This window comes from Schistocerca nitens, chromosome 9, assembly GCF_023898315.1.
Source record: "Schistocerca nitens isolate TAMUIC-IGC-003100 chromosome 9, iqSchNite1.1, whole genome shotgun sequence".
Classification (NCBI taxonomy): domain Eukaryota; kingdom Metazoa; phylum Arthropoda; class Insecta; order Orthoptera; family Acrididae; genus Schistocerca; species Schistocerca nitens.
The window spans coordinates 202,779,422-202,851,510 of NC_064622.1; the positions used below are offsets into that span (position 1 = coordinate 202,779,422).

At 42.9% G+C, this 72,089-nt stretch overlaps 3 non-coding genes across 3 annotated transcripts; 1 reads left to right on the forward strand and 2 right to left on the reverse strand.

The window, feature by feature from the left end:
• Positions 1–22,138: 22,138 nt before the first annotated feature.
• On the reverse strand, positions 22,139–22,213 carry Trnat-cgu (transfer RNA threonine (anticodon CGU)). Its single transcript has one exon. It is a non-coding gene; the product is annotated as a tRNA-Thr (tRNA).
• A 367-nt stretch (positions 22,214–22,580) lies between these two features.
• Trnat-ugu (transfer RNA threonine (anticodon UGU)) lies at positions 22,581–22,655 on the reverse strand. The gene has a single exon. It is a non-coding gene; the product is annotated as a tRNA-Thr (tRNA).
• Positions 22,656–48,768: 26,113 nt separating this feature from the next.
• On the forward strand, positions 48,769–48,843 carry Trnas-cga (transfer RNA serine (anticodon CGA)). Its single transcript has one exon. It is a non-coding gene; the product is annotated as a tRNA-Ser (tRNA).
• Positions 48,844–72,089: the final 23,246 nt, after the last annotated feature.

Sequence of the window (72,089 nt, forward strand, 5' to 3'; positions counted from 1 at the left end):
TAGGTTTCAAAGAAGGAGTCATGGTGATTAATATCCTCTCCTACCGGTAGCTATATAACATTTGCATGACGTATGTTTTCATATGACTGCGTGATGTCATTCTCTCGGTCAGTCCGAAAGAACAGACACCACGCATTCATACAACTGATTCGCTTCAAACGGGGACAAATCTACCACATTCAATGCGGATGCTCAATTACGTCCGAAGGCCTGCGAGCATGGAGGACATGGACAGGGATTGGGGATAGGTGGCGGTAGGTTGGAGTATGGCTAGCCGAGATGTGTGCCGAGATAGTCTTCGCAGTTACGGCAAACACTGTGTCCGAGTGGTCCAGTGATCCTGGCTCCGAATCCCGGTCCGGTAAACATTTTCAACCGTCGCTACTGATTCAGGGTGAAGTTCAGATGGAGCTGACATCGGTAGCCCCTTCCCTCTCCTCTCTTTTCTCCTCTCTCACTCTCACCTCCAATTTACATGTAACAAAACTTTTCCTTTTGCTTCTGGACAAAAAGCAATTTGGGATGGTCAAGATAAATAGGAGCGTTCTGCTTATATTTCCGTACGAGGTTTGATTTCTCTCGTCTCCACTTTCCGACTCTTAGCATTGTTTCTGCTACCATAACTGATTACGGTACGCTCTTGCAGAGTAAAACATAAACAACTGTAGAGATACGAAATGTTTAGCAGTAGATGGAAAAACTCTTAATCCATATTGTACACATACCTACGACAAACTAAGTACACATAAATAATGCTCTTTCATAACCTTCTTCTCCGGTTCTAATAGTAATGTGATATAACACTTTTCCATAACTCAATGAAATATTATATTTATTTACTTTAAGGCATATGGCCTACTTTTGAATGTCAATACCACTATCTTATGGTTTCAACATATTCATAGATGTGGCTCGTTCTGTAGCAATAAATGGAACTTCCTGTACATATGACATGAAAGGCGAATCGCCGGCCGCGGTGGTCTAGCGGTTCTGGCGCTGCAGTCCGGAACCGCGGGACTGCTACGGTCGCTGGTTCGAATCCTGCCTCGGGCATGGGTGTGTGTGATGTCCTTAGGTTAGTTAGGTTTAAGTAGTTCTAAATTCTAGGGGACTTATGACCTAAGATGTTGAGTCCCATAGTGCTCAGAGCCATTTGAACCATTTTTTTTGCGAATCATATGGCGACCTGTTAATAGATTATCCGGCTAATATATTCCATATATTCCTCTTTGCCCAAAAACACTTGCTACTTCCCTGTGTTTTGTTACTTTTAGCAACTCATACCAGGCACAACAGTAGTTACCGCTCCATGACGTCTCTGGAGAGCAACTAGTCGTCGCTTTCCTCCACGCACGACTCGACAGCTGCCAGTCGTGTTCAGGTGACATGTCGAAGATCTCACGTGTTTGCAATGCTTATGGGAAATACGTTACCCATCCTCTCCACGTTGTCCACAGTCTTAGCAGTTATATTAGACGCACAGTCGTTTGCATCATCAGAGCAAAAGAGAATTCGACTCGATACTGAGCACTGAAGTGATGTGAGTCATAGGATACGTCCTAATATCGTGTCAGACCTGCTTTTGCCCGGAGTAGTGCAGTAGCTCGACGTGGTATGGACTCGCAAGTTGCTGGAAGCCCATGATGAAATACTGAGCCCAGCTGTTTCTATAGCCTTCCATTATTTCCAAAGTGCTGCCGGGTCAGGATTCTACGTTCGAAGTGACCTCTGAAATATAACCCACATATGTTTCATGGGATTCATGTCGGACGATTTGGTTGGCCAACTCATTCGCCCGAATAGTCCAGAATGTTCTTCAAATCAATCGTGAACAACTGTGGCCCGGTGATTCGACGCACTGTCATCCATACAATTTTCATCCTTTTCTATTTAGTCCATGGATGGCTGCAAATGGACATCGCGTAGCCGAACATAACCATTTCCCGTCAATGATTGATTCAGTTGGACCAGAGGACCCAGTCAGTTCTATTTAAATACAGCTGGAGCCCCTAACAGCCTGCATACTGCCTTGTTGACCACTTGGGTCCGTGGCGTCGTGGGATCTGCACCACAGTTGAACCCTACTATCAGCTCTTATCAACTGAAATATGGACTCATCTGTCGGTTTTCCAGTCGTCTAGGGTCAAACCAATATGATCACGAACCCAGGAGAGGTGCTGCAGGCGATGTCGTGCTGCTAACAAAGGCCGGCCGCTGTGGCCGAGCGATTCCAAGCGTTTTAGTCCGGAACGGAGCTGCTGCTACGGTCGCAGGTTCGAATCCCGCCTCGGGCATGGATGCGTGTGTGATCTCCTCAGTTTAGATAGGTTTAAGTAGTTCTAAGTCTAGGGGACTGATGACCTCATATGTTAAGTCACATAGTGCTAGAGCCATTAGATTTTTTTTTTTTTTTTTTGCTAACAAAGGAACTCGCGTCGTTCGTCTGCGGCCATAGCCCATTAACGCTAAATTTCACCAGACTGTCCTAACGGATACGTTCGACATATGCCCCACATTGATTTCTGCCATTATTTCATGCAGTGTTACTTGTGGGTTAGCACTGACAACTCTACACAAACGCTACTGCTCTCGGTCGTTACGTGAAGGCCGTCTGCCACTGCGTCATCCATGGTGAGACGTAATGCCTGCAATTTGGTAATCTCGGAACACTTTGGATCTCGGAATATTGAATTCCCTAACGATTTACGAAACTGAATGGTAGCCCCAGCTACCATTCGGCGTTCAAAGTCTGTTAATTCCGATCGTGCCTTCATAATCACGTTGGAAACCTTTTTACATGAATCACCTGAATACTAATGACAGCTCCGCCGATGCATTGTCGTTTTACACTTTGTGTACGCGACAATAGCGCAATCGGTATATGCGCATATCGCTGTCCCATCTGGAAATGGTTCAAATGGCTCAGAGCACTATGGGACTTAACATCTATGGTCATCAGTCCCCTAGAACTTAGAACTACTTAAACCTAACTAACCTAAGGACAGCACACAACACCCAGCCATCACGAGGCAGAGAAAATCCCTAACCCCGCCGGAAATCGAACCCGGGAACCCGGGCGTGGGAAGCGAGAACGCTACCGCACGACCACGAGATGCGGGCGTGTCCCATCTGAATATATAAAACTCGGTCAAAAGTGTCTCAGGTAATGCTTTTGGTCAGGGCAGTAGGAACAGTTCGTAGCAGTCTGCATAGTTTTAATCCATTTAACGCAATATTAGGAGAATGGAAAGATAATTTTTGTGGTAATGAATGTTCAGAAATCCTGCACTTGGAAATTCGTTTCGTAAGAAGGGACAGCTGATCGTATGAAATTTTTATTACAATGTTTAAGTATTTCACATGCTTATTAATACTAAATACTGTCTGTAGCTAAAGTATAGAGGAAAGTTTGGCAAATGTTTTCACTAACTAGGAAGGAATGATTCTGATAGGATTTTGTTATTACCTTTAGAGTAACTGTGAATTCATTTCTATTGTACAAAACATTGTAATGCTAGTTTAACGCCGGCCGGAGTGGCCGAGCGGTTCTACGCGCTACGGTCTGGAACCGAGAGACCGCTACGGTCACACGTTCGAATCCTGCCTCGAGCATGGATGTGTGTGATGTCGTTAGGGGACTGATGACCTAAGAAGTTAAGTCCCATAGTGCTCAGAGCCATTTGAACCATTTTGGTCTCAAATGGAGCACGTATGGCACATCATCGGATGACAACTCCAGCGTCATCCAAAACAGTATTAACCGTTCCTGTATTGACCGAACAAGCGCACAGGCATCTGGTGAATGTGGAAGACAAGGCATGCAGGCTTCCGTACTTTTATTCAACTTCCTGGCAATAACACCGATTATTAACGTACCAGTAGTTCACGTTTGCAATGGCTTATCTCACACTTTCGGTATCCTCTGATCATGTAATGTTAATCACTTAAATACATTAAGTCGACTCATGTATTCCTGAAATTTCATTACTTTACATTAATGATATTTTGGTGTTAAGATTTTTTACGTCAAGGTAAAATATAATAACTGATAATAAGATTCATAGCAACTGTGCTTTCTCTCTGTCAACTGCGGTACAAGAGTCTTTAAATAGTTATGGGAAAAAAAGTGGATGTTTGGTATTTCTCGTAAAAAAAAAGAAAAAAAAGTAACCAAAAGCTTTCCTGAAATTCGATTGCTTATGGAGGTCGTTGACTCGTGGTGTGGACGTTGGAGACCCCTCTAATTTGACCTTAAATGGCCTCTGTTTCGTTAGAATAAAATTGTTTCTCCATTAAGCTACCACTCTTCTACCTTTAGTCTCTCTCTCTCTCTCTCTCTCTCTCTCTCTCTCTCTCTCTGTATCACTTCGGACACAGGTCCATTAATCAGTGGTATCCCAGTGAACGCAGTGTTACTTTAATTACATAAATTACCCAGAGCTCTACTGAGTTTGCAAGCGTAGTTACCCTTGGAAGATTACAGAATACGTAACATCACAAATAACCCTCAGATTTGCGCAATAGATTGTTACGTTCGAAAGCTATGACCTGTAAAATTAAATTTCGAGGTTTTGATGCCGAAAGGTGTTACCTATTGCCGACGCTTGAGGGAATAGTATCGAGTGGGGTGGGGCAGTGGTTAGCACACTGGACTCGCATTCGGGAGGACGACGCTTCAAATCTGCGTCCGGCCACCTGAATGAGGCCTTATTTCCCTAAATTTCCTGAGGCCAATGCTGCTCCTGTTCCACGACTTCACTTGAGCGCAGTACCTGGGCGAATAAGGCAATATCACCTACGCTCCACCTGTTTCAAAGTCCAAATGATCAAGAGCTCATATCCTAAACTGCCACAGGTCACTTCTTGGAGGAGTTTACTCATTTTGCGAACTCTTAATAATTTCATGTGTAGTCTTTCCTGCAGACATTCGTTCGTCTGTCGAAGCTGAATATATTTTTATTTCTTTCATATTAATGAGTTCTGTGGGATTCCTTTATGTAACAACACATAAAACAGCGGCCTTAAAATTGTTTCTTGTTATATTTTGCATAGTGTCATTTATGTTATTTGTGCTCACTTGTTTACAGACTTGGGACTCAAAAACTTTAAAAATGTCACTAGATGATCGACTCTCATAAGTTGAGTTTCACTGTCACACGAAAGCTGTCCTGTCTTGAGGAACAATACTGATGGGATTCTCTCCGGGTGCCTTGCCCTAGGCCGGTGTTTTCCTCAGATTCCATCTCCGCCCGTCGCATCCATCGGCACATTTTATCCCCCTCCTATCGGCCTGTCGTAACTTTTAGCGCCCCCTGAGATTTACTGTCGTTGGTTGCTTACGAGCTCGTAACTCGCCCATCAGCTATCACGAGTGTTTATGAGGCGCCAACCGTTTCTCTCTATCGAGGGACGATAAATGTCATAATTCAATCTCGCGTTTCTGTTGTTCCTTTCTTTTTCGGCGCAGCCGCAGGTTGAAAGATCAATATTTTGACAGACAACTGCGTATAGATTTTCAGGTAGACTCTCAGTTGGATATCTGGACAATTTCGCAGTATTAAGAGTATTTCATAATTCTAATTGTATAATTTGAAGTTTCTAATGGGTACAAAGAAGATAAGTTTTTGAAAGGAAACTCCTGACCGGTGACTTATCGTTCTTCCTCCACGGGAACGAAGGCGTGAAAACTGCACGTCCATAGTTTAGGATCCGCTGGGCCAAAGAACGAATACAATTTAGTGTGTGATAACTACGGCATTCCTGTCCACTACACTACAGAACTGTTTGTTATCGTGTTTCCAAGTGACTGCTATGTTAATGACAATTTGTTAACAGTGACCAGAAGAGGCACTGAAATGGAGACACCCCGGCGCATCACTACGAGACTGCTACGCCAGAAGAAAAAAGAATACTACAACATTTACGAGAAGACTATGTAACATCAGTATGGCTTTATTTCAAAGTTATTTTTGTAATGCCATTTAGCATGAAGATGAGGTTTAGCTCGAAACATGTCGCTAAATAAATAATACAGTAGTTGAAAAAGTTTGTGACTGGTAGCGGTAATAAAAAAAAAGTTACATACGGCATTTCTAACCGATCATTGTAGTTACAATGCTCGGTGTTATCTGCTGTTGCAGTGGTGGAACAAGTTTGAACTATCGGCGCACGAAACGGCGACAGGCGTAAAGCGTGACACGCGAATACTGTACATGACTTGTAGAACTTTAGGCATGACTGCGTTTCAGCAACGGTGCACGTCAAAACTTGATAGAACTGGATAATAACAGCCAATCAGAGTTTCCTTCTGAATAAGACAACATTATATTTTTCAAATCATGGTAAAGGCTTAATAAACTTTTAATTTTGCAACTGGTTAGCTGTTACTTTCCAATTCTATCTAGCTTAATTTGTAGGCTACATTTTGCATGTCTTTACCTCATTTGTTAGGAATTTGCGAAAAACAATTTTCATCAGAGGGACAGTAAATTTTACTCGTTTATCGCTGCACTATGTCCATGGAACTTTTCCGCACGCTTTCATGTTTAAATGGTTCAAATGGCTCTGAGCACTATGGGACTCAACATCTTAGGTCATTAGTCCCCTAGAACTTAGAACTACTTAAACCTAACTAACCTAAGGACATCACACACACCCATTCCCGAGGCAGGATTCGAACCTGCGACCGTAGCAGTCCCGCGGTTCCGGACTGCAGCGCCAGAACCGCTAGACCACCGCGGCCGGCTTTCATGTTCCAGATGATACTTATTCGGGCTCCACCACATGTCAAGAAAGTATTTAATTGTAACTGACAAACACCTTATATATTTTGAGCTGTATTGAAAACATACAAATTAGGCTACCCTTTCAGTACAAAGGTAAAGTACTCTGTCCTCTAGATTTAATGTGTCCCTTACCGTGACCTTATTGAGATTTAATTTCTATACAAAATTTACTTTATTTCCAAACATACAGAAACTACATAGCTTACAGAATTCACCTTTTTATGCAGTCGGGACAATGCCGATATCAGAGGAGGTAGATGTTTTCAATACGGTGCGCAGACTGAACAAGGTCACTGTGTGCATTATAGAATTGGCAGTTGTACAGGGTGGGGCAAGTAAAAGTGGCCCGGAGAAGAAAGTTCCAAGGTAAAAAGAAACACAGCAGAGCAAAGGAAATACAGAACTGACCTGACTATAGCAGATATTGAAAGTAACCACGCTTCATCTCTTTGCAATTTTTGATCCCTGCTCAGCAAGCTGCTGAAGGCGGATCGAAGCTGGAATGCTGGAATTCCTGCAGTTTTTTCCGGAATGTTCTGCCGCAGTTCTTGAAGACTGTGAGAGTTGTAGCGATACACCTTAGACTAGAGGTCTCCCAACACAAGGTAATCCCACAATGACAGAATAGGTGACCAGCCTTGCCAGCTAGGGCCGCGATCAGACTGACCTCTGCTGACAACTCTGTCAGGCGTGAAAATTGTGTAAATGTGCTCCACGTTTGTCGGCCGGTGTGGCCGTGCGCTTCTAGGCGCTTCAGTCTGGAACCGCGTGACCGTTACGGTCGCAGGTTCGAATCCTGCCTCGGGCATGGATGTGTGTGATGTCCTTAGGTTAGTTAGTTTTAAGCAGTTCTAAGTTAAAGGGGACATGACCACAGGTGTTAAGTCCCATAGTGCTCAGAGCCATTTGAACCATTCTTTTGCTCCAAGTTTGGCTGGATCTATGGGCAGTGGCTCAATCCTGTAGGAGGTAACTGCAGGCCTTTTCCACCTCCGTTAATGCTAGAACATATGGCTTCAGAATGTCGTCATGTCAGGATCCAGAAGTCAGCTTGTGGTAAACGATGTAACGAATAATGCGGCGTGCACACAAAAACCCGTCCGTCTGGTTATGTAATGGTGTTTCGTGGTAGCTATGCGGATCCTCCGCTGTCCACAACCTGTGATTTTTTGGGTTGACATAACAAGTGAAACCAGGATTCATCTGACACACAGAACAGATTTATGTCCAAACAGCTATCTTAACGAACATCCACTCAGAAAACTGGAGACACTGAGAAGCATCTGCTGGTTGTAACGTGTGAAGAAAAGGCACTCGGTAGGTAAACATGAGCACGTCCAGGTGGAGTATTCGTCCTCATGATATGCCGGCCTCTTGAACAGACGTGTGGTTGATTTGGTATGACTCTGCGGCGTTTCCTGGTGATCTGCAGCTAAATTTTCTGGTGTGCAGGCCATTCTCGGAATGTTTATTGACTTCTTCAAAACAGATCCTGTCTGACGTCGATTTCCGACTAAGCGTTGCAAGACTCTCTTTGCTGGCACATTCACACTAGCAAACTTCTGAGCAAACAAATGACCACACCGTTTCCACGACTTTGGTGTCACTTAACATTCCACAACGAACACCCGTTCCTCCACTGTGGATGCCATCGTCCCCTCTGCGTTGCTCCACTCAGACTGAAACAGCCCGCGCTTCTCTCTGAACGGTTGTGGATCACATGGAGCGCGCGTCACGGGGTGTGGTTATATGCACACGTTTACGTCCACTCTTCGAGGCCAGTCCTGTCTGCCACACCCCGTAGAACGGGCTACACACAGAGTTAAGAGACACCGGAATTTTGATGCTTCTGTTACTATGTACTCATCTTCCGCTGCTGAGTGTGCCACGTCGCATTTCAAATACGGTCCCGAGTAATAGCGACGATTTTTGAAGAGTATATTGTTCGTAGCAAGGTATCACAGCATTCTTTGAGAAAATAAGTCATAACATACGACTTAATAACGCGTTTTCACCAAGATTTATCCTATTTCAAAAGGTTATATTTTCTACATGAATGAAGAAAGAAAGAAAGAAATCGAAACTAAAATTTTAAGCTGGCCCCAGTTATAAATTGTTGTATCGCGTGGTAGCTGGAAGTGATCTCTTTAGACCAGATTGTTCTTTTCAAAATATAAACTTCGTGCCACACTTCCAGTGTTGTGGAATTCGAAAATCTTTCTGAAGCATCAGGCAATTTTGCACAGTACATGTCGATTACAATATCTGGTAAGATTATCATCGTAGTCTAAAATTGCCTAGAGTAGTCCCCTCAAAATCGTTTATTTTCCTTTGTGTCTTTTTTTAACGAATTCCAATTGAAATTGCGTACAAATCAGTGCCTATATCGAATGCGTTTCATATTTGTGGATTCTTTTCCTTTTCATACGTTCAGAAGTCAGAACGAAAGCACAGCAGCGAACGCTGCTGAAGAGAACGCGATCCGAGTTTGCAGAATGTTTGAACAGGCCGACCTTGCGGCAACGCGCGCCTCCAGTGTACTCTTGGAATTGGATCGGCATCTTTCTCTCAGCACGGACAAGAGAGTCTTCGTTTCACGAAGATTTGCGGGCGGTAGATGTGCTGTCTGGTCCCGCCAGAGACATGAGACTTGACGTTCATAATATTACCTAGATTTGATTCAAAGTTCAGCTTTACTTACTTGTCCCTGCGTTTATTAAAGTCGTTTGTCTGTGTTGTAAACTGCGCTCTTTCACACTAGTGTTCTACAAAATGACAGGATTGTTCAGTTACCTTGAAATAATGTTAAATTAATAATGCTATTTTTCGTGAATATCCTCGCAGGTTTTCCAACTAAATTCACTGGGTACTTAATAAGTATCGCGAACGATAATCACCCTATAAACCCCCTAAGTAACCTGTATATCACATAATTTTATCCCATTAAGAAGTATGTTAAGGTCATTGTGATAGGACAACCTGGCCTTAGTAACAAAAACCTAAAGCTCATATTTCGTTCTCGGAGCAGTACTTCAGAACCGTATCGAACACGCCATCAACCAGAGCGCCATCCTCTACGGTACTCTGGTTCTCTTAGACAACTCTTTGGTGGATTAATATGGTGTGCTGAATCGAGACATGAACTCGGGACCTATGACTTTCGTGGGCAAGTGCTCTACCAACTTCCTCAAAACAGTTTACCTTAAGTAATTCTTCATTAAATTTAACCAATGACTTCTGTTTTCTCTTAAACTCAAGTTTCCTTCTTATTATGTTTCTGTTATTGTTTAATTTGTAACATATAATAATTAAAGAATTTTCTTACTTCATTTGAAATAATGGTACTAATGTATAATTCTACATGAACTCTAAACTTCATCTGAATAGTAATTTTTTGGTATTTTTCATTTTAAAACATCCTTGTTTTTATAAAAAGTTTATTAAAGTGACAAATTTTTCGTATTTCCATTTCTTAGTGAGGATTTTGTCGGTTTCTTGAGGCAATTATAATTTATATTCCGTTACAGATTCACCTGTATTGTTGATGACGGGTAGTATAATTATACAAGTGATTGTTCTCGTCTTTGAAGCCGGAAACATTTTGAAACCCCTGTACTTTACCTTCTTCGTGTTAATTTCAGCCGTTGTTCTCGTTAATAGCATTGCACATTTAAATTTATTCCACTTCCATAAGCTTAGAATTCTTGAACAGCCTTCTGAACCGCTGTGTCAGTCAAGCTGCAATGTTCAAATGGCTCTGAGCACTATGGGACTTAACTTCTGAGGTCATCAGTCCCCTAGAACTCAGAACTACTTAAACCTAACTAACCTAAGGACATCACACACATCCATGCCCGAGACAGGATTCGAACCTGCGACCGTAGCGGTCGCGCGGTTCCAGACTGTAGCACCTAGAACCGCTCGGCCTCCCCGGCCGGCCGCAATGTTCACATAGGAATTAATTTCAGCCGTTGTTGTCTTTAATAGCATTTGTCAGTCTAGCCACAGTGTTCACGGTAAGGGTTTCCTGTGAGTCTCGGGTGGTGTCGCCGTGACACTATCGAAATAGATCCTTCAAAAACATTTAAGCGTCCGAGTGCACCGTTGAACTTAAAGTCGTGTCGGAAAAGTTAGACCACACTAGCTTCCAGTTTAGAGCTTTGTGGTTTATTTGGCTGACTGGTGCGTTTACTGTGTCCTTCTATAGTTCTCCCATACTCTTTTTCGTAGTGGTGTTCTTTTCATTTGGATGGTTCAAAAATGGCTCTGAGCACTATGGGACTCAACTGCTGAGGTCATTAGTCCCCTAGAACTTAGAACTAGTTAAACCTAACTAACCTAAGTACATCACAAACATCCATGCCCGAGGCAGGATTCGAACCTGCGACCGTAGCGGTCTTGCGGTTCCAGACTGCAGCGCCTTTAACCGCACGGCCATTTGGATGTTTTTCGAGAATTTTAAGAGTGTGAGTGATATATGTGGGTGTTCGTCGTTGAGCTCTGCTTGTTGTACGAATTTCCTATGAGGCTTTCAAGAAATCCGGCTGACTTGATGGCCGTTTCCAGAATTCTTCAAGTTTTTTAATTATGAAGGCAGCGCATTTTTTCCCGTAATCTGTTAAACACCACCTTCGTTTTACGGTTTTGTTTGCTGGTCTTCCAAATGGGTCATACTATATTCTTCTTTATTTGAGCTATTTATTTTCGCTCTATGTGTATTATTTGAGCTGTATACCACATTTTCGAAACTGCCAGCATATTGACGGATTGCATCCTCTAAACATGATTTAAATCCCTACTGCTGTTTGATATTAACAAGAAATGCATTCATTCTTCATGTCCCGTTGGTTTTCCTGCTGTTAATTGAAGTTAATGGACTCTGTAGCTGTTTTTCTTTAAAGTAGTTGCAGTCTGGTCTGTATCGGTTTCATCCTTTTGACCTTTGTCTGGTATCTCGTGTACTTCATTTTTCGCTGGTCGCTTACTCAAGAGTGAGAATCCTTCTACAACTAAACTAGAGGACTGGTCAGTAGATTTAATGGGTGTATTCTCGATGGTGCCTACTGCAGTACTTCAAGGAACCAGTCCTTGTGCCTCTAAATTTTGCTGCTGTTGCGTATTACTTTTTAAAATTAACCTCCTTGGCGGGCTGTTTTCTCTTTTGCCCTGGATCATTGCACAAATGATATGTGGGGGAATAACGAGCATATATTGTGTGTGCCCGCAACCGCCAAGGAGGCTGTGGGACGGGATATCGGGCGTCACATACATTCTTACGGACCTAATCCCGTAGCACAGAATCTTGTACCTGTTAGACGACTTTTAGAAATCGGTAATTAGTACCTGCTCATAAATAGAAAGTACCTGTATCTAGTTCTTCTTCTCTAGCTCTGGGGAAGATATAGCACCATGATAGTTTTTAGCTCGCTGTTAGCGGTACTTATATGAACGGTACTGTCAGAATCACCACGATGACGGAATAGAGATTTGCCTTGCGTTTTCGAAAAGATTCTGTCCAGAATAACAGAAGTATGCAGTTTAGCACAGATGCAGTTGTTCTCATTATCCGTTTGAATGAACTCACCATTATCAGCAGAAATAGCGAAATTATCATTCTGGCAGTCGTGAATTTCCAAAGGCGTAGGTTACACACGTCATTTACTCTTGTCAGTGGAGAACCACAAAGTTTTGCTCCTTATAGAATCGAAGGACATGAGTTACACACAAGAAGCGGGAAATCCGCTTCACAAATAGTACACAAAGAATACACTAGAAAATTTATTATTTACAAGTTCGCTGGCTGCGCAAGAAATGCGATATAGGCCTACAAGTATAGTAACACTTGTCAACGTTACCAGTCAATTACACCAAAGAGCACCGCATCGCACATCCACACAGGCTGTGTATTCGGTCACGACTCATTCTCACAGCTCTACTACCGGCAGTGCGTGATCTTTGGTCACAAGATTAATGTTTCAACAATCCAAATTGATTCGAAAGAGAAGATTTCCGATCTGCTTGACTGATTTGGAGGAGGGGACGAAAAAGCGAGATCATGGATCCCATCGGATTAAGGAAGGATGGGGAATGAAATCGGCAATGTCCTTTCGAAGGAACCATCCCGGCATTTGCCTGAAGCGTTTTAGGAGAATGACGGAAAATCTAAATCAGCATGACCTGACGCGGGTTTGAACCGTCGTGCTCCCGAATGCGAGTCCAGTGTGCTAATCACTGCGCCACCTCGTTCGGTGTTCTGTTCTGAAAAAAGGCCATGATATGTGAGCACAAATCGAGTCCCATAGTTCTTTAACAGAACGAAGTCAGCGATGCAGATCTTTCATTAAGTACATATCTCCAACATTTCTCTTTGAAGACGCTAATGACCTGGGCTTTCTTTCTAATCGCCTGGTATCCTTCGTTGCTCCAGCACACAAGGAAATCGGAAAACATCGTGCGCTGAGTGACACGACGGACTTAACTGTTTGTCGAGTGATTGTTCAAGTGGTTCAAATGGCTCTGAGCACTATCGGACTTATCATCTAAGGTCAACAGTCCCCTAGACTTAGAACTACTCAAACTTAACGAACCTAAGGACATCACAAACATCCATGCTCGAGGCAGGAGTCGAAGCTGCGACCGTAGCAGCAGCGCGGTTCATGACTGAAGCGCCTAGAACTGCTCGGCATCAACGGCCGGCCGAGTGATTGTGACAGACTGTTATTGAAGAGGCGTGTGACTAAAAATAAGAGGAATAGAATGGGTGGAAGTTCATGAACATCTCATATTCGTGATGTTGGACAAAAATATAGAAACACCACGAGAAATGCGTGCTTGAACATAAATGCAGATGACAGCCAAACCTGCAGGCTGCGCTGCCGTATTTGACTACGAACGGTACCTTTGTAATGTCTCAGCACGTTGCCAGTGTGAGTGGTGGTCAGAACAATGTTCTTTGTAGTCCTGAATGCATTATGTCGGAGCTGAACATCTCTAACGTAGACAAATCGGCGGTGTTCGTGTGGTGGATTCACCCATTATAAAGAATCCTATATGTTTTGCGTTTCAAGATCCATAGTGTTGAACATTTACACCTTATACAGGGAAAGCGGTAAAACACCGTGCGTTTAATCACACTACGGAGTAAATTGTTTGTTGAGTGATCGTGACGGACGGTCATTGAAGATGATTGTGACGAAAAATAAGAGGACGACAGCTGCAAAAGTCAGTAGTCATGTGGATTACTTCAAACTTTTCGTTATTAAGATTCAACTGCCCCTTTTCGCACCACACACCTATCCTGTCCAAACCAATTTCCTATCGGCTTCGATCTTCTGATGATTTTACGAGACGATAAATGAGAGTTTCATCTGCAAACGCTCAAAGAAGGTTAGTCAGATAACGTCATATAAGACGTCGTTTTGAAAAATAATGCCTCCAAACTTTTTATGTGATAACTCTTAGAATTTTTTTAAATGAAACATGCATTATGAACAGTCCACATGTTTATTCTTTATTTCCAATTGTTTATTTCTGTAGTAGTTACCCTGGCGACAAACACATTTTTCCCAAGAAGATATCAGTGTGTTGATACTTCTACTGTAGAATGTTGACCGGGCCATGACCTCACCTATGCTTGCACTGCTTCGTCACTGTCAAAGCGAAGCCTCGTAGGTATTCTTTAAGTTTAGGAAACAGATGAGACTAGGATGGGACTATGTCGGGATTGTATGAAGGTTGATTGAGGACAGTGAACCCAAGCCGTCGAAATGTTGCTGAAGTCGGAGCGCTCGTGTGTGGTCTAGCATTATCATCCTGAAGGAGAGGGTGCTCTATGTGTGGACGAACTCTTGGAATTTAAAATTCGATCACGCAACAAAATGGTTACGTTATACACCACCGTGTTATACGTACAATTCGGAACCCTCTATCGGCAGAACGCAGACGTGGGGAATAAAGATGTGTAACGTTTATAACGTTTATCCTGCTTATAATGCCTTACGAGTTTTCACAAAAATAGTTCGGAGGCATTGCTTTTCAGGATGCCTTCGTAGGTTAGGAACAGCAGAGAGTCTATAGCACTTTTTGAGTAACGCCAGCGAACCCTACGTATTTCTCGATGACTTTTTTTCAGTTACTATGAACTGTGACCTACCTTGTTACGGCGTAAAGTGAAGCGTCGGCACTCAAGTCGGGAACGATACAGATAGCTGTGAGAAGACGTCAGCCAGTTCCACGCTGACCGACCCCTCACCAGGACGATAACGCGACTGCAGCGGTCCCTATGCGAAGAGGACATAAGCGCCGCAACGGACTGGTGACGCTCCAGTTCAATAGCAGCTTCAAGACTAGCGACTTGCGTAAAAGCGTCTTGTATTTTCTTTGCAGAGGTGTGTTTACAAGTTTTAACAGTGTCTCTTATAGTGTTTTTTTCTATTTAGTGTTTTCAGGTGGAAGTTGCAGAAATTTTTTTTGACTGTGTGATTCTTTTTATTGCTTGCTTTGTTTCTTTATTGCGTTTTCCTATTCCAAAATTAGCAGCTCACCTCTCCGATCCTCTGCTCAGACGCCTCAACTGCAAGCGATGTATGCAACGCAGCTGACACAGATGTTTCAGTTTCAGACGCAGCCATGTTGCTAAACACCGTACAGCAGCTACTAATCATTCAAGCCTCTAACACAACGCCACATGCAACAACTGTAGCTCCTAGTGCTATACCACCTTTTCGCCAGTTTAACGAAAAAGAAGAGGTATGGCTCGAGTGGTTTCAAGAGTATGAAGCCCACATAATTGCTCACAAAGTACCAGCTACTGTGAAGCTACATTTTTTGGGTCAACGACAGGAAGTGCAGTTTTTCGCCTCACTCACAAAATTGTTCCATAACGCCGCTCTGATTGAACGTTCCTGTGATCAGATTGCAGATTCTCTAAGTATTATGACCAAAGTGAATTTGGCGGCAGTTAGTTACCAATTCTTTAGTTGCAAGAAAAAGTCGAACAAACTTATCGAGAGTGGGTAACAGATTTGCAGGGTATGAAGAAGAAATGCAAACTCAAATGTGCTCGTGGTACTTTATATTCAGATGTTATGTTGCGTGATGTGATTGTGTTCAATGTAACTGATGTCAGACTATGAGAACAGATTCTGAAACTGTCATAACCATCATTTCAACAATGTAGAGCAAATGCTAGATCACTATGATTCAGGTGCCGTAGCGGCCGATAAGTCTGAACAGCCACCAATTTGCCCCCTGCCTCGCGACCAGCCCAGTAGCTAGCAACAGCCTGCACACCTCACGCCACGTAAACAGTTCTCTAAACAGGCGAACGGAATTAAGCCATGCCCTTGGTGCTATTCGCGGCACAAACGCCAAAACTGCCCGTCCAGACTAGCGCAGTGTTATTCTTGTGGCAAGAAATGTCTCATACAATACGTAGGTTTGGAATGGAACAAACATAAGAATTCTGCCAGATCACAAAAATCTAGTCACAAGGCCCATGTAATCAATGCAGTGTATTCACAGTCTGCTGCACGGATTAGCAAAACCAGCAAGCAAGCAGTTTCTTCCGTGCAACGCCAGGGTGCCACTGTTACATTGATGATTCGTAACACATATGAACTGTTAGGCTCCACGCGCCTGTCTAAAACGAGAATGCACCTGATGGCCTATAGTGGACAAGACAATCCTATTTTCGGAAAATGTACCTTGCCTGCCATGTATTGCTTACATAGGCGAACTATGATTTTCACTGCGCTACAATTACGCGATTGTGAGAACATATTTGGCCTTGATTCGTTTGATTTGTTTGGCTATAAAATTCTGGACAATATGTTGTCAACGAATGAATTCCCTGAACTCTTTGCTGAAGGTTTAGGCATAGCTAACAATTTTGTTTTGCACGTATTACTATGAAAGACAATGATCGGCCGAACTTTTGCCAGGCCATAACTGTTCCCATTGCATTTGGGAACAACGTCGCTGCTCAACTTGAAGAAGCGCAAGTCCACTGGCTTTGCTCCACAAACCTTTAGGTCCCATTCGCCTCTGTCTTGACGGGGTAAGTCTACAGTCAACCCACAAACTGTGATTGATACTTATCCATTGCCACATCCAGAGGATCTCATGGACATATTAGGTGCTGGTCGCTACTTTTCAAAGACTGATTTCCGTGACGCGTATCTTCAAATGCCACTTGATCCATTGACACATCCAGAGGATCTCATGGACATATTAGGTGCTGGTTGCTACTTTTCAAAGACTGATTTCCGTGACGCGTATCTTCAAATGCCACTTGATAAAGAATCTCAAAACGTATGTGTAGTGAGCACTTATTTTGGCTTGTTTAGATATTTGTGTTTGCCTTTTGGCACTGCCTCCGCACCCACCATTTTCCAACGGCATTTGGAACAGCTGACTGCATAAGTACCAAACTGTTCAAATTATTAGGGCGATATTGTCGTAGCAAGTCGTACATCTGAAGAACACATCGTAAATTTGCGTGCTTTTTTCCGTGTGTTATCTGATGCAGGACTAAAGTGTAGATTGGACAATTATGATTTTTAAACACGAGCTGCAGTATCTTGGTGTTGTCATAAACAGTCAAGGGTACATAATCTTAAATCAAATTTGTTACCCATACGTGACCCTCCATTTCCTGCAACGTCACAGGATTGCAGTCAATCTTAGGAAAAATGAACTATTCTATTCGGTTCTTACAGAATGTTGCGCAAATCACAGCTCCATTGCATCGATTGCGTCGCAAGAACGTCTTCTGTGTTTGGGCAAATGAGTGCCAAGAAACCTCTCAAAACATTAAAGACGCATTGTTCAGTGATCGACACTTGGTTCAATTTGATCCTGACAAACCAGTTGTGTTCAATTTGACGCTTCTCCTTACGGAATCGGAACATTCACATCAGAATTGTTGTCCAAAGCTTATTGTAACTATTCACAAATAGAAAAAAGGGGCATTGGCTATTGTGTATGGTGGCACCAAATTCCACGACTATTTGCATGTCAGAAAATTCTACTTAGTAACGGATCACAAGCCATTGTAGTCCTTGTGTCATCCGACGAAGCCGGTTCCTGTACCAACTGCCGAAAAATTGCAAAGATGGGCTTTGTGGTTGTCTCAATATTAGTACGAGATTATGAATCGTCCTACAGCTCAACATGGTAATGCGGACGCATTTTCAAATCTTCCGATACAGACTTCGACACCTCTGCTGCATCTTGTCGTTACATCGATTCTGAATTGCATCAGTCCTTTCCTCTGAACTATCGGAAAATTGCACAGGCCATGGATGCTGCATCAGACTTGAACATGGTGCTAAAATACACTCTCTCATCTTGGCCTTGCTCATTGCATATCATAAAGAACTCTAGTGCGCCTATACAGCATGGTGCGATTCTTGTTCGAAAGGACAGTGTCACTTGTTTTGATCCCCAAATGTTTGTAAAAAAGGAGTACTGCTGTTACTTCATCAAGGAAACTGGGCGATTATTCTTACGAAACGGTTAACGCGTTGACATTGTAGTTGGTAGGGTATTGTGGTCTCCGAAACGGAAGAGATGACGTCAGAGTGTCTCGCATGTGCGGAAAATCAGTCTGCTCCGCCTCATAAATTCTCTGCTTCGCCTAAGTCACAATCACCATGGCAACGTGTGCACATATATTTCGTGGTACCCGTTTGAAACACTCGTTGTTTGATTGTGGTTGACTCTTATAGCAGGTTTCCTTTTCCTGTTGCAACGAACTCGTCGACGTCACGTAGCACGATTCAGACGTTGTCCTCTATTTTTTTCCCTCGAAGGTTTACCTGAAGTCATCGTGTCAAACAATGGCCTTAGTTGACGTCAAAAGAATCTGAAACATTCCGTGAATGCAATGGCGTATAACACCTAACCAGTTTACCGTTCCATCCACAGTGAAACGGCGAGGCAGAAAGTTTTGTCAGAACTCACAAGCAGCAGATGGCCAAATTCGCACAGCACACACTAGGGATCAAGCATTGCAACTGTTTCTCGCCTCCTACCATTCGCATCCCCGAAATGGACCGCCGCTAGCGAAATTGCTTCACGGCCGCTGCCTTCGGACACTGCCCAACCTGCTCCACCCTCCTCAGCATCCGGGGCCGAAGAAAAGCCGCAAATATTCATTCGCGCCCCATGATATTGTGTTTTTCCGAGTTTTTCGCGGTAGCAGACTGTGGGCGCGAGGCGAGATTCTTCGTCGACTTGGCGCATGCATGTATCTCATTTCAGCGCCGAAATCACAATAAAATTCGCCACTGTCATCTCTTCCCCCAGGTTCACGGATCCTGAGAACAATGCGGCTAAAGAGGATGTCATCACGACACCTTGGGACGACCCCTTGGAGACGGATCCTTCGCCTCCTCCGACTCCTCTCGTCCAGCAGTTGGAGCTGGACCCACCTATGCCGCAGCAGCCGAAGCCTTCGCCATCGTGGTATGGGCCTCAGGAGATGTACACGTACACTTCTGGTCGTTTTTCGGGGGACGTTTCCACCAGAGAGAAGGTCATATGGCAGTATGACGTCCCCTGGAGCCACAGCTTCCGGTCTATCGCAGCATCCACGCTCCTCTGCTTCCCCTCCCGTTATCGTGCTCCTTATAGGACGACGGAGCGTCGTTTTGGGGGGCGGGTGGGGGGGGGGGAGGGTGGAGCAATGTTACCTCGTAATGTCAAGTGCCGGCACGTCAGAGAGAGGAGATGGCTGTGAAAAGACGTCAACCAATCACACTCTGACCAACCCCTCTCCAGGACGACAATGGGACAGCAGTGGCACCTATGCGAAGAGTACATTAGCGCCACGACCGATTAGTGACGCCCCAGTTGCATTGCAGCTTCAAGACTAGCGTGAACTCTGGTTACTTCACTTGTACACACTATGTATCACAGACTAGGAATTGTTTATACTGAAGAAGGTTCATTATTTCGTACGTCGCCCTTTGCTTGCGGCACATCTGTGTAATTGCAGAAGTAAAATATTTTCTCTTTTCATTTTCTAATAAAACACATTAATACAATTTGTTTGAATGTTTGTCTAGCAAACCTACTGAGCTGGCTTCCTAGACACCACTTATTTGACGACGAACATGGAGACATAATATTTCTGAGAAGAAGTCACGAATACAGTCGCATAACTGTGACTGCAGGATGTTAGGAAATTCCCGTTACAAACTTACATGACTTTTAGAGGGGAATGAATACATAATATTTGGAACAGGAACCCATCTCCGGAAACGTACCGCTTCCGTTCTACGGCTCTTTCAGGTGAGATGTGTAACGCTTCCACGTGTGCTGAGAGTAAGAGAAAAAGTTTCTGAGTGGCCCGTCCTGGTATGCAGCAGGGCAGAAAGTATGACGTGTACTACGTCAGACGGTAAACTGATGACACCTAAGTCTGCCTTGCTGCAAGACCTGCTCAGTTCCGGTGCGTCTCCCACACAGTAAACATGTTTCCGTACCGGTTTTCCGAACAGACAGACATGCTCATTGTGTATGGCGAAGCTCAAGTTAACTGAAGCGCTGCTACTCGGATATATCATAAACGTATTCAGCAAAACAGTACGCCATAGTACAAACTTTTTATCCAAATTACGCAGTGGCTCCGAAAAACAGATATCTTCACCTCGTGGAGGCAGAATTATGGTTCCCCAAGGCAACGCCGCACCCCCGAATTTGGGGAAAATGTACCGTATCCCTATAAATTACGTGTTCTTGGGAAGTCAGATCGGAATACTGGAAGCTTTAGGAAGTCAGATCCGAAAGCTGGAGAGTTGTGGAGAGGTTGAATAAGAGTCTCTAACCGTTCTTTCCACCTACCTGTCGTCTTCTAAAGTTGTGTCCACAGCGCAGGAGAAGCTCGTTGGTCATGGGATCTTCTGCGGCGGAGGCTGCTACACTGTTAACTTGAACCTGTGATTGTGCTTTTTATGGGATGCCACTTGCCCAGGTTAGCCTCTGTATCTCCAGAGAGCAAGATAAGTAGTACTGACAATGATGGTAGGCGACACTTCTCATTACTATTTCCTGGTTGGTTATTATTTAAATATTCACACATTTTACAGCACTCGACATACCTTTCTGAATTGTAAGATAATTTTTCTATCCACTTCCGATACAGAGTACGACATGTCCGCCCGAAACAGAGATACAGTCCGGCTCTTAAGAACGCCCGAGACGCAGTGACTAGTGCAGCCGGAGTACTTCGTCTTCCAGGTGCGACACAGCGACCCGGGAGTGTCTTAGGCACTTTGGTTGCAATAGAGTTACTCTTAAGTTTCTCAAAACTAGTGAAATTTAATAAACAAAAACGATAGACTTGTAGGGTAACCATGAGGGTCTGTTATACTAAAAACTGGGTTTAAATACGATGAAACGTATGTAAATAAATAATAAGAGAAGTTGGTGTTTTGGTGCATAGCACCCGAATGTGGCGACCGATCAGAAGCAAGTTCAGTACAACTGGCGGGCTCTCCCACGGGAACGGTACATACTGCACCATCTGTCGCTTGTACCTCACTCCACTTTTGTACCATAAGCTACTTGAAGTGTATCAAGCTGCAACAAGGCGAGCTTCTAACAAAATAAGTTACTGGCGGCCACAGCCGTGAATACCATACATCTCTCTCCTTGTTCGATTTCCAAAATTGGCTTGTTCTCGAAGACAACCAGCAAGTTTTCAAATGAGAAAATTTTGCCCCAAATTTGAAAAAAAAATGTTTCCATCTCTCAGTAGCTCCCCTACTCTCTCATTCATGGAAATTCTTTAAAAATACCGCTACTGGGAAATCGTTGAACCTAAAATATCAACCCAGTTAACCAGAACCATTGACTTATTAATGCTAAAAATGTACTTTCTCGTCTTAATTCTATGAAAATCCCTTAACTAAGCGCTCATTACATCATGAACTTCTTCTTGCCACACAATATCATATATGGTTTTCAGCATATAGCAATCGTTTAAATTTACTGTAGTCTTGTTATTCCACAATAAACATCGACATCTGGACCATTAAATCTCTTCACAAACACTCACTACACTTATTGATGTTTATATGAAGATAAAAACTAAACTGTAAATGCCGTCGGTGCAACACTGTCCATCTTTACACAACACACGGATTTATCTAATATCATTGCACTGCCGTCCACTTTTACCTAATAACACATTATTTTAACTATATATGACGGTAGTATCTGTTCCCGAAAGTACAGTTACCGTCGATGACCATGCAGCTTTGCTCGAAAATGAAATGATAATTAATTAGACACCCTAGCTGCAAGCAGGCGTTGATACACTTCATTGGGGATATGTTGAAAATGTGTGCCCCGACCGGGACTCGAACCTGGGATCTCCTGCTTACGTGGCAGACGCTCTATCCATCTGAGCCACCGCGGGCACAGAGGATAGTGCGTCTGCAGGGACTTATCCCTTGCACGCTCCCCGCGAGATCCACATTCCCAACATGTCCACAACACTACATTCGTAGTGCGCCTAATAGATGTTTGCCCATCATACTCATTACTCGTGGCAGATTAATCTACCAAGTCCCGTACGAGTTCGGGCATAGCGTGTGCGTTCGCACAAGAAGGTCAAAGGCCGGGAACCCATATTTTTAACTATATATGACGGTAGTATCTGTTCCCGAAAGTACAGTTACCGTCGATGACCATGCAGCTTTGCTCGAAAATGAAATGATAATTAAATAGACACCCTAGCTGCAAGCAGGCGTTGATACACTTCATTGGGGACATGCTGAAAAGGTGTGCCCCGACCGGGACTCGAACCCGGGATCTCCTGCTTACATGGCAGACGCTCTATCCATCTGAGCCACCGCGGGCACAGAGGATAGTGCGTCTGCAGGGACTTATCCCTTGCACGCTCCCCGCGAGATCCACATTCCCAACATGTCCACAACACTACATTCGTAGTGCGCCAAATAGATGTTTGCCCATCATACTCATTACTCGTGGCAGATTAATCTACCAAGTCCCGTACGAGTTCGGCGGTACCGGACCTTGGGGTAACAATTTCTTAGCGTCAACCTCCGGTAAATCTGCGTCCTTGAGAAGCGACCTGGTCTTGTTGTCCACTTTCTTTGTAGGGTCAACGCTGATCTTCCGGTAAGAATCTTCATTTAGCAGGCTGTGCATCTTATCAGTGTAGTCCTTATGGGGGACAACAACTGCATTGCCTTTGTCAGCCGGTAAGACAACAATTACAGAGCGCTCCCTCAGACCACGAATGGCCGCCCTCTCGTTACTAGTGATATTTGACTTCATCGGCTGCGAGAGTCAATAGAATTGATTAGTCAGAAGTTTGATGAGAAGATCACTGAACTTTTTAGGCATGTCTTGACTTCCACGTATTTTCTTTTTAATGGAGAATACTACGAACAAACGGAGGGAGTCGCCATGGGTAGCTCACTCTCACCGGTGGTAGCGAATTTGTACATGGAGAACTTCGAGGAGGAAGCCCTGTCGTCATCCGAATGGAAACCTACTTGCTGTTTCCGTTACGTGGACGACACGTTCGTCATCGGGCCACATGGTATGGATAAACTCCTTAACTTCCTTACACATCTAAACTCCATACACCCCAACATCAAATTCACTATGGAGACTGAAACGGAGGAGGGTAAACCTACTTTCCTTGACGTCTTGGTCAAGAGAAGGCCTGACGGCACCCTAGGCCATGGGGTGTATCGGAAGACAACGCACACTGATCTGTATTTGCACGCAGACAGCTGCCACCACCCTTCACAGAGGAATGGGGTGCTTAAAACTCTAGTACATGGAGTGTATCGGAAGACAATGCACACTGATCTATATTTGCACGCGGACAGCTGCCACCACCCTTCACAGAGGAATGGGGTGCTTAAAACTCTAGTACATGGAGTGTATCGGAAGACAACGCACACTGATCTATATTTGCACGCAGACAGCTGCCACCACCCTTCACAGAGGAATGGGGTGCTTAAAACTCTAGTACATAGGGCGCGCACTATCTCTGACGCAGAGAGTCTACCCCAGGAAGAGGAACATCTGAGAACTGTATTTCGAAAAAATGGGTACTCAGAGTGGCAGATTCAACGTGCTCTCCGCCCACCCACTACAGCACAACCTGTGGAGATGGATGAAATCACGAGGGAGGAGGTAGGCACTGCGTTTATCCCATATACAGGCGCACTCTCGGGGAAAATCGCCCGCATTTTGAAGAAACACCGGGTCGGAACTGTGTTTTGTCCTCCGAATAAAACTCGTGCACTGGTGGGGAGCGCCAAAGATGACCTCGGTTTGAGGAAGGCCGGCGTGTACCAGATTCCGTGTCAATGTGGCAAGTCGTATATTGGTCAGACGATGCGTACCGTCGAGGATCGATGCCGTGAATACCAGAGGCACACTCGACTGATGTATCCGAGCAAGTCGGCGGTCGCTGAACATTGTTTGTCGGAAAATCACGCTATGGAGTATGAACGCACGAGGATTCTGGTACAGACGTCGAGATACTGGGACAGCGTTGTTAGAGAGGCCATCGAAATTCGCACCAATGACGACCTCATAAACCGTGACTGTGGCTATAATCTTAGCAAGGCTTGGGAACCAGCGATTGGGTTAATCAAGAGTAAATCGAGCAAATGTATAGTTGTGACGACCACGGCGGACAGAGCCATCACACCGACGTCATCTCAGACGCCATCGCAATCTGTTTCACCGCGCGACCGTGGCGCGGGGCGCGGACGGCGGAGTGAATTTAAATCGGCCACCGCCACGACCGAACCCAGTTCCCCCTGAGCAGCCATAGTGTACGGATCTCCGTGCCGGCACGTTCACAGGAGCTCAGTCCGTCAGTTCACCTGATGATGGCGACATGTATGATCGCCGAACTATTGTGCCCGTTGGACACTGTAGACCGGCAGTACACCCGTGGATATTTTGATTAAGAACTATTATTTCTACTAGGTCTTATTCATGAAAAGGATCAGTTAAATACTGGTTCTTTCCCCGGTAGTGTTGAAAGAACTCCTTATAACCACCGCATCCACTGTTTTCAAAGCTGTTGGCTCCAAATATTTCTGTTCTTATACTATTTCGTGTACTTGTGGACCAGTATTGCTTTAAGAAGGCTCTAGCAAATGCTTGGTATGTTTAACATGTGTTACTGGCTCCTGTTGCCCATGATACTGCGTCCCCTTCAAAACCAATGGCTACAAATTTGATTTTCTGCTGTTCTGTCATGTTGTCAGGTATGATGCCCTCAAACTGACGAGTGAAAGCAACAGGATGCATATTACCTTTACTAGAAAAGTTATGAGATTTGTAAGCATTGGCATTACTCGTTACTCCATTAATATGAACACCTTACGTTTTTCCTGTTCAAATCATGCTTCGAGTTTCTGTTTTAACACAATTTCCATATTATATATATTTTTACTCACCTCACTTATATGAGGTATGTTTTCTACCTTATGTTCTATTTCTCTCAAACGACCCTGAATCGTATTTGTGTTACCGCTACAAGCAGATTCTATTTGTGATGGTTTACCGCTAATGACTGCATTTTCGTCTTTTAAGTGTGTGACTTCTTTGTTTTGCCTTTCATGGGTGCCTTTGCAAATTTTGTTTATTTTACTCTGATCATTACTCAATTTTATGACTTCATCCGAAATTGAAAATGCAAAAGTATCTTGAGCTTGCATGAGATCATTTATTTTCATTGCTTCATCATCAGTCTTATGATGAACCCCTTGCTTACACCGACCCCATTCTTTACTTTCATGTTCAATTTTTTTCTCGCAAGCTCCTATCCTAGTTTCATGAAAATCAACTCTGGTCTCTAAATGTTTAAACCTACGATTAGTTTTTGCTGTCTCCTCTTTGTTGCTTCTATTTTATCAGCAAGTAATTTTTGCACCTTTTCTATCTTTTCTCATAGTCTAATTTTTAATTCTTCTTGCAAAGATACTAACTCCATTAACATTCCAACCAAACTTTTATTTTTATCTTGTGAAGGAAATGTATCAGCTGATGCTGTTCTATGCCTTAATCTATTTGTTAATTGCTGGTTCGTGACAGTGTCAGAGTCATCACCACTGACATTACCATACACCTTAGTTAACTTATTAACATTCGTGTCTTCTACATCAGAATCCACCTCTCTCATTTTCCTTATGCTGCTATCTGAAATTACGTTTTCTGGAAAAACTTCAGTTTCTACATTAGACGATTGTGGTAGATAGCTATCATCCATTTGATTTTGTCTGCTTTCATCTTTAGTTGTATCATTTCATTACTGTGAGGTGCAATGTCTCTCTACTTCTAAGATTGTACCACAATTTGCTTTCCCCTGACATTTTGTATTAAATAAATCATTACGAAACAATTTAACAATATTCTTAAAAACCCCTATGGTTGTCAATCATAGCATCTTCTCACTAGCTGTAAGGTGATTATCGTGCATGCTATCTTATTCTCCGGTGCGATGCTGCTGCTCGCCGCATTATTTTTGTCGCCGCTCGCTGACGTTGGACTGCAGTTGGTGGTGGCGAAGGTGTTGCTTTCGTGTCACCCACCTCGCCTGCTGTACGCTACTCTGCTAACTGCTCCCTGAAGCGTTGTTTCTCGTAGCAGTGAATTAAACGTAATCCCTTAGGACCGCGCATACACTTATAACTTTATACTTCGATTTGCATTTTCGCGTTTTCACTTTCAACTACGCGACGCGGATTGCATAAAGCCATTTATAAATTTTATTGTCTAACAGTCCAAAGAAACTTACAAAATTTCAAACAGGATATAATTCCAAGGCTGACACAGTGTCTCTTTTCATCTTTTTCACTGTTCATACATGACTAATGCAGGCATTTTATGGTAATCATTATAGTCCACTTTTCTCACTATGACTTTCACGTCTACCCAGTTCTCAGTTCTCGTCAACGGATAGTAAGCTCTTCTTTAAATGCACGATTCCATATATAATTTTTGTGTGCTTTGGGAGTCATATATGGAAGCAGGAGAACTCTGGAGACGTTGAATAAGAGTCTCTAACCTTACTTTCCACCAGCTTGTCGTCTTCTAAAATTGTGTGTCCAGCGCAGGAGACAGCTCGTCACTTGTGGAATCTTCTTCGGCGGAGGCTCATACGCTGTTACCTTTAACCTGTGATTGTGCTTTTTATGGGATGCCACATGCCCAGGTTAAACTCTCTATCTACATAGGGCAAGATCTGTAGTACTGACAATGATGGTAGGCCACACTTCTCGTTAATGTTCCCTGTTTGGTGGTTATATAAATTTTCACACATTTACAGAGTCTTTTACAAAACTCGACATAGATTACTTATTTATGTGGTAAGTTTCTATTCACTGCCGGTAGAGTACGATATGTCCGTCCGAAACAGAGATACATGTCCGGCTCTGACTAGCGCCACTAAAGAACTTCGTCTCCCAGGCGCGCCAAAGTGACCCGAAAGTGTCTTAAGCACTTCGGTTGCAATATCGTTATTCTTATGTTTCTCAAAACTAGTGAATTTTAATAAAGAAAAACGATAGACTCGTATGGTAATCATGAGAGATTGTCATACGAAAATCTGGGTTAAATACAATGAAACGTATAAAATAATTAATAAGGAAAGTTAGGTGTTATGGCGCCTAGCACTCACAAGCAAGTTCCGTACAACTGGCGGACTCTCCCAAGGGACTGGTACATACTGTACCATCTGTCGCTTGTACCTCTCTCCACTTTTGTACCATATGCTACTTCATGTGTTTCAAACTGCATCAAGGCGAGCTTCTAGAACAATTAAATACAGGTGGCCACAACCACATCACGTTGCAGAGACCCCATCAACATGCAATCGGATATTTGCGCGTGAAATGGGTACAAATCACGGTATCGTCTGGGACGTTTTACATGAGCAACAATAACATTCGTACCTCTTACTAAGGGTACATACTATGGGGTCCAGCTGATTTTCCACAACGCCTTGCCTGCTGCACATGATTCCTGCTCTGCTCTATCGACACACCCTTGTTTCCATGTCGAGCTAGGTTTACAGACGAATGTAAGTTCAGAACTTTTAACATTTCAGCCCGTCAACAATCGTGAATAGTTTAATGATTATAAAGAATCTGCCTCGATTGCAAATAGAAACCGGATGTTGAGCTAGGTTTCGGCGCGGATAACCACGCCTTCTTCGGAACACACTAAAACTACAAACTGCCCTTTTGGGCGTTCTGTGTTAATGTTGGACCATGCCTCTTTAGGCAGTTTTTAGTTTTAGTGTGTTCAGAAGGCGTCGTTATCCGCGCCGAAACCTAGCTCAACATACGGTTTCTATTTGCAATCGTGGTGGATTCTTTATAATCATCGAATTTAAGTTCACTCCGTAGTCGTCTTGAATTCATGAAACAGTCGTGTCTGGCCAGACGAAAACTGTCGTGCCACTCGTGTTCAGGGCTTTCAGCACGTGTGGGGAGGTTTCTGGACAGCATGTTGTTGGGCCAACCGTCCTTCCACTCATTCCTAATTGTTACATTGGACACTTTGAAAAATCCACCCTTATTTCTAGTGCACAGTTATTCATTGTTTGTAACTGAAGTATTCGCGGGCTGTCTAACAAGGTGCACGCTGTTCAGAAACTTCTTTATCAGAGACAACAGGATATCGTTGTGTATGACAACTTGAACATTGCTTGGAAGCACCCCTGCCCTTCCAAGTACGAAACTTGCAAGATGTTGCAGAATACATTTCCCAATTCTAATGTGGCTTTAGAGCAATATTGCGAATTTAGGGTTGATAGAAGTAAATTAAAAAAAAATCGAGATTCCGTTTCTGTTCATGGATTCAGAGGGTAGGTGAAGCTGTTCGTACCATCCGACTTCCAATGCCTGAACTGTGCGAGATTTGAACACGGAAGTAATCTGTGGCGTAACAAGCCTATTAGACTTTTCCCTTGTGGAGAGCCACATTGAGTGCTGATCGTGATAAGCGCCTTCCTCCTGCATGTATTTACCGTGGTGATCATCACAGCTCTGAACGTAATACGCCGAGAATTCACAAGACAACGGGATACACACAGGAAAAGAGCACAGTCAGACCTAACTTCTCAAGAAGTCGTCGCGGTGGAAAGAAGACGAAACTATGCCGCTGTTGCTGCAGGGAAATATCCGTCGCTTTTGTCAGTTGCTCCCCTACTGGTGACCACCGTTCATAAAGTAACAAAGGCTGAAGCTCGTCTCAGTCAACAAATATGTTTCGCGCCGGGAAACGCGAAACAAGTTTCAATATGCCCTCTTCGTAAAAGTCTCTTTTGTTAAAGTATAGCCGTCTGTGGACTGCTGACTTCCGCATCTGCCCTAAAGCGTTGGCCGGCCAAGAATTTCTTAATGAGAGCAAAAACAGATGAAAGTCCGAGACGAAAGTCCGATGGTGTAGGGTCCAGACTGTATGGTGGATGCTGGAGCGTGTGAGTTAATGAGCATTTCACTCTCATTTAAGTACATAGCCGAAACAGTCAGCCTACAGGAGCTGTCGTCCAGGCCCGTGTGCCACAAAGGGCGCAGATTCACCACGAGATGGGGAAATTCACAGGCGTCTATTGTCTATTGAGGCCTAAGCGATGCAGTGTGCGATTGAAACAGACGAGAACCTACCATCCTTCGTAAGATTTCGTGGTGATATCAATAAAACTTGAATATTAATCATATCTATAATATGTTAGTATTTACTGGTAGAGTGAAATTAACAAGTTTGGTAAAAAAGACCTGAATGCTAAAATCTGAACGCTTTGGTCGATCTTAACTATCGACATTTCATATAGAAGCGCATCATTAAAATGACAAATGTTGTACATATCAACTTTGTAACTTTATTTGTTTTAAATATATAATTACTTTAAATTATCAGTATTTTCAGTTAATCATTTTCTCCACATAAAACACGCTGAACGATGAAGGCATGACATGTTATTGAATCATTAGGTAATAGAACATTTGTTGTAAAATTTAGTGCATAAAAGTTACCTTAGTTCTTTATTTATTGATCAGAAAGCACAGTGGTCCACGGCTACTGGCCGTGACATTCAAAGCTAAAAAGCACATTCTATTGGTTTTATGTAAAATAATTTAACAATTATTAGGTAATGGATATTTTTGTTACTTTATTTAGAACGCGAAAGAGATGAAGCTTTGATTATTTAAATATGTTAAAATGTAAAATAATTTAGAACAAGCTGCAGCCAATCAGATGGACGGCTTCATGAAAGTGAACTGCCCTAGCCAGTTGAGCGAGGATATTCGGGCATGGATGTGTGTGATGTCCTTAGGTTAGTTAGGTTTAAGTAGTTGTAAGTTCTAAGGGACTGATGACCTCCGCTTTTAAGTCCCATAGTGCTCAGAGCCATTTGAACCATTTGAGGATTTTCGTCGCGGGGGGAAGTGTGGCCGGGGACGGGCAGAGGGACAATGCTGGTGCAGACGCGGAAGCGGACAGTTCGGCTGGAGACGCGAAGAGGGACAGTTCGAACTGAGACGCAAAAGCGGACAGTCGGTCTTTAGGCAGCTAGGAAGTGAAACGAATAAGAAAATTTCGCGTTGTGTGGTATCGCGGGACTTATTCTCTTAGTCGTGAGCAGCCGCGTGCCTGGTGTGAACTCCTACTTTACGCGTAAATAACTTGTGTTTCGCGAAGAGATTGTGAGTGATCGAACTGTGTTAAATCGATGTGCGCTCGAGTGTAACAGTAACTCTAAATGGACCACTTTCGTTATTGGTTTGCCTTCTGAATAAACATTATTCTAACCAGTCGTAGCTGTGTGGCCTACATAATTTATGAGCTGTTAATTTGGTTCCAGATATTATTATTACTGTTTTTATATGTTATGTTAACTTTGTATTTCACAAACTTATCATCAGCCAGACAATTTAATCAAACGGTCACAAGTCTATAATTTAGGGCGTGTAATGCGACACGTGCGATTCAACCCATACTCGAGTTTGAGCCAAGACATCACAACGAAGAGGAACCGCACATGAGCCCGAAGATCTTTGGGATGTTAGCTCGCAATTGGGGGCTCATCCGGGATAGGAATTTGGATAGTGTTACTTGAGAGATAAGAATCCTGCAAAGTGTTGGAATAGGGTTGGATTTGGGAATATGTTAGTTGCGGAATATGAACTCTGGAAAGTTTGGAATTGGATTTGAATTCTGCAAAGTGTCTCCAAAAGTATTATATTAACTTCGATTGGCAGGATCTTCCACAAAAGTTTAATGTGAGATTGGTTCAGGACTGAATATTAGGTTTCTTTAATAGTGGTGAAACTACAATTGTAATTCTCACAGTTAAAGATATTCTCTGACCTATGTCCCACGGCTGTGGCAGTTTGCGTGGTGGTTCTTAGCTACGAATTCTGCAACAGTTTTGTGCACCGACTTTAGCTGTGGTTAGGAGTGACAAAAAAAGTAACGCAGATGAAGAGGCGACATCGAAACCATTTGGTTCCAGACAGCAGCGGCATCTTCAACGGCTATTCATCGCGCAGCGGCGGTTGCAGCACCACAACAGAGGCCACACGATCATGAGCGTCGGCATCAACTGCAACACCGACAACAATACCATGACAGAAGGATCCAGCACGACAAAGCTAAGTACCTCCGCTGGTAGTGAGATTATGTATGATTCCGTAGTTCAGTCGCTGATAATTGACGTCGCTAATATTAAGCAGTCGGCCAGTTTGTGTGGGTCTGAAAATACTAGCGAGCCGCTTAGCCCAATGTCGGAGCGGGAGAGGGTGATTGGCAGTAACTTTAGTACGGCAAATAGCCCGAAATCAGGCAAGGGAGATTAATTTGGGGGAGTCATGACGTCGCAATTAATGCAAATGATGACAGGATTGGGATCCAAAATTGATTCTGTTAAATTGGGTGACGTAAATTTAAAAACTGATTCGGTTCAATCCCAAATAGCTTCAGTTGTGAACGACGAAGTAGGTAAAATGCTAGTGGAATCCAGAAATTGATAGAAGGAAAATTAAAAACCATTCGGGAAGAAATGGTCAAAATTTTTGGTAAAGTTGAGACACTTGACTCAAAGGTAGATCAAGCGGGAAAAAACTTAAGTGATAAGGTGGGGAAGTAGCAGGCAGATCTGGGAGGCAACGTAAGAAATTGTGTGAGTAAGCAAGATGCTCTAAAGGCTGAGATGACGCAGGCTTTTAGCAACTTATCCGTTCGAATAGGTAAAGGGGAGAAAGAAATAGATAAAATAAAGGAACAAGTAGAATCTGGCATTAAAACTGAAAATAGTGAAGTTAAAAAGCAATCTCACTGAAATAAAAAGCGAAATGGATTCTTCGGCTGCACATCAAATCTCTACAGTGATCTATGTTCCGGGGATGAACTCAGGACAGGTCAAATTTTTTCGAGACGACGGGAAATACATCCAGTAATTTTCTAGCATCATACTGGGATGGTTTTGTAAGCCGGCCGGAGTGGCCGAGCGGTTCTAGGCGCTACAGTCGGGAACCGCGCGACCGCTACGGTCGCAGGTTCGAATCCTGTCTCGGGCATGGATGTGTGTGATGTCCTTAGGTTATTTAGGTTTAAGTGGTTCTAAGTTCTAGGGGACTGATGACCTCAGCAGTTAAGTCTCATAGTGCTCAGGGCCATTTGAACCTTTTGGTTTTGTAAGCGGAATGTCCGACGAGGTGAAGATAAAACTCGTGAACAGACATTTGGAAGGTGAGCTGCAGTTGTGGGTAAATATACACAGTGATAAGTTCACTACCTACGAAATATTTGAAAGCAGGTTCCTGAACAAGTTCTGGAGTGAAGCGAAGCAAACGCGACTCCAAAATTAGTTTCTGAACGGGCCAACATTTAAATACAGGAAGGGGTCGAAGCGAGAATTTCGTGAACGTTAATTTGCGAGACTAATGCATGTGAACGTCCATTGGGTATACTTACTGAAATTTCGATGTTGAAAAGGCGGTTACTTGAAAATTTTCAGTGGGATCTAGTGCACGGTCCTAGCAACTCAATCGAGGAAATTTTGGACTTTGTAGAAAAATTATAACGGGCGTTGAAATTTCGATGTTGAAAAGGCGGTTACTTGAAAATTTTCAGTGGGATCTAGTGCACGGTCCTAGCAACTCAATCGAGGAAATTTTGGACTTTGTAGAAAAATTATAACGGGCGTTGAAATTTAAACCGCCAAGTAAGCATACAAATAGTTTTCAAAGTGGAAATCATAACTACAGTCCGAGTGATTACTATGAAAATTATCATGGAAGTTATGAACTGAAGGCAAACAGCAGTTTTGATAAGGGAAACGGTAACAGAAAAACATCCAATGATAAATTTCAGATGGTCAATGGAACCGGATACTTCCGTGACAGCGACTAACACCAAGAACGTAGATTTGAGGGACCAGCACCTGGCGAAATAAACCAGTATAATGGGAGATCGGGAAACTGTGTTTCTCCGCATCTCAGGTCCGGAAATTGCAAAATAAACCGGCCATGAATAGGACGCGAGTCAACGGGAATGTGATAGGTGTTAATAAATCGGCAGAAAGGCGCCAGAATATTGAAATGAAATTAGTAAGAGATGAGAATCAAATAGATAAATTTTCAAATCAGATCGTACGTAAAATACGTAATCCTAAGATAATGAAAGATAACGATAAAGCTGATGACTACGATTTAGGGCTAAATTACTTGTTTTATGAATGTGAGACGAAAGAGTGTGTGAATATTAATACAATTAAAGATTCATGCCCCAAAAGTAGGCTGAGGTGGATCTGAATTTGGTGGATTTAGATGGTATAGAAAATTTTAAAGAGGTACTAACCTGCGGGAACGGTTATAGTGATGAAGGTGATGATGTTTCAGGTAATATTATGATGGCGAAAATTGTTAAGGATGTTAATAAGGGTGGCATAGCATTAGTCTCCTCATCTGCTGATGAATTTGGCAGTGTATCGGCGGATAATGGTGAATTATTTTAGAAGGAAAGTAGTAACGATGTTTTATGTGTTGAAGTTACGAAAGTTGAAGCTACTGGTATTGATACTCCAGATGAAGGAATCTGTGCATATCTTTCTACTAATGGAGGTGACAAAAGTCTGGATGGACCTGTGGATCTTGAATGTTTGTTTGAGAATCAATATGGAACTGAATTTTATGTGCAATCTGAAATTAATGTGGCACAGGAGCGTGTAGGAGAGGAGAAGGTAATGTGGTCAGGTTTGATTCAAAATGCAGCACAATTTAATGGCACTGTTGATTTTGAAATTGCACGACGCTGTAGCTACAATTCATGTGATGTAACGACAGAGGATGGTAAAACTGTGAACGGTTCTTATATTAGTGATTTGTCGACAGAGGTAAATGAGGTTTTATGTAGCGAGTTGTATGATGTATCAGCGGCTGTTGGAAGAACTGTTTGTGAATGTGTTTGTAATGACATGGAAGTAAAAAGAAATACTTTATTTCATGATAATGGTGTTGTAGCTACTAACGTCTATAACTTTAAGGGAAAATACAGTGAGTTTGATTCTAATTTTAGAAAGTGATATTTGGAAAGAATGCCGTTAAGGAACAATGTGAGTTTACTCTAACTGATTGGCGATGGTACTGTAGAACTTCATGATCGTTATTGCCTCATTTGTGGACTCTACAGAAGTTTAAGATAGCGAGAGGTCTATAAGGGAGGAAAAATGAAATTGGGGCGAAAGAAGCATTTAATGAATTATTTGGGACGATTACAAAATTGAGGGGTGGATCGAACAAGATATGTGTACTCTAGAGATGGAAGAAAAGGGGAAAATAGGTAAGCGTATCTGTGTTTAGATTATAAGATTATTTGCATGTGTAAATTGCAATGTTTTCTTTCAGGATTTATTGTGGCTCGTTTGTTGTTTCATCACTTAAGTATATTTTTTTGGCACAAGGTCTGTGCAATTATAAAGAGATAGTGTAGACGCACGTTTGGGTATGAGGAGGCTGGAGGACTCAATTATTTGGTGATCGATACCCAGTCAAAAATCAGTGCACAGTATGCATATAAATTAGGTTGTTGGGGGTATATAAGGGAGTGATTTGTATTTATGTATGTATAGACTTAAATTAGACTTAAATAATTGGATGGTTACGTGTTACTTGTAATTTCCTAATTATGAGTTATGATCCCCCCAATTTGGGTGCTTGGAGGATGGAGAAATTTGATAAATGAAAAATAATAATGCTTACCTAGGAAGACAAATGAATGTTTATCTACTTATCTGAGAATATTTTGGGAGAATAATCTATTGTTGCATGGACTAACGATTTGTGCGTGCCACTTCACTGCACGGAATTAAACTAAGGGGAGATTTGTTCATATTTGTTGTTAGTTTGGGGTCTAAGGGAGTTATTTAAACTACAAGAAAAAAATTAATTTGCCGTGGAAGTCGATTGGGAGTCTGTCACGAGATGCATGTCTCTAGTGAGACTTGAGTGACGTGTCAGAATCATTGAGGAATTTACGAACGTCTGGCAAATGCTGTAAATCAATTGTCTACTGTGTAGTTTAGATTTATTTGTATCGATTCTACTGGGGGAAGCGTTCAGTGCAGATGCTGGGTGGTTTCGGAAAGTGTTTGTTTTCTGTTATCTATACCCGATTCGAATTTCAATAGATTTGTTCCGATGGAATGCAGAGCCATGCAGAATTTCGGCGGGGTACTCGGCTCCGAACCTGTGGAGTGCCGCTGGAGACTTCGTTGTGAAAAAAGGTTTTGTGAAAGTGAGCGCAGTGGTGCTGATATTTCTGCGGAATTTCAATAGATAAATCAGTAAATCTATAGTATATCTGTAGTATATCTAATCTACACTCGTGGAAATGGAAAAAAGAACACATTGACACCGGTGTGTCAGACCCACCATAGTTGCTCCGGACACTGCGAGAGGGCTGTACAAGCAATGATCACACGCACGGCACAGCGGACACACCAGGAACCGCGGTGTTGGCCGTCGAATGGCGCTAGCTGCGCAGCATTTGTGCACCGCCGCCGTCAGTGTCAGCCAGTTTGCCGTGGCATACGGAGCTCCATCGCAGTCTTTAACACTGGTAGCATGCCGCGACAGCGTGGACGTGAACCGTATGTGCAGTTGACGGACTTTGAGCAAGGGCATATAGTGGGCATGCGGGAGGCTGGGTGGACGTACCGCCGAATTGCTCAACACGTGGGGCGTGAGGTCTCCACAGTACATCGATGTTGTCGCCAGTTGTCGGCGGAAGGTGCACGTGCCCATCGACCTGGGACCGGACCGCAGCGACGCACGGATGCACGCCAAGACCGTAGGATCCTACGCAGTGCTGTAGGGGACCGCACCGCCACTTCCCAGCAAATTAGGGACACTGTTGCTCCTGGGGTATCGGCGAGGACCATTCGCAACCGTCTCCATGAAGCTGGGCTACGGTCCCGCACACCGTTAGGCCATCTTCCGCTCACGCCCCAACATCGTGCAGCCCGCCTCCAGTGGTGTCGCGACAGGCGTGAATGGAGGGACGAATGGAGACGTGTCGTCTTCAGCGATGAGAGTCGCTTCTGCCTTGGTGCCAATGATGGTCGTATGCGTGTTTGGCGCCGTGCAGGTGAGCGCCACGATCAGGACTGCATACGACCGAGGCACACAGGGCCAACACCCGGCATCATGGTGTGGGGAGCGATCTCCTACACTGGCCGTACACCACTGGTGATCGTCGAGGGGACACTGAGTAGTGCACGGTACATCCAAACCGTCATCGAACCCATCGTTCTACCATTCCTAGACCGGCAAGGGAACTTGCTGTTCCAACAGGACAATGCACGTCCGCATGTATCCCGTGCCACCCAACGTGCTCTAGAAGGTGTAAGTCAACTACCCTGGCCAGCAAGATCTCCGGATCTGTCCCCCATTGAGCATGTTTGGGACTGGATGAAGCGTCGTCTCACGCGGTCTGCACGTCCAGCACGAACGCTGGTCCAACTGAGGCGCCAGGTGGAAATGGCATGGCAAGCCGTTCCACAGGACTACATCCAGCATCTCTACGATCGTCTCCATGGGAGAATAGCAGCCTGCATTGCTGCGAAAGGTGGATATACACTGTACTAGTGCCGACATTGTGCATGCTCTGTTGCCTGTGTCTATGTGCCTATGGTTCTGTCAGTGTGATCATGTGATGTATCTGACCCCAGGAATGTGTCAATAAAGTTTCCCCTTCCTGGGACAATGAATTCACGGTGTTCTTATTTCAATTTCCAGGAGTGTATATCTATAGTATAAATAAAACTATAGTTTTATTTAGCATTTCATTAATATACCACAATTCATTATTTATGTTAGATATATGATTCCTTAAATTTAAAGCACGCTACATCAACACCACTACAAATAATTACACTATTGATCCGTGCTTAGGATATTTATGTTATTGTATTATGAATTTGTGTCTTATAAATTTGGGTGCTACTTCATAACGAATATGGCATACCAAAATGTTACGAAGTGGAGGTGTGTGAGTTAACGAGCATTTCCCTCTCATTTAAGTACATGGCAGAAAGAGTCAGCCTACAAGAATTGTGAAACTAACTCTGTCGTCCAGTACCATGTGCCACAAAGGAGGGAGATTCACCACGAAATGGGGAAACTCAAAGGCGTCTATTGTCTATTGAGGCCCAAGCACTGCAGTGTGTGAGTGAAACAGACGAGGAGCTACGTCATAGGGAAATCCAGTAGTGTAACAAAGACATGAATGCTAAAATCTGAACGCTCTGGTCGATCTCGAGGATCGACATTTCATATAGAAGCGCATCATTAAAATGACAAATGTTGTACATGTCAACTCTGTAACGTTATTTGTGTAAGAGATATAGTAAATTTAAATTATCAGCATTTTCCTCCACACAAAACACATTGAACGATTACAGCATGACTCCTTATTGAATCATTAGGTAATAGAATATTGCCGGCCGGAGTGGCCGTGCGGTTCTAGGCACTACAGACTGGAACCGCGATACCACTACGGTCGCAGGTTCGAATCGTGCCTCGTGTGATGTCCTTGGGTAAGTTAGGTTTAAGTAGTTCTAAGTTCTAGGGGACTGAAGACCTGAGAAGTTGAGTCCCTTAGTGCTCAGCGCCGTTTGAGCCTTTTTTAATAGAAAATTTGTTGTAAAGTTTAGTGCACAATAATTAATTTTGATCTTTATTTATTTATCAGAAAGCATATTTGTGCAAGACTACTGGCCATGACATTCAAAGTTAAGAAGGAAATTGTATTGGCATTATGTAAAAGAATTTAACGTTTATTATGTAACGGATATTATTGTTACGTTATTTAGAACGTGAAACTGGTCAAGCTTTGATTATTTAAATATGTTAAAATGTAAAATAATGTAGAATAAGCTGTAGCCAATCAGATGGACGGCTTCAGGAAAGGGAACTGTCCTAGCCAGTTGAGCGAGGATATTTGGCGCGCGGCAAATGTGGCCGAGAACGGGCTGAGGGGCGGTGCTGGTGCTGACGCGAAAGCGAACAGTTTCGCTTGAGACACCAAAGGGTACAGTTCGGATTGAAACGCGAAAGCGGACAGTAGGTCTTTAGGCGGGTAGGAAATGAAACCCCTTAGAATATTTCGCGTTGTGTGGTATAGCGAGGTTTAGTCTCTGAGTGGTGAGCAGCCACGTACCTGGTGTGAACTACTTTTCGCGTAAATAACTTGTGTTTCGCGATGAGATTATGGATGATCGAACGTGTCAAATGGATATGCGCTCGACTGTAACGTAACTCAAAATGTACCACTTTCGCTATTAGTTTGCTGTCTGAGTAAACATTATTCTAACCAAATAGCAACTGTGTGGACTATATAATTTATGGGTCGTACATTTGGTTCGCGATATTATTATTTCTGCTATTATATGTTATGTTAACTTTGTATTTCGCAAACTTTCCATCAGCCAGACAATTTTATCAAACGGTCACAAGTGTCTAATTTAGATAGTGTAATGCGGGACTGGCGGTTCAACCTCCACACGAGTTTGAGCGAAAACATTTCGACGAAGAGGAACCGCACATGAGCCTGAACATCTTTCTGACGTTAGCTCGCAGGCACCTCCTACCCAAATTTTGCGATATTCTCACGAACAAGAGCAGCAACACGTAAGGCGGGAATTGTCTTCAAGTAGTTTGACACCGTCAGCATTGATGTTGTGGCATTAGTCACGAAAAGCACAACACAACCTAATCCAAGTTTTAATGTAGGCTGCAGCATTCACAGTGGTACCGTATTCAGCGAAATCCACCAAGAACACGCCATGCTACCCCAGAAACTGCCATAAGAAAGTTTCTAGCACAGTGAGTCACTTTGAATTTTTGTCTTACTGGGGAAGCAGCTTTTTTCCACTCGATAAGGAGCTGTTTTGTTTCGGGCGTGTTGTGGTGTGTCCACGACTCGTCACCAGTGAAGATTTCTTTGAGAAAGTCATGCCTTTCTGCTGCGTAACACGTTAACTGATTCAAGCTTATCATTCGCTGGCCCTTGTGGTTGTAAGGTTCTAGACGTCAAGCGAGCACTAATTTCTCGAAATTTCATCCTTTCATTAAAATATCGTACACTACACCATAGTAAATGTTGAACTGCGGCGATAATATTTATAGTTTTACACGCCGGTTGTTCAAAATTGCTGCGTCAGTAACTTCGACATTTTGCGGGGTTGCATCTGTTAACGGCCGCCCGGAACTTGGCGAGTCACAAAGGTTCAGACGGCCCTCTTGGAAGAATGCACACCATCTGGAGGCATTAGTACAATCCATACAGTCGTCGCTAAACACAACAGGCATGTCTCTGTGAATTTGACCTGGTTTATGCGCTTTGGTCCAAAAATATCGAACTGCACTTCGCTGCGCTTCACAAGTTCAATACAGTAACAAGCGCACCGTGTTTCGTTTCGTAGCTCAAGCTTCTCGCACTAGGTCAGCTCAGCACATGGAAAAAAAAACCTTGTAGCACAAACTTCAAACTGCATTATCGTGAAATTTCAACATTTCACCTGCAACAGCAGGGAAGAAAAACGTTGTTGTGCTCTACTTTCCGATCCTCCCCCCTGACTTCCAGACTAGGGATGGTGGTATTTTGTAATACAACAGACGTTCGACGACGACAGTAAGGAAACTACCATATGGACCAGATGGGGCAAGTCTTGCATGAACACGTGTACCGTCTAATAAACCACGCCATGTGGTAAGAGGTACGTTATCGTCTCAGCAGTGCTGTAATAATTCTTATGGCATGTATTTGTTTCTCACATCTGTCGGCAATGTTACTAAAACAGCACTGATCGTTTTTCCCCTTTTTTCATGTCCTGCCTAGTATGAATTTCACACGCCATTACAATAACACAGTTTTTTTTTTACTTTTTCATTAACAGTCAACAATTTAGAAAAATTTTCGGAGAACATTTCATAGCACAGTGATATTATCAGAAGCTTGGATTTACTGTTATTCAGTGAAATCTGTCAATGGTTATTTAAATATTTCTGTCTTTTGATTAATTTTACTGGGTTCTGATTAGCATTTATTTGATGTGACTTTAGTGGTTATCTATGTAGTGCAGATATTCTGTGTTTGAAAGATTTCTTTTTCATTTTTTCTGCTTTATTATAATTTTATTAAAATGTCAAAAAGCTGTCAGAGTTAGGTCAAATGTTATAGCTGCAGCTGATGTAACTTGTTGTAATTCCATAGAAGAGAAGGAACAACCTGAGAGAGATCTTCTCGCAATACTGATTTAACTGAGACACATAGGACAATGCCTGACCGGATTAATCAGAGTAATCTTTCTCCACAAAATGTTGGACAAGAAAGTGCAGTTGGGGACTCTGCTTCGGAAACTGAATCTGTAGGATGTAATTTTTCACAACAGTCAGGTTCTCTACTTAAAGATTCCGGCTTGCAGCTACAAAATCTTTACAAAACTGAGCCAGTCTCCACTTATTCCAGTAGTGGTGCCACAAATAACGACGATCTTTTTCAGATGTTATTATCAGAGCGTAAGGTAGTCAATAGAAGTTCAAGGATAAGATCGAGCAGGTTAAGGAGTTAAACGTGAGGAGATCAACCCTCTAATAAATAATCTAAGTCGAGAGTCGAACGCACTGAAACGTCCGAAAGCGGCGGGATAATAAGTTTGAAATCCAAATGCAAAGTCTCGAAAAGCAGTGGGCTTCGCTTAGTGCTAAAAGGACAGAATTTGCTATCCCAGAACAGTTAAATACAGTTACCAAACAGGTTGACGAACTTCATAGCAATGCGGATAAATATTTTGGTGTTACACAGTCTACTTCATTTGCCTATTCTGACGAATATCTTTCTCTTCACCGTTTTAAACAGGGACAAATTACCATAACCTCCTACCAGAATGATTAATTTGGATACGAACATTTCCTCACTGTTCGAAAGTTTAAGGTTTTTCGAAATTCTGCCATTCTCGCGCCACCCAGAGAGTGGCTAAAAGAATTCCAATACTGTCTCACATCTTCATGGCCAATTGATCATAAACTTGAACATATGTGTGTCTGTCTAGAATCTGAACCAGCGACAAGAATGAAAGCAATTTCACAATAAAGCCAAAAGGAAGGTGAATTTTATCACGCATTCTTGTTGGCATACTGGTCTGAAGCAACACAAGAGAGAGTCAAAAACTATATCATTACGCTAAAGAGTTTTGAACAATCAGATTTTTTCCAACCCGGCAGACTTTTTTCAGCAAATGATAGGCAAGAATCATTTCTTACCGATTCCTTACAATTCCTCTGAATAAACAGGAATTTGTTTGACTAAACTACGGACACGCTTACAACACATAATGTTGGCAGGAAGCTATAAAGATGACATTGAGGCTTTTCTAAACTTATTGCAAGACCTCGCAGCTGATTGTGAGAAATTTTACTCGCGAACTAAGTACAGAGATGGCAACAGGCAAAATTTTCGATCACAACGGGACACATCAGATGATGGGTATTCTGAGAATCGGAACAACAATTATGAACACAATAATCAGTTCGCTGATAGTAGTCATCATAATTATTCATTTAATAGGCATTTGAGAGATTATTCGTATCGTTGCGGCAATTTCAGAGACAGAAACAGAGGGCGTGGTTGTAGAAATCACAGGAATTACGGCAATAATGATGGTTCTAACAGACCAGTATACTGAAAAAAAAAGTATTTGGCGTGAAATACGAAACTTTAATTCATATCCAGGAACGGAGAACACTGATTTCAGAACACATGACTATCATTCCAACCAGACACCGGATAGTTCCGATGAAAGAAATAAAGAGGTGCGATAGCAGAAACTTCATTGTGGAACGACTCGCTGAAGTAAATGAGGTCAGGTCACTAATCGAAGAGACAATGCTAAGCGCGATGGGCTGCACGAAAGCGACAGATAGCGCACACGGCAAACGATTCGTGTTTCTACCCATACTGTAAATTTGATACATTGTGAAACTATGACAATCGAAATGAAAGAGAGATGTCGAAGAACGCAATCAGAACATCTTAAGTCATCCTATAGTGTGAATTTATGGTGGACACGTTTCTTAATCAGCGTTACTAGACTCGGGTCGTCCTGTTTCGGTTATCAATAAGGCAGCTTTCATTAAATGACAGGAATTAACTGTTTGTCCAACATTTCCATTGGAACGAACCAAAATTAAGGCTGTTTTTACTGGTAAAACTCTAGAGGTCACATTTTCCAAGGTCATCGGTACACTTTGTAGCAGTGAAAACGAGGACCAAAATGCATTTAACATTCTTTTTTTTTCTTTTCAGAACAGTGTTCTGTATGTATGCCTTTATGAGAAATTCCTCAACAGATAACAGACGTATTACGCAGTTGACACCTTCTTGGAATTTTCAGGAACCTGCAGCTTGTTAATGAAAACATAATTTACATTTTGCTCTTTTATCACTATGAATGACAACGGTCTCGTAATCGAAATGATATCAGTGAATTCGACGAATGCTAAGATGAGTTACCACTTATATTTTTGCTCCAGTAATATAAGATGTAGACTGTTGCGTGACTGACGTTATTTGGACTCTAAAAAGATTTTCTGTTCTAAGAGCGTCTATACAACAATTAATTGTTTTGGTGGTCACCAGACTTATTCCGGAACTTATTGTACCTGAGATATACAGGAGTTACCATTATGGCCGGACAGATAAATTTATGTAAAGTAAGAAACTGGATCCAAGTCTTTTCATCTGTGTGAAGCATTTCGAAATAATAGAGAAACGTATTCAAGATCGACATTTGATATCAGATTGATGATAAACTCAAATGGTTCAAATGGCTCTGAGCACTATGGGACTCAACTGCTGAGGTCATTAGTCCCCTAGAACTTAGAACTAGTTAAACCTAACTAACCTAAGGACATCACAAACATCCATGCCCGAGGCAGGATTCGAACCTGCGACCGTAGCGGTCTTGCGGTTCCAGACTGCAGCGCCTTTAACCGCACGGCCACTTCGGCCGGCGATGATAAACTCCTTATTTGTTTAAGCAGCTGGTTAAAATGACATAAGAATTTTACTGACAGGTCTTACGCACGATTCATACCCATGTTATAACCATTTCTACTGTATATTTTAGACAAGGATTTTGAATAAGGAACATGTGCTTAAAATTGTGTTTCTCAGGACGATACATTATAGAATTAAGGTGGATGAAAGTAGGTATCTAATTCCTTTGTAAATCTGTTTCTAGTATTTTGGACATGCATGGGACATTATCTTGGCTAAGACGCACACACCAAGCTTAATGGAAGTAATGACACTGGATGACTTTGAACAACTCGCTGTGGCACTAAGTTGAGTGTCAGACCATGTCTCAGGTTAAGAAAGGTGGACCAATGCAAACCCCGCTCGTTATGGCAGTTCTACAGCAATAATTGCAGCTCTTCAAATTCTGCGTTGTCAGTGAAGGTTTTAATAAAACACAGCATCTTCACTGAGTGTGCCTGGATAACGTACTTACTTTTAGCTGTGTGGGTTGTCAGTGGACAAACTGAAGGCAAAGAACTTTGCTCACTGAATCTGCCCAGAAATGTGTTCATGCTGCCACGCTGGTGCAACTCAGGTCGGTGTCTGTCTGGCAGTTTACTTGGTCTGAAAAGGATGAAAGCTGACCCGCTGTGTAGTGGACCATGTAACACTCTGCTACTGCGCCACTGCCCTTTGCCGATGATCACGTGCCGATTACAATCGCAGTTATCGATGTCGTGATGTTAACATCAGCAAATTCATGAGTCGTCGACTGCGTAGGCACTTCGTTAAGAGTGTTGGATGAAATATACATGTTCAGACACACTTGTACTCTGTAAGGCAGTAAAGTCTCATGTTAGTTCCTCCACATTTCGCCACTTGTCCTGTTTACCAGCCTGAACAGTCTACGACATCCTACATCTGTAATGAATGGTGACCGCCCAAAGCCAAGACCTCTGGACGTGGTTGCATCTTTGTTTCCCCACGTGTTGAAGACACTCACCACAAAACTCCTCGAACACCCGCGAAATCATGCAGCTTCCGAAATGCTGCCGAGCCTCCGGGCCATCACAATCAGCCCTCGGTCCAACTCGGGTAGATGTCGCGCCTTCCCCATTCTACTGGCGGATAGCACGTTCACTGATACTGCATGCACCGTGCGTGCGTCTGACTAGCAGTCATTCTTCGCCAGGCCATGCTGCTATCGCATGAACCGATTTACTTCGGTAGTGGGTCAGTGGTCACAGTGTTCCGGCTAGTCAGTATATACACCACAAGCGACAGTTTAGAAGATGGACTGTATAATATGGACGCAAATCGTCTGGCTGGTGCAAAAGAAGTGATAATTTCACAAATTTCGCTGTGAGCATCTACAACAACACGTAGGATGCAACAGATTCCGTTTATGATACTAGGAGTATATTATGTTCTATGAGCCGTACATCGACTGTAAACTGCGATGGACAGCACTTATAAATCAAGTAGTAACGAAGGAACTTGTTAAGAGCAGTAGCAGGCGCAACATATAGACTGTTATACGTGCGTGCCCCACACTTGCAACACAGATATTCGAGCATAAAATTCCTTATCTCAAGAGTGATCAGATTTCAAAGTACGGTGTGTTATCTCTTATGTGGAAACTTTCTGTAATATGTTACACGTCCAATTATTGGCTGCGTAAGACTCTGCCTCAACCAGTAAAGGTATATAGAGAGAGCCACCATCGGACATTCGATTACCCATCCCTGCGCTTTGACTGCTCACGCCTGAAAGAAGTTATAGGAATATATCAACGTTGAAACTGACGGGCGATCTGAACTGTCGGTTTCTTTTCCTACTTCAAATTCAAGCTTTGCTCGAGCTCCGAGTCAAATATCCAAAGCCGAGGTTTACACAGACCGCTCAGAGCACCCGATGAGAACAGGATGTCTTTTGGGATGATTATGCGTGGAGTTTCCGGGCGGGAAGGGGCGCCTAGTCTCCGGCACGAATCCGCCCGGCGGATTGGTGTCGAGGTCCGGTGAACCGTCCAGTCTGTGAATGGTTTTTAGGCGGTTTTCCATCTGCTTCGGCGAATGCTGGTTGGTTCCCCTTAATCCGCCTCAGTTACACTATGTCGGCGATTGCTGCGCAACCAAGTTCTCCACGTACGCGTACACCACCATTACTCTACCACATAAACATAGGGGTTACACTCGTCTGGTGTGAGACGTTCCGTAGGGGGTCCACCGGGGGCCGAACCGCACAATAACCCTGGGATCGGTGTGGGGCGGCATAGGGGGGAAGTGGACTGCAGTAGTCGTCGTGGGGTTGTGGACCACTGCGGCTTCGGCGGGGACGGAGCCTCTCCGTCGTTTTTAGGTTAACATACAATACAATACAATGCGTAGATTGGATGTAAACATAAGCTGCCAAGGGAAATGAATGACGGCAGTTTACTGCGATCTTGAAAGCCCTCAGGTACTACCAAGCGGCGCCGAAGAGAAACATTGCCTACCAATCACCATCATTCCAATCTCTGTCTTCCTTTATAGCTTTTACCCTTTACAGCACTCTCTAGTAGCATGAAAGCTATTCCCTGATGTCTTAACAGATTCCTACCATCCTGTCCCTTCATATTGTCAGTGTTTTCCGTATATTCCTTTGCTCGCCGATTCTGCGGAGCACCTCTTCATTTCTTACCTTGCAGACCACCTAATTTTCAATATTCGTCCATAGCACCACACCTCTTATGCTTTGATTCTCCTCTAATTTCGTTTTCGCTAGTCTGTGTTTCACTATCATACAATAATGTGATCCAAACGGTATATTCTCAGAAATATATCCTCAAGGCCCGTTTTTGATACTACTAGACTCTCGGCCAGGGATGCCCTTTATGTCAGTGCTAGTCGGCTCTTTATGTCCTCCTTGCTGTATCCATTAGGGGTTGTTTTGCTGCTTTGGTATCAGAATTCCTTAACTTCGTCAATTCGTGATACCCCGTTCTGGTGTTAAGTTTCTCGCTGTTCTCCTTTCTGCTACTTCCCGTCACTTTCGTCTTTCTTCGAGTTACTCTCAACCCATATTCTGTATTCGTTAGAGCATTCATTCCAGTATTGTATACCTTTCACTGAGGACAGCTATATCATCAGCGAATCCTGTCACTAATTTCATTTAACTTTGAATCTTAATCCCACTGTTTAACCTTTCTTTATTTTCTGTCACTGTTCCTTTCATGTATATGGACTAAAGAGTCGGGGCGAAAAGCTACATCATATATTCTAGGCTTTTCAATCCGATCACTTCGTTCTTAATCTTCCAGTCTGAGTGTTCCCTCTTGGTTCTTGTACATATTGTATATTACCCGTCTTTTCCTATACCTTACTCTTATTTTTCTCGGACTGCCGAACATCTTGTACCAGTTGACTTCGTTACGCTTTTTCCAGATCGACAGATCATATGAATGTGTCCTGAATTTTCTTTAGTCACATTTCCATGATCTATACCAACATCAGAACTGTATCTCTGGTGCCTTTACCTTCCCTAAAGCCAAATTTATCATCATCTGGCAGAGCCTGTGTTTTTCCCATTCTTCTGTACATTATTCTTGTCAGCAACTGAGATGCATGACCTGTTAACCTGACTGTGCGATAATTCTCGCACTTGTCAGCTCTTGTTATCTTCGGAACTCTATGGAAGATATTCTTCCAAGAATTTGATGGTGTATCGCCAGTCTCATACATTCTACACTGCAACGTCAATAACCGTTTTGTTACCACTTCCACCAATGATTTTAGTAATTCTGATGGAATGTTATCTATCCCTTCTACCATATTTGATCTCAGGTTGTCCAAAGTTCTCTTAAATTCTGATTCCAGTATTGGATCTCCTGTTTCTTCTTCCATCACGAGAACAGACAAGTCCTCTTCTTAATAGAGGCGTTCACGGTACTCTTTCCCCTATCCACTCTCTCCTGTGCATTTAACATTGCAACTCCCATTTCGCTCTTAATGTTACTACCCTTACATTTAATTTCGCAAAGGTTGTTGTGTGCTTCGTTCTTTGTCGATTTCTTCGGATTTTTCCTTTAGCCATTTCGCCTTAGTTTCCCTGCACTTCCTATTTATTTAATTGTTAAGTGACTTGTATTTCTGTATTCCGGAATTTCCCTGAACATTTTTGTGCTTCCTTCTTTTGTAGACCAACGTAAGTATTTCTTCTGTTACCCATTGTTCCTTCGCAGTTACCTTCCTTGTACCTATTTTTTCATTCCAGCTTCTGTTACTGCCCATTTTTATAGATGCCCATTCCTCAGCTTAACTGTCTACTGAGCTACTCATTGTCACTATATTTATAGCCACATAGCACTTCAAACGTATCTCTTGAGTACTTCCATATCCCACTTCTTTAGGCATAGATTATAGCTGACTAGTCTCCCACAGTTCAGTCAACAATTCACCATTACTAAGTTGTGATCTGAGTTTACATCTGCTCCTGTGAGCACCTTACATTGCAATATTTGATATCAGAATCTCTGGCTAAATGCATACATCTACACTGCTTATTCTGCTCTCATATAGACAAGATACGACCAAGCTGGCCACTCCCTACTCACGTGTAAAAAAGGAAGCAAACACTAGTGCTTCACTGATTGACTACAAGCCTGTTACACATAAATGAAGTACTTCAATAAACTATAGGGCCTCTAAGAGACTGTTAAAATGGTAACGACAATTAAACCCCCTATTTTTAAGAAATAAAGATACTCGGCGCTCAGTTTGCACAAAGGCTTTCATCACACTCCCACAAAAACCTTAAAATACTAGAAATACACAGTAAACTACTTCCTAAACCGGCAACACTTCTGCCGCGGCACGATACCGAAAGACTGATAATCAACTACTCGAGTCTGGAACGGGAGATCAGTAGAAGCGTGTGTCACCTGCCAACACCTAGGGCTTGTACAATGACGGGAAAGTCGCTGAAGCACAAGGAAAATGCGTCCCTGTCCTGGATAAGCAGAATAGCAACGAGACAACCGCGGCAGATACAAAGCTGTCAACGTATACCTACACCAAACAGCAAACAAGTTTGATAGGAAACTTCCTGGCAGATTAAAACTGTGTGCCCGACCGAGACTCGAACTCGGGACCTTTGCCTTTCGCGGGCAACTGCTCTACCACAGTTTCAATCTGCCAGGAAGTTTCATATCAGCGCACACTCCGCTGCAGAGTGGAAATCTCATTCTGGAAACATCCCCCAGGCTGTGGCTAAGCCATGTCTCCGCAATATCCTTTCTTTCAGGAGTGCTAGTTCTGCAAGGTTCGCAGGAGAACTTCTGTAAAGTTTGGAAGGTAGGAGACGAGGTACTGGCAGAAGTAGAGCTGTGAGTACCGGGCGTGAGTCGTGCTTCGGTAGCTCAGTTGGTAGAGCACTTGCCCGCGAAAGGCAAAGGTCCCGAGTTCGAGTCTCGGTCGGGCATACAGTTTTAGTCTGCCAGGAAGTTTCATATCAGCGCACACTCCGCTGCAGAGTGAAAATCTCATTCTGGAAGTTTGAGAGGAATTAACATACACAACAATACTTAAGCGGGCAACTAAAGGTTATTTTCAAGGAAACCTACTATTTAAACTTCATTGCAAGTTGGCCTTTCTAGCAATAACAAGAAACATTGTCACAAAACTATTTTAAAAAAGAATTACATAATAAATTAAACAAGACTACGTAAGTCAATGAACAACTCTACTCCAGCCTCTTAGAGACTATTAGACACTGTAACTTAGATATTCACAAAGTGGCTGATGGATCGTTAAAATGTACACCTATAGCTTGAACGGCTCTTCAGCACGGAGTAAGAGAGCGTGCAAATACAAACACGCATACACCAATGATCCACACGTGCCTACCTTTATGCAGAGCGCACACAACTTTAGTTACAGGCAAAATCCAGTAACTCGAACCAGGACAGGCCATGCGGTCTACAACAAACAGAAATTAAGTATCAAATACTCTATGATAACAAACAATGATTTCAAGTTCAAGATTAAAATTGCAAAATACTAGCATATTGCTTACAAAAAACACCGGACTGACAAACACACCCCAAAATGGATCACTGAAAGGCCTAAAGGAACCGGGTTCGTGGACAGCTCACACCGGAGAAGAATTAACAGTCCTTAAGTACAGTGCTTACTGAACACTCTTCATATGCAATTTCAGATAAATGCCAAGGAGACCAACAGCTTCAGGAATCCACCAGGTTGTTGTTGTTGTGGTCTTCAGTCCTGAGATTGGTTTGATGGAGCTCTCCATGCTACTCTATCCTGTGCAAGCTCCTTCATCTCCCAGTACTTACTTCAACATACGTCTTTCTTAATCTGCTTAGTGTATTCATCTCTTGGTCTCCCTCTATGATTTTTACCCTCCACACTGCCCTCCAATGCTAAACTTGTGATCCCTTAATGACTCAGAACATGTCCTACCAACAGATCCCTTCTTCTTGTCAAGTTGTGCCACAATTTACTCTTCTCCCCAATTCTATTCAATACTTCCTCATTAGCTATGTGATATACCCATCTAATTTTCAGCATTCTCCTGTAGCACCACATTTCGAAAGCTTCTATTCTCTTCTTGTCCAAACTATTTATCGTCCATGATTCACTTCCATACATGGCTACACTCCATACAAATACTTTCAGAAACGACTTCCTGACGCTTAAATCTATACTCGATGTTAACAAATTTCTCTTCTTCAGTAACGCCTTTCTTGCCATTGCCAGTCTACATTTTATATCCTCTCTTCTTCGACCATCATCAGTTATTTTTGCTCCCCAAATAGCAATACTTAAAGTAGTAAAGTACTACTTCAAGTGTCTCATTTCCTAATCTAATCCCCTCAGCATCACCCGACTTAATTCGACTACATTCCATTATCCTCGTTTTGCTTTTGTTAATGTTTATCTTATATCCTCCTTTCAAGACACTGTCCATTCCGTTCAACTGCTCTTCCAAGTCCTTTGCTGCCTCTGACAGAATTACAATGTCATCGGCGAACCTCAAAGTTTTTATTTCTTCTCCATGGATTTTAATACCTACTCCGAATTTTTCTTTTGTTTCCTTTACTGCTTGCTCAATATACAGATTGAATAACATCGGGGAGAGGCTACAACCCTGTCTCACTCCCTTCCTAACCGCAGCTTCCCTTTCATGTCCCTCGACTCTTATAACTGCCATCTGGTATCTGTACAAATTGTAAATAGCCTTTCGCTCCCTGTATTTTACCCCTGCCACCTTCAGAACTTGAAAGAGTTTTCCAGTCAACATTGTCAAAAGCTTTCTCTACAAATGCTAGAAACGTAGGTTTGCTTTCCTTAATCTTTTTTCTCAGATAAGTCGTAAGGTCAGTATTGCCTCACGTGTTCCAATATTTCTACGGAATGCAAACTGATCTTCCCCAAGGTTGGCTTCTACTAGTTTTTCCATTCGTCTGTAAAGAATTCGCGTTAGTATTTTGCAGCTGTGGCTTATTAAACTGATTCTTCGGTAACTTTCACATCTGTCAACACCTGTTTTCTTTGAGATTGGAATTGTTATATTCTTCTTGAAGTCTGGGGGTATTTCGCCTGTCTCATACATCTTGCTCACCAGATGGTAGAGTTTTGTCAGGACTGGCTCTTCCAAGGCCGTCAGTAGTTCTAATGGAATGCTGTGTACCCCCGGGGCCTTGTTTCGACTCAGGTCTTTCAGTGCTCTGTCAAACTCTTCACGCAGTATTGTATCTTCCATTTCGTCTTGATCTACATTCTCTTCGATTTCCACAATATTGTCCTCAAGTACGTCTCCCTTGTATAGACCCTCTATATACTCTTTCCACCTTTCTGCTTTCCCCACTTTGCTTAGAACTGGGTTTCCATCTGAGATCTTGATATTCATACAAGTGGTTCTCTTTTCTGCAAAGGTCTCTTTAATTTTCCAGTAGGTAGTATCTATCTTACCCCTAGTGAGATAAGCCTCTACATCCTTACATTTGTCCTCTAGCCATCCCTGATTAGCCATTTTGCACTTCCTGTCGATCTCATTTTTGAGACGTTTGTATTCCTTTTTGCCTGCTTCATTTACTGCAGTTTTATATTTTCTCCTTTCATCAATTAAATTCAATATTTCTTCGGTTACCCAAGGATTTCTACTAGCCCTGGTCTTTTTACCTACTTGATCCTCTGCTGCCTTCACTACTTCATCCCTCAGATCTACCCATTCTTCTTCTACTGTATTTCTTTCCCCCATTTGTGGCAATTGTTCGCTTATGCTCTCCCTGAAACTCTGTCCAAGCTCTGGTTTAATCAGTGTGTCCAGATCCCATCTCTTTAAATTCCCACCTTTTTGCAGTTTCTTCAGTTTTGATCTACAGCCCATAACCAATAGATTTTGGTCAGAGTCCACATCTTCCCCTGGAAATGTCTTACAATTTAAAACCTGGTTCCTAAATCTCTGTCTTACCATTATATGTCCACCCCGTTAGGTGAGTGGTCAGCGTGACAGACTGTCAATCGTAAGGGCCCGGGGTCGATTCCCGGCTGGGACGGAGATTTTCTCCGCTCAAGGATTGGGTGTTGTGTTGTCCTAATCATCATCATTTCATCCCCATCGACGCGCAGGTCGCCGAAGTGGCGTCAAATCGAAACACCTGCACGAGGCGAACGGTCTACCCGACGGGAGGCCCTAGCCACACGACATTTCCATGTCCATACCATTATATAATCTATCTGATACCTTCTAGTATCTCCAGGGTTCTTCCATGTATACAACCTTCTTTCATGATACTTGAACCAAGTGTTAGCTATGATTAAGTTATGCTCTGTGCAAAATTCTACCAGGTAGGCGCCGGATAATACTGCCTTCCTGCTCGTAGCTGCTAGCAAGTTGTCCAGTACATTTCGGCGTATTTAGCACACCACAACTGACTGATGCACATCATAACCAGATTGCACGCGGCGAGAGCCGTTCCTTGCCCGCTAAACCTGAAGGTAGCAACGGTCAACGTCGCAGTGAAGCACGGGAACCCGTAGCCCAACGGTCCACAGTTTCAACTCGCTCCAATCGCAACAACGCCGACTACTCAGTCACATCCGTCCAGCTCTGTGACCCACACACCACTCTCTACCATACAGCCACAAGGGAAACACCTAACCAAGCAAAGATGATACGACGGGCGTCAGAATCGTTGGGACGTGCGGATAAGTGGCGCCAGTAGGATCACGTGCCCTCACAGAAGCCGAGACGTCTCATACATAATTGCCAGATATGTTACTAATGTGATTACTCATAGAATATTGATAGTGTAAAATCTCCGTAAAAGGATTTGAAATCAGCAAAAATCACTCAGTGAGAATCACTCATTCTACTTATTTCAACGTTAAAAAGAAAAAATATCAGATTTAGTTTACTAGTTTTGTACGTATCAGAGATTCGTTTCTTGATATAGAACGTAACCCTACCACACAATATGTATTTAGACCCTTATTGTGGTCACGATATCATGTGGGTAATGAGAACCGGGGCGTCCTTGAATGAAATTTAATCTTTACCCAATTTATTTATTTGCAGATGTTTACGTCTTGCACGTTTCTTAGATGTGACGTGTAAATGGCTGTGATCTTCCTGTGTGTGTGACCTAACATTGGTCAATAACGTCCTGAAATATACTATTCAACTGACAACTTGTTCTTAGGGTCTGTGTTCCATAATTAAGAGCTTTAACCATTACAATCAGTATCGATGTATGTGGAGCGGAAAATACTGGTGTCACTAATCTTGAAAATTATAAGGATTCTGAAATGCTCCAAGCTACAAGTGCAGTCGATTTTTCTACACATTTTACTCGGTATTGTATAGGGCCACATGTAGCACCCTTGGCGTTAATGATCTTAATTTACTCACAGTAATTTAGCAACTGTGTCCGCAGTGCGACAACTACTTTCGAAGAGTATGCAACTAACCTATTACGTATGAAAAACTCATCAACTATTATAAGTTCCCTTTTAAATTACAGTTTTATTAGCTTCTTCCTTTCATCTATACGTTGACGGGTATCTTTTCTTAGTGAAACTTTGGTCCTTACTCCAAGTTTCGTAGTAATGGAGCAGAAGTAGTGAAGCACTCTGAGGTATTAGTGGAGGAAAGTCCCTAAATTCAGCGCCTGAATTTCCCCGTGCATTTTTCTGCGGAAAAAAAGATGTTACATTAAAAAGAAGTGGCGTGGCAGTTACTTCGACGCGTTACATGTTCCGTTGGGCGAGAAATAATCGGAAACTTTTTATAACTACGAAGAAGAGACTCCAGTCCGAATGCAAATTTGCATGTGATGAATATGAAACAGAGGAGGAGTACAACGCTGCTGTTGTCGCTGCCCACCACCGTTGCTATTGCTAACGCTCTGAGACAGAGGAACGTAGGTTCATTTTGTACGGACGGTCAAGTTTTGCAAACTTTTGTCCGGACACTCACCAATGAGATAACCCTATAATATCAGTGACACTATACCAGGAACCGATTAGTATGGTTTAAAAAAATGTTAACGGAACTCTGGTAGGATATGAATCATGGGAATAGGGTTTCAATCTCACAAAACATTTGCGTTTTTCAAGAAACCAGCTTTCATATCCCATGCCACACAAGAAGGACGTATTTCACACAGAGCCAGAGCTGAGACCTTAACACGAGAATAATGTCGCTTTTCTATGTTCAGTGAATAATGAGCGCGAGACGTAGTGTTACCTTCACACCTGTGTCTTTCCGAGATAAAATGATATATGAATTTCAATTAAACAAATTTGGAGGAATGCATTTATACCTCTGCTGTGTGGGAGTTGTAGCAAGCATTGCTTGTAGCCCACACTACAGAACCAACGCCGCAAGGTGTACACTATAAAATGTTAAAGCATTGAAGCAGGACGTTAACAGCACATCTCTTCATCTTTTTAATCGTATTTGAGCCTGAAACCAAAGAAGGACCGAACGACACTCGCCAGCTACACTGGAAAGGCTATACCACCAAATTAAAAACGATTTAGTAACGTTACCCCGCAGACCACTGAGCATCGCTGGTTCAAGAAACTTAGCTAAACATTCAGTAATCTCACCTTATAGGAATCGCCAGTATAGGAGGACTTTGTAAGCAGGCAGTATATAAGAATTGTAATATTTTTGAAATAAAAGATCTCATGATAGGTCATGGCGGTTTAACGTCTTAGACCGGTGAACGACTGAGTATTCTGTGGCCCCCTACCGATAATATTGCATTCGTTTTTAGCTGAACGACATTTCGGATTCAAGTTGACTATTATTTTCCGGATCAGTACTCCCTAGAGACCAGAGTTCCTCAAAGGAGCGTATTAAGTACTACATGCTTTGCTATTGGAAAAGAGACAATACTGTATTATTATCAGCAAGGAGTCCTGCCAGGCACTGTCTTGTTAAAAAAACATTAGTTCAACTTCATGTTCTGGCTTCAATCTGTCGGCCGCTTCCTTTGAGATACTAATGATGTTGATGAGATGGCAGATTTAGGCTGAAGACACATCATTGAAGTTCTGCCTTGAGAAAAGTGTGTGTGTGCTAAATGAATCTGCCACGCCTTTAATGTTCCGTCATTATGATTAGGAGACATTGGAAAAGAATTTGTCACCCTTCGACTATTCACTAGAACTATAACACGGTATAGTCCCGCACCTAGACTTGATAACCGCCTGAATTCGGTTAGGATGTGATCCCATAGGCTTGTGCAGTTACGTCGCATCCAGGATAAGCCACTCTCTGAGAATTTGATTGCCGCAATATCACGAAATTTCGGGGACGTTGATGTCGGCGTTCCAACATTTACAACAGATTTTGTATGGGACAGAATCGAGATATACGTAATAAACGGAGAGTGTGTTCAGAAAACCACCTTAGCTAACCTGATGGCCTAAGACTCCTCTTAAGCCACCATATTGATGGTGATCTCAGTGAGGACACCAGATCAACATAAGCTGCTGTAAAACAGTTCTCCCATCGTCATACCATGTACCACACCCAGGAATAAATAAATATATAAAAAATATAGTTAAAAATAAAATAGTTCAGAAAACATATAGTTTTTGAAAACATGATCAGCGATCTTATATAATATAATTAAATATACATAATTAAAAAACAGTCTTGATCGCAGATTTCTTTTAATCGGTGTGACTGGTTTCAAGCCTTAATGATCATCTTCAGACTCCAGAACGGCAGGTGGATTTCCATGGAACAAGCTGCGCTGACCCACTACGCTGAACAGACTGCAGCTTGCTCCGTGGAAGTCCACCTGTCGTCCTGGAGTCTGAAGATGATCCTTAAAGATTGAAACCGGTCACTCCGATTAGAAGAAATTTGCGATCAAGACTGTTTTTAAATTATATATATTTAAATATAATTCAGAAAACCAGACAGCTGTGGTCGTCGTCATGTGACTGTGCAATGGCCTCTTGCGGGTCGATCGATTCCAAATCTTCAAAGCACGCAGTTCTCTTCGCAATGTTCTCTCACTAACAGGAGTGATGGATTTTCATTCATTGCCTAGTGCAACTCCTGTAGGGTTTGGAAGCGGTCTAATTCACAAGCCATGAATTGCGTATCCAATCCGTCTCAGACAGGATCTCTATCTGACCATACTTCTGACATCGTGTTTCGTGGCCACGTGAGTTACACCACTGCTTGTAGACCCGTTCAACAGCCCGCCGCGAAACATTGACAACTCCAGCATCTTTCCGCTCCTTATAGTCACGGGCATAGCCAGACTCGACTGCCCGTTTTTGTCACACTGTCACGTCCTTGCAATCATCCTTGCTATCGTAAAATGTCCGCCTGAAACAAAAATGTCGCACCTATCGATACTGTCTTACGCTCACATAGAGTTATTGCATTTGTGGCGATCTGTATTGGTGATTCATCTCTGAGTGCGCAGTGGGGTGATTTTATATATACATATACATACATCAAAAAATGTTTGGCATCACGCCGGTTCCCAGAACTCCTGAAGATGGACGTTGATTGTGGATATTGTATCACAGACACAGTCCTCTTGCCTGTTCAATAATGTCACTAAACACGCCCAAAGACGTAAACAAGCCTGCATGAACAGCACCTATTAGACGGAGGGGTTCCGACAGCGGGTCCGTTCCAGTGATTCCACCAGTAAGGAGGTACACGTCTCTGGGTTGTCTGTAGTTCAGTCATGCCTAGACGGTCAGTACAGTGGTTTGATCGCGTCCGCATTGTTACTTTGTGTCAGGAAGGTCTCCCATCAAGGCAAGTGTCCAGGCGTCTCGGAATGAACCAAAGCCATGTTGTTCGGACATAGAGGAGACACAGAGAGACAGGAACTGTCGATGTCATGACTCGCTCAGGCCGCCCAAGAGCTACCCCTGCAGTGGATGACCGCTACCTACGGATTATGGCTCGGAGGAACACTTACAGCAACGCTACCATGTTGAATAATGATTTCCGTGCAGCCACAGGACGTCGTGTTACGACTCAAACTGCGCGCAATGGGCTGCATGATGCGCAACTTAGCTCCCCACGTCCATGGCGAAGTTCATGTTTGCAAGCACGACACCATGCACCGCGGTACAGATGGGCCCAACAACATGCCGAATGGACTGCTCAGGATTGGCATCACGTTCTCTTCACCGATGAATGTCGCATAAGCATTCAACTAGACAATAGTAAGAGACGTGTTTGGAGGCAGCCCGGTCCGACTTAACACCTTAGACACACTATCCAGCAAGTGCAGCAAGGTGGAGGCTCCCTGCTATATTGGAGTGGCATTATTTGGGGCCGACGTACGCCGCTGGTGTTCATGGAAGGCCGTCTGTACGATACGTTAATGCCATCCACCGACCGATAGTGCAACCACATCGGTAGCATATTGGCGAGGCATTCGTCTTCATGGACGACAATTCGCGCCTCCACCAACCACTCTGAGGGATTACTCCAAATCTCCATTTGGCAGTGGGACAATCTGGATCAGCAGTGGCTTGATGAACTTGTGGGTAGTATGCCAGAACAAATACAGGCATGCATCAGTGCAAGAGGACGTGATACTGCGTATTAGAGGTACCGGTGTGTACAGCAATCTGGACCACCACCTCTGAAGGTCTGGCCGTATGGTGGTACAACATGCCATGTGTGGTGTGTGGTTTTTGTGAGCAATAAAAAGGGCAAAAAAGTTGTTTGTCGATCTCTCTTTGTACACTTTTAGTAGGCCATTAAAACAAAAAAATGTACAAGTAGCATGTTATACTACTCTGGCAGTTCCGAGAAAATCGCAAGAGACGTTTTACATGTCTATTGTCCGGCCCCGGTAGCTGAGTGGTCAGCGTGACAGACTGTCAATCCTAAGGTCCCGGGTTCGATTCCCGGCTGGGTCGGAGATTTTCTCCGCTCAGGGACTGGGTGTTGTGTTGTCCTAATCATCATCATTTCATCCTCATCCACGCGCAGGTCGCCGAAGTGGCTTCAACTCGAAAGACCTGCACCAGGACAACGGTCTACCCGACGAGAGGCCCTAGCCACACGACATGTCTATTATGTGGCTTATGTGTCCTGTGCGTAGGTGCCGGATGTTGGCGTCTATAGGGGTCAAGAGTTACCAGCACGGTATGGCAGCGTGTTCATTCAGAGGGTTAGGTGCCCTGTGTAATAAAAAAACTGAGAGAATGGATCAACGATGAACTAGGGCGTGTGTAATGTCCACCCGAGAGAAACGCAACGAACATAATAGGATTTAAAAAAAAAGTGTTTAGCGTTCGAGCTTCGCAAAACGAACGTATATGAGGTGACGGTCCGACATCCGCTCCACCTTAATTATTAATCAATTTTTTCATCACTTGTCACATTATTTAGTTTACATGACATTTGGGAGGTAATATAATTTTAAAAAAACCGAGTGTATTTGCGTGAAGTTTTAATTTAAATTTTCCATGTCTGCACGACAAATACCATTCTGCAAAGTGTGGTGTCAAGAGAACATCCGACGAGTAATTGTACATTACTCTCGCTGTCTGTCACATTGTGACTTAGACATTGTGAAATGGAAACGGCGTGTGGCTAGCGCCTCCCGTTGGGTAAACTGTTAGTCTGGTTCAAATCTTTCGAGTTGACGCCACTTCGGCGACTTGCGTGTCGAAGGGGATGAAATAATGATGATAAGGACAACACAACACCCAGTCCCTGAGCGGAGAAAATCTCCGACCCAGCCGGGAATCGATCCCACGCCGTTAGATATAACATTCCGTCGCGCTGACCACTCAGCTACCAGGGGCGGACACTTACTATGTTAGTGATAGTGATTAACGTCATTCGAATCACTATTTATCGAGATTCGACTTGGGCTTTCCAAGCCAGTCCCTCGTCCTTGCAAATTTAATTAAATAGTAAAGAGTCAAATAACTTACGAAATTCGCTACAACTTCATGAAAATGCTCGTGTTTTTTTTTCATTATATTACATCTCAAATCTCATAAATTAAATTAATTGACCACTGATGAAAAAATATAGCTAAAAAATAAATGTTATCGAGATTCAAACCGTTGCTTCGCCCATCAACCCTCTTGCAACGTGCGAACGCTAACCATTTGACCACAATGACTTCTTACAGCTGGGATCTTAGCACAGATACATCAGATATGTGAGACGCGTAAAATTTCTCTTCCGATTTTCTCGGAATTGTCACAGTAGTGCTCCTTACTACTTGCACAGTATATTGTTTTCATGGACTACTAAAGGGATACAAAGCTTGAACTACATTCGAGATGCCCCCTTGTAAGAATGGTAGGTAGTGCGTTGTCATTCCCCAGCCGGCAAAATTTCTCTTCCATACGACATACTTATAACGTCAACTCATTCCCTCAGTTGCAAGTGTTCCATTTCGTTGCCCGATCCACGTTCGACCGTGTTTTCCTAAATCACAGAAAAGCAACGGTGTCTTAAACGATCTAGGCAAACTAGCACGTTACAAACCTACATGTGGCAGACGTGAATGTCTTATTAGAGGATTGGAATAAAGATCGCCCTTTGCTACTCTTTGAAGATCACAGAATACGTTTTACGAACTCTACATGATCATCGTAATTTTAAGGTAACTTACACTGATGGCTCCAAATAATCAGGGACTCCGCTGCGTAGCAGTCTTCCTACGCAGTGTGTCCTCAGGGTTACTCTGCCGAATCAGTTTACAGTCTTCGAAGCAGCGTTTTCTGCGCTCCAAGAGCAGTGGTGCTTCCTGCTACGTATATCTCGTGGAAAGACTATGAAGATATTACTAGAGATGGACTATAGCTCGCGCGAGAAATTGGCAAATACAGGTCAGTAAACTACCGCAGAAGAGGTTCACATGCACCGTTTCCCGTGTCACATATTGTATTCGTCTCAATATCTTGGTAATTATAACCAAATTAGACACAATCATTAAGTAATTTACTTGCGGGGACTGACTTCTATCCTTGAGCACGAAAACATGATTCACTTGTTTGAAAGAGTCCGTTTTGGAAATTACACAATAACAATTATTGAACTATACGAAATAAAGTCATCATAACTTCTGAAACGTTTGCTTTAGGACATTCAAACTGCACTATTGAATGGAGGGGGGGGGGGGGGGAATGATGGGAATTAGTTTGCGCATGCATGGTTTGGTTTAGCGACGACGCCCATTTTCATTTGGATGGGTTCGCCAATAAGGAAAATTGGCTCCTTTGGGGGACTGAGAATCCACATTTCGCGATGGAGAAGTCTTCACCCTGAACGGGTGACTTTTGTTGTTGTTGTTGTTTTTGTGGTCTTCAGTCCTGAGACTGGTTTGATGCAGCTCTCCATGCTACTCTATCCTGTGCAGGCTTCTTCATCTCCCAGTACCTACTGCAACCTACATCCTTCTGAATCTGCTTAGTGTATTCATCTCTTGGTCTCCCTCTACGATTTTTACCCTCCACGCTGCCCTCCAATGCTAAATTTGTGATCCCTTGATGCCTCAAAACATGTCCTACCAACCGATCCCTTCTTCTAGTCAAGTTGTGCCACAAACTTCTCTTCTCCCCAATCCTGTTCAATACCTCCTCATTAGTTACGTGATCTACCCACCTTATCTTCAGCATTCTTCTGTAGCACCACATTTCGAAAGCTTCTATTCTCTTCTTGTCCAAACTAGTTATCGTCCATGTTTCACTTCCATACATGGCTACACTCCATGCAAGTACATTCAGAAACAACTTCCTGACACTTAAATCTATACTCGACGTTAACAAATTTCTCTTCTGCAGAAACGATTTCCTGGCCATTGCCAGTCTACATTTTGTATCCTCTCTACTTCGACCATCATCAGTTATTTTACTCCCTAAATAGCAAAACTCCTTTACTACTTTAAGTGTCTCATTTCCTAATTTAATTCCCTCAGCATCACCCGATTTAATATGACTACATTCCATTATCCTCGTTTTGCTTTTGTTGATGTTCATCTTATATCCTCCTTTCAAGACACTGTCCATTCCGTTCAACTGCTATCTCTGACAGAATTACAATGTCATCGGCGAACCTCAAAGTTTTTACTTCTTCTCCATGAATTTTAATACCTACTCCAAATTTTTCTTTTGTTTCCTTTACTGCTTGCTCAATATACAGATTGAATAACTGATAGTTCGGTAATTTTCACATCTGTCAACACCTGCTTTCTTTGGTATTGGCATTATTATATTCTTCTTGAAGTCTGTCGGTATTTCGCCTGTCTCATACATCTTGCTCACCAGATGGTAGAGTTTTGTCATGACTGGCTCCCCCAAGGCCATCAGTAGTTCTAATGGAATGTTGTCTACTCCCGGGTCCTTTTTTCGACTCAGGTCTTTCAGTGCTCTGTCAAACTCTTCACGCAGTATCTTATCTCCCATTTCGTCTTCATCTACATCCTCTTCCATTTCCATAATATTGTCCTCAAGTACATCGCCCTTGTATAAACCCTCTATATACTCCTCCCACCTTTCTGCCTTCCCTTCTTTGCTTAGAACTGGGTTGCCATCTGAGCTCTTGATATTCATACAAGTGGTTCTCTTCTCTCCAAAGGTCTCTTACCCCTAGTGAGACAAGCCTCTACATCCTTACATTTGTCCTCTAGCCATTCCTGCTTGGCCATTTTGCACTTCCTGTCAATCTCATTTTTGAGACGTTTGTATTCCTTTTTGCCTGCTTCATTTACTGCATTTTTATATTTTCTCCTTTCATCAATTAAATTCAATATTTCTTCGGTTACCCAAGGATTTCTACTAGCCCTGGTCTTTTTACCTACTTGATCCTCTGCTGCCTTCACTACTTCATCCCTCAGAGCTACCCTTTCTTCTTCTACTGTATTTCTTTCCCCCATTCCTGTCAATTGTTCCCTTATGCTCTCTCTGAAACTCTCTACAACCTCTGGTTCTTTCACTTTATCCAGGTCCCATCTCCTTAAATTCCCACCTTTTTGCGATTTCTTCAGTTTCAATCTGCAGTTCATAACCAATAGATAGTGGTCAGAGTCCACATCTGCCCCTGGAAATGTCTTACAATTTAAAACCTGGTTCCTAAATCTCTGTCTTACCATTATATAATCTATCGTCATACATTTCATCAATTTCTTCATCATCTGCAGAGCTAGTTGGCATATAAACTTGTACTACTGTAGTAGGCATGGGCTTTGTGTCTATCTTGGCCACAATAATGCGTTCACTATGCTGTTTGTAGTAGCTAACCCGCACTGCTATTTTTTTTATTCATTATTAAACCTACTCCTGCATTACCCCTATTTGATTTTGTATTTATAACCCTGTATTCACCTGATCAAAAGTCTTGTTCCTCCTGCCACCGAACTTCACTAATTCCCACTATATCTAACTTTAACCTATCCAATTCCCTTTTTAAATTTTCTAACCTACCTGCCCGATTAAGGGATCTGACATTCCACGCTGCGATCCGTAGAACGCCAGTTTTCTTTCTCCTGATAACGACGTCCTCTTGAGTAGTCCCCGCCCGGAGATCCGAATGGGGGACTATTTTACCTCCGGAATATTTTACTCAAGAGCACGCCATCATCATTTAATCATACAGTAAAGCTGCATGTCCTCGGGAAAAATTACGGCTGTAGTTTCCCCTTGCTTTCAGCCGTTCGCAGTACCAGCACAGCAAGGCCGTTTTGGTTAATGTTACAAGGCCAGATCAGTCAATCATCCAGACTGTTGCCCCTGCAACTGCTGAAAAGGCTGCTGCCCCTCTTCAGGAACCACATGTTTGTCTGGCCTCTCAACAGATACCCGTCCGTTGTGGTTGCACCTACGGTACGGCCATCTGTATCGCTGAGGCACGCAAGCCTCCCCACCAACGGCAAGGTCCATGGTTCATGGAGGGACGGGTGACTGTATGGTGTGCTAAAGTAATAATCGGTGCGATATTCCCTGATGGCACGGTGTCTACCGAACGGTACGTTCTCCATTTGCCAAAGTGAGCCTGATTTCATGCATGACGGAGCTAGAGCCCATGGAAGCAGGAGAGTTTGTGCTGGAGGAACATTTTCGGGACCGCATTCCGACTCTGCACTACCCAGAGGCCACTGGTGTGGACCTCTATTGGCCGCCATATTCTCTGAATCTGTACACATGCGACTTTTCTGTTGGACTATGTTAAAGACAAGGTGTACAGCAATAACCTCAAAACTATTGATGAGCTCTAAACAGCCATTCAGGAGGTCATTGACAGCATCGATGTTCGGACACTTGCAGAATTGCGCTACTCGTCTGCGCCACGTCATCACCAGTGATGGCAGGCGTATCGAATATCTGAAGTGACGTTTACATGTTGAATAAAGTGTCTACACACCGCAGACGTAACAGATTTAAGTTTTTTTTTCATATACTTCAATAATTGTAACCTTGCATGTGGCTCTTGGATGAAGAACAACACATTCACTGTTGACTGGAGGTCAGCCTCAGACGTTGCGAGGACGCTTTCATAAATGTGATGTGGCCTAATTTCCGCTTGGAAGCTGGGGTAGCCGCACGATGGGCCGGAAATTTGACGCCCGAGTCTTGTTCGACGGAAGGCGGCACAACCCTGTAATTACCGTTGCATCACACCACTTCGCACTAGCTCCGCAAGCAGTAAACTTCTTGTCTCCCTTACTTTCTGGTCCTGTTGTGGAGATGATCCTAGAAATTAGGTGAGCATGCTAATGTGGCGAGACCTATCGAGAACATTACGAGAGACGTTTTTTTTCTACTTGTCCATAAATCCCCTAAGATTTACTCCGGGGCAATGGCAGTATTGAAAGCAGGTAGGTACCCGGTAAGATCATCTCAGGAAATTACAAAAACAGCTTAAGTTTTAAGTGTTTGCTCTACTTATGGTAGCATTTTGTCCATCCTTAGCAACTGTAGTTGTACACATAAGCCAGAACGTTATGACTATTGCCCATCGGATATTGCCTGGTGAATGGCACTGCGGGAACGTGACTCGGTAAGGAAAGTATATAAGTTGATCACGGAGGGCAATCATTCTAGATACGGCACGGTTCGCAGATGGGGAAATCTACTGACAAAGGTGATGTTATAATTTCCCAGAGCCTGCGAACGAGTATCTCGAAAACGGCTACTGTAGTGAGCATCTGTGGAAAGTGGTAGAGCGACAGTGAATCTAACATTAGGTGATAACTGGTTAGATGTCCACGTCTCTTCACAGAACGTGAGAATTGGACGCTTGCCCGCTCTCTATAGTAATACAGGTGGCATTCCGTGGCATCTCTGCCAAAGGAGCATAATGCTTGTGCGCGCGTAAGTGTTTCGGAGCGCACCGTTCAACGTACACTGTTGTACATAGGACTCCACAGCAGACGACCCCAATGACATCGTCAGTTACGATTGCAGTAGACACGTGATCTTCGAGATTGGACCGTGGATCAGTGGAAACATATCACCTCGTCGGATGAATCACGCTTTTGCTACGCTACGTCGATGGTCGCCTCTACAAACATCATTATCCACGCGAACGGCGGTTCGAAATGTGCACCACATCAAGGACGCAGGCTGGTGGGAGCAGTATTTTAGTATGAAAGACAGTCTGTTGCGCTCGCGTGGGACCTGCGGTAGTGATCGTTGACACGCTGACAGCTGTGAGACACATTTCTTCCCTTAGTCCTTGTTGTCTTTCCCGCCGGCGAATGCCATCTTCCAGCAGGACAATCGTCTGTGACTTAAAGCCAGGACCTGGCTACAGTGGTTTGAAGAGCATGATAGTGTACTCACATCCATGTCTGGCAACGTAATTCACTAGATGTGAATCCAATGGAACTCATTTGGGTCGCTATCAGGCTACGTCACCTCGTACTCAGACCGGTGGCCCGCTGTTTGAGGGAATTACGTTACTTGTGCTTGGACATATGGTGCGAAATCCGTGCACAAACCTATCAACAAACTGTCGAATCCATGATACGCAGTCGGTGACGTATTGCGATTAAAAGTGGACTATCGAGTTATGAAGCAGGTGGTAATAATGTTTTGGCTTGACAGTGTATATAACGAAATAATAAGCAAAAAGAAATTTAGTTTCCTTATGGGTTTCAGGACTTAGTGCCCTTTTTCATGAGGTTATACCTATCGCATTTGTTGCGAATGTCACACTAGCTAATAATGCGATAGGTATAACCTACCGAAGAAGGGCACTAAGTGCCCAAGACTGGTAAAGAAATTAAATTTATTTTATGCAACTGGGTGCTTCTTATTTCGTTGTATAATGGTGGTTAATTAATACATTTTACCGTTATGAACTGAATGGCATATGAATATTCTGAAACGTCTGCAACTCTTGCAGATATAATTAGGGTAATACCGATCCAGTAAAAGCAGTAAAAGACATACAAGCGGCTTCCACAGCTCAGTATGGTACTGAAGAAAGTGTTAGTATACACAATAGAAATTACTCCCCCTCAAGTGTTTTACAAGCAGCTTATTATCGCCACCTCGCTCGTGTTGAGTGCATGGTCTGCACAGATTTCTCTCTGTTTCCGTTAATAGAATTTTTATGTTCTTCACAAACTGCAAAATTATCTAAACTTAGCACACTAATTAAGGCCATTGAAGCGTGGTCTTTCCCGAATGTGCATCTGATCAACAAGCGATTTTCATAGATTAAGTTTTAAAAATGCTTTAATATAACGAAATATTTTCATAAAATTTTTCATAACCTATTTCACCCCCGTAAGGGTTGAATTTCCCACAACACCGAAACACCTTTGTTTTTATTTCCAATGGAGAAACAAAATACAACTTTTCATAGATTTAGCATCTAAAGTGCTTTCATAATGAAAGATTACCACAAAAACTAGCATCTCCTGTTTCATGCGATTATTGGTTCATTTTCCTGAAACACTGAAACACTTACTTTTTAATGTAAAACGGCTTCCAAAAGAGAAGTTTTATTTCCCCGATGGCATTTGACACACATCCTGATTACAGGTTTCAACAGAGTTATATCGTCATTGCAGCTCATGTTATCAGCATATGCGCATCTGGCAGCAGTTTTAAGTAGCGTTTATATGTTTGTACGTTGGCACCGCTATAGACAGCATTAATATCACTGACAGCCCTCGGCGTGCTCGAAAAAGAGACTCTGTAGCTGGTCGGATCGCAATTGGAAGTTAATTGGCAGCAGAAGGTAAGGAGTGCTAACATAAGCGGACGGTTTGGACGTGTGTCCGTCATGGAGATTTAGTGTTGGTGGGAAATGGATTGTAAAATGATGATTGATGTATTTGCTAATGTCTGGGAAATAGAATTATTGACTATTATGTAATTTTGGAACTGTATGTCACATTATTGAGGTAAAATCTACTAAATACATTGTTTGCTATGCAACAAAATATTTCTTTTGCTAACCACATGCCTTTTTGTAATTAATCTACTGTAGTTAGAATCTTTTTATTTAGCTGGCTGTATGCTTGCTATAGTTCGTGTCATGAAGATTTTCTGTGAGGTAAGTGACTTATGAAATGAATCGGTTATTGTGACTATCTTTTCAAATTCAGGGCCATTTTTGTGTTCATTATTTGAGGTCAGATTGCGTTGCGTTTGTAATTGTGGATCATATATGAATGAATAAGTTTGAGTTGTATTTGTCAGGGAAAATTCTGCACGTCAGTGTTGAAATGATAAAAAAAAGTAAAGTGACTGTAGGTTCAGTTTCACACAGCAGTTTAAGAAGATTCAGTTCCATTCAGCAGTTTCAGAACTAAATAAAGAAGTTTCACAGCGTATGTGCTTTATTTGGTGTATGTGATACCTTTGTGCCTTGGTGATAAAGTTATGGCTTTTATTTAGTGTGCTTAGTGTTGCTCGGCATTGTCCTTTCTGCGAGTTTACCTCCATGTTTTCAATGGCAATGTGCCGCATATAGTTGCTTCATAATTCACGTATATGATGATCTGAAGATGTCAGTGCAACTTTTCTGAAACTGACAATCAGGATGCGTATCAATTGAGATCTGGGCAGTATTTCTGTTTAAAAAGCTTTTTTACACTGATATAGAGTTAGCTATGCTTCCGATAATGTCATGTAATTAAATATCTTTTATTTCTAACAATATCTGTTTTCATAGATGCAGCTTTAAAAATGATTTAACACGTTCGTTAATAATAATAATACAGTTCAAAAACTAAACCTTTAACCATCTGTTTCATCACCAAAGGAACTAAATTTACGAAAATGTTTAAAGAGTTTGGAAACTGTGTTAATACGAAATATTTTCCAAAAACCTTTCACGCCCTATTTCACTCCATTAGGGGTGGGATTTCGAATAATTCCTTCTTGAACGGTTCCTTTAAACGAAATTTTTTAATTCAGAGAATTGGGAGTTTTATGCCGAGTAAATTAGTAACAGGCGGAACAGATCCATTGCTGTACAAAGAACAGATCTGGACGATTCTTGCAGAAGCGACGAAAAAACATGATAGATTTTCAAATAGCGGTATGTCAGTTCACAGAAGCGCGAGATGTTGTAAATAGTTTCCGCAAAGAAATTCTGTCTCGAAACTTAGCTCAAAAATGGAGATTATAGTTGTGTGTAAAGTATCCCAGCGGAAAGTCCTTATCAATTCCTTCACTACGTGATAACAATGATAATGATACCTACCACGGCGCCATTGTAGTGGAATTACCACACAGGGGTTTCCGAAATTCGTTCCCCAAATAAAATGCAGTCGATATTCCACAATTCGAAGCAATAACAGCTGCCAACGTGAATAATTTGGCAGTAGATACTCTTGGTGTAGCGAACCACTGTAAGTCAATAAAGGCAAGTCTTGACTTCTAGACTGCATGCTAATTAGACTCTTTTCGAAGTGTGCAGAAAAACTATCTGCGTTTTCTGCAGTGACATACAACCGCTTGCTCGACGACGGTACCATATTTAAAGACAGGAAAGTTTCGCGACTCACACCAATATATAAGACAGGAAACAGAAGTAATCCGCTGAATGATAGACCCATATTATCGATTTGCAGTAGGATTATGTTACGAAATACTTCGAAGAAAAGGTTCTGCTGATACATACCCGACAAGAATTAAGAAAATAACTGGTTCTTCATTCCGTTCCTCACAAGTTGCCTCCAACCAAATGGCGTGCCTATAGGGGTATCGTGTCAGTTTTGGGACTGGATTCGCGATTTCCTATCGGGAAGGTGGTAACAGTTGTTGTAACTTAGGGTGTGCCATAGAGTAGAACCAAAGTTACATCTTAGTGTTATAGGCTCTCGGCTGTTCTTATTGTGTAAAGCTGGTTTAAGAAACAGGCTGTGTAGCCCTGTTAGTATACAGACGCTACTATCGTTTACGCCCTCAAAGTATACAGAGGAAGCTGTCGTTCACCGTCTAGTAAAGCAATCAGAAGATCAAAACATATTTCATAATGGTTTAGATAATGTAATGGCATGATATGAAAAGCGGCAGTTGATCCTGAGTAAAACGAAGTGTGAGTTCTACAGAAGTTAGTTTACTAGACAAAACACAAAAATTTAATAGTTATCAGTTCAACTAAACACCTTGGGATAACCTTTACAAACAATTTCAATTGGAACGACCGCATAGAAAATTCATAGTCGACGGAATTACTGCGTTTAATAAGCCGAACACTTCAAAGATACAATAAATGCATTATGACCGTCTACACTGCGCTTGTGCCTCGTTTTCTGGAGGACTGTTGCACAGCTGGCATCCATCCTGGATAAGATTATCAGCAGACATCGAAAAAGTGCAAAGTAGTGCAGCTCGTTTCGTATTACTGCGTGATAGGAAAGTGGGAACAATCGTATGGCGTCATTGGCCGGGAGTTCCCAGGCGGTAAGTTCAGCCGCCAAGCGCAAGTCTTATTGAGTGCGACGTCACATTGGGCGACTTGAGCGTCGACAGATGGTGATGAAATGATGATGAGGACAGCACAACACCCAGTCCTTAAGGGGAGAAAATCTCCTACCGTAGTCGGGGATCGAACCCAGGTCCCCGTGCGTGGCCTTTCAACGCGCTGACCGTTCAGTTATTGGGGCGGACACCGCGTAATAGGAGAGAAGCTGTAACGGGTATGATGTGCGCCTTAGAGTTAATCATTAAAACAAAGGATTTGTGTCGAGATCTTTCCACGAAATATCAGTTACCAACTTTCTTCTCCGCATGCCAAAACATATTGTTCTATCATACCTACAGAGTCAAATGGCTCTGAGCACTATGGGACTCAACTGCTGAGGTCATTAGTCCCCTAGAACTTAGAACTAGTTAAACCTAACTAACCTAAGGACATCACAAACATCCATGCCCGAGGCAGGATTCGAAACTGCGACCGTAGCGGTCTTGCGGTTCCAGACTGCAGCGCCTTTAACCGCATGGCCTACAGAGTCAGAAGTGACCATTGTGAGACAATAAATCAATAAATTATACGCTAAAATGTAGATATTCATTTTTCTTATGTGCTGTTCGAAAGTAAAATGGTACGGAAACAATCCGAAAGTTATACTAAGAGGTACTGAGAAAAAACAGTGTTTTGCATAACTGGCGGGCCTCACGGCCAACAATTTTAACTGCAATCACGGCCAATTCAAGGAGCTGCAAATCAAAATGATGGGTACTAAGAGCCCTCTGCCCAACACTTACGCATAAATTGGAGAGTATTCATCTACACGTAGCTGTGTGCATCACAAAAAGCGTAACAAAAGGAAATGAGTCACAAACAGTGTCAGATGTGCATTCAGATGGTAGTAGGTATTAATTTTTGATACTAATATACAGATAGAAGACTCCCCTCTCATATAAAATGAAATAAAATTTTAGAAACATTCTCGCAGACGAAATGACTTGGATGCTAATTATATTGCCTTGAGGAGGCTATGGATTAATGTACTTCCTCATTAAGAAAGCCCGCTAAAAACTGAGTGCTAAAGATCGGTGATGCTGTATTGTAACATATCGGTAAGCTCATTACCTAAAGGTTGTACACGCGTATCGTTCGCCTCACTGCATTGTGTGGAATGCCTTGTGGAGGCTGTGGAAAGTAGGTAGTTGCATGTGTAAATGTCGGTTAGCAGTACACTCAGGTAAGCGTGGTGGTTGAGCTAGAGAAATACGGTTACTGTACGTGCGTCTATGCTATGTATGTGAATGTGGATGTGTTTTGGATTCATATATATGTGGAAATCCGACTTACAGCGGAAGAATAGTTTTATATACAGAGAGAAAGAAAAGGTCACATTCGTAGCACCTATGCTAACATCCGTTATGTTGCCATTGAAGAAACGGAAGAAGGTAGGTAATGAATACCAATTTGTCAACGTATCGATTTTTTGGCAAATACCGTGCTTCGCGAAGTACGCCATGCTTGCGGCGTTAAACCGCCGCAGTCCGCAGCGATGCGTTTATTTAGCCGACCGTTGCTAATTAACCGTTGTGTGTAAGCGCCATTCACATGCCTGTTGTACACGAGTGAAGCCATACAGCCAGCAGGCTTAGGATTAAATGCTGGCGGACGCAGAAAGGGCATTCACCGCTCGGCGACAGCCTGTGTGGCAAATATTAACAACGTGATTATAATAACGACAGCCGCGGTACATGTTGAAATTGTACGAAATATTATGATATGCATGCCGCGGCGCGCTTTGTTTGGTTCGATATACGTGCGTGCCGCTCATGCCGGCGCGTTGGTTGACCGGTTTACAAAACGAATTTTTAATTCCGTTTAACAGCGCTGATAAAGATCCGATTTGGTTAAAAGTTAGAATTCACAGTGTACTGCACTGTGATTTCTTTGTGGTTATTGGTTGAGGTATAAGAATACAAAGGCGGGTAGGTGTTCCAAGGTTTGATTAAAACTCTTCTGAAGGAAGAGAAAATCGCACACCAGCTGCAATCGGGCAACCAATGGAGATAAGGAAAAATCTGTTGCGGACAGCGACTAGAACCCGGATTTTCCTCTAACTGCGAGCGATCGCTTGACTTTTTTTTAGTTCAATTAATTGACTTTCGAGTTATACCCATTCATCTACTTCAATAATGGAAGCACGATGTGACAGCGTATTGGAAACGATTTTCTTTTCGGTTACGGCGGAACGAATATTAAGACAAAATAACACCTAATCTCCAAGCGGAGAAAATCACCGACCAATCCGCGAATCGAACCCCGGACCCTTACGTTACCAATCTGCCGTATTGCCGACTTCTAAGCACGCATTATGCGAAACTCAAATTCCCTTGTACGGCACACTACACTGAGGTGACCAAAGTCAGGGGGTACTTCCTAATATTGTGTCGAACATCATTTTGCTCGCCCTAGTGCAGCAACTCGACATATCATGGACTCTACAAGTCGCTCGCACTCCTTCGCACAAACCTTGAGCAATGATGCCACTATGGCAGTTCATAATTGCGGAAGTGTTGATGGTGCACGATGTGCACGGAGTCACCTCGCGATTACGTACTATAAACGACCGATAGGATTCGTGTCGAGCGATCTGGGCAGCCAAATCTTTCGCTCGGATTCTTCAGAATGTTTTTCAAACCAATCGCGAACATCTAATGCCCGGTTCGGTAATCGGGTCGGTCGTCTGCTACCACAGGTTCCACAGACTGTTCTCAAGTTGTCGTACATCACAAAATGATTTCTTCTGTGTTTTCACGCAGTGTTACTTGTCTGTTAGCACTGTCAACTCTACGTAAAAGCGCTGCTCTAAGTGTAGGCAGTCGGAGGCCGGGTGAGAGGTAGTCTCAGCACATTGTTGATGCTGTGGATCTCGGAACGTTGAATTCCCTGTTGATTTCCGAATGGGAATGTCAGATGCGTGCTGCCCCATTCCCAACTACCATTCCGCGTTCAAAGTCGGCTAATTCTCATCTTACGGGCCATAACCACGGCGGAAACATATTCTCACGAATCACCTGAGTACAAAAGACAGCTCCGCCAATGTAATCTTTTATTCGTTGTGTACCACCATTTGTAAATGTGTATAACGTTACTGCATGGCTTTGTCATTTCAGTGTCGTCTGTCCATTATCCTCACTGCTCACAGCCTCACCTGATTTTTGCAAGAGGTCGAACGGAAGTTCATCCGCACTGAACGTCTCTCTACTTCCGTCAGGCTTATATACTTTTACTTCTGTGGTGTCTGTT